At 43.1% G+C, this 72,089-nt stretch overlaps 1 protein-coding gene across 1 annotated transcript; it reads left to right on the plus strand.

Annotated features, from left to right (window-relative positions):
* The first annotated feature begins 17,681 nt into the window (after window positions 1-17,681).
* On the plus strand, window positions 17,682-30,221 carry IDS (iduronate 2-sulfatase). The gene is made up of 9 exons (XM_032779820.2): window positions 17,682-17,891; window positions 19,134-19,270; window positions 20,406-20,583; window positions 21,683-21,771; window positions 23,664-23,864; window positions 25,402-25,572; window positions 26,248-26,374; window positions 28,337-28,510; window positions 29,594-30,221. Exons 1-9 carry the CDS (start codon window positions 17,762-17,764, stop codon window positions 30,097-30,099), a joined length of 1,713 nt encoding a protein of 570 aa, XP_032635711.1. The 5' UTR covers window positions 17,682-17,761; the 3' UTR covers window positions 30,100-30,221.
* The last annotated feature ends 41,868 nt before the right edge of the window (window positions 30,222-72,089 follow it).

The raw sequence follows: 72,089 nt of genomic DNA on the forward strand, positions 1-72,089 counted from the left end.
AATAATACATCAGTCATCATATGGCAACTTTCAGTGACTCCAAGTGTGAGCTAAATTTGAGCAGGTGCATCTAGACTTGGTATGGTCAATGTTTCATTATCAGTTCCTTAGGCCATCTGTCCTTTGCTTTCCTCACCTTTCAGTTTAGAAGATGTGCCTCATCCTTAACTGAGCAAAATAAGAGAAGGCAAAAACTGAAAGTACAAACAGGGTAAGTTGAGGCTGGCTTGTCAAGGTTGCTTTTTCCTGGGACACAATCTGCTTTAATACATTCCTACCACACCCTAAACCTCCATTTGTAAGATGACTGAAATACTATATATTTAAGAGATGATAATGATATGGGTGTATACACAATAATTGGCTTCTGTGGGTGACTACATGTAGAAATGAAACTTCCATTTCCAGGAACATCATTCCCGGTCTATGACAAGACAAAAGGAGAAACACTAAACCACAAAATGAAGTCAAGCTTTTCTTGCTGTTTCATGGTTTGAATGTTCCATGCTGAATTTCCATTGACAAACAATATGGAGGTAGGGCTTAATGTTGTTTTTTAGACATAGATGAATAATTGTTCAAGAGACTGGCCAGTATGGGAGAGAACTTGCATTATTTGACAGATCTCCTGCTAAATTTTCATCCTAGCCTGTAATTTTGCATATCTAAATGAGGTATTTGTGAACCTAATTTCTGAGATAGATGGCATTTGCAGGAGCAGTTTTGGTGGCCAGTTTTGAATTCTGGCCCTTGATTTCAGTGTCCTTTGTCAGAAGCTAATTGATTTTTGTGATGTTGGATGTACTGGGTTTAAATCCCACAATTTGCATTTGTGCTACTGAAAGCTGTGCAGCTAAATAAATGAGCACCAGTTTGAGAATGTTCCCTGTTTATATAGATGTAGCAATCTTGCAAATTCTTGTTTATATTAATCCCAAGTGATGCAAGATTTAAATCTTACTGCACTCGATATATGTTAATGAACAAAATTGGGATGCAGTCTTCATCATTTGTGATATGAATCAAATTATGCAGTGAAAAGAAAGTACCATAAATCGCAGACTGTTCTGCCAGTAGAATGCAAAGGAAATGTGTGACTTATACTTGTCACAGTGGCCAAACAAGATCTGACAAGGTGTCTCTACATTACTTACAAAAGATGTATCTGGTTTGTTAGTGATGTGTCACCACCTTAATTGCATCACTCATTGCACATCAGGAAATTGCTCACTACAGGAAGGGCTTGACTGAAGGTAGCTCTGCTTAAGCAATCTGTTCATTACCCTAAAACACCAAAAAGTAAAAAAAATAATAAAAATCTGCTAATGAAGACTTTGCAGATGATACAGTGGAGGCAAAGAATGTCTTCTTTACTGCATATGCAACCATAGAATAATAGTCATTAAATGATGATGCAGTTGATCGTTTTAAGACCAAGACTTCTCCTACCTGTGCTCTATCCAACTTGCCTCATACCTGATCTATTGCAGGTTGTCTGCAAACCTAGGTAAATTGTGCAAGGCCTGCAAACAGAGGTGCATTGTGGAGGTGAAGCTGGAGAAGTGGATGCTGGGGCCATCCTATCAATTGTTAAAGATAGAAGATCATTGCAACGTTATTGTTAGGGTTGGTCTGTCAGAAAGACATCTCCCCTCAAGGCCTTCTGGAAGCACTCTAGTTCCACTAGCTTTTGGATGGATAATCAGAACAGGCCCCTTCCCCTGACATGATACACACATCATAATCTCAAAGTACAGGTGGTAATATGCAGTCCATAATATTGTCCATATTTCCAATGGTCTAACCTCCACCCCCAGGCCAAACTCTGATCAAGACTTGGACCAGCTATGGGAGCTGAGCCAGTAACCACATTGGGTAGTCCTATAGTTTTCATTGTGGCATGAAATTCCAAGAAGGCTTTTGAAAAAAAGTCACCTTTGGGCAGAGACCAAGTACTGAGAATTTTAGTCCTAAGGAAGTTATGGGTGTTCTATCTAAGGACTGATACTTGATATCACATACGGACCTGATATTGATAGAGTACATAGATAAATAGCCTGTGCCTGCTGCTTTGAAGCCAATAGCAAATCTTCCAGGCCCCTGTTCCTCATGATGACCAGCCATACTCTGGTACTGAACTGGAGGCGCAGGGCAAAGCTGGCTGAATGATAGGTGTTAGTTAGGCCGCTGGCATAAGTTAGAGCAGCTTCATGGGTGCTCTAAATTATGGATGACTGCAATGGCCTTTGAGCTATTGTTGGAACATTTGGGGAATTTGTGGAGTGTAGCACACTCTAGCCATGCCTCCTTCTTTGGCGTGACCTTAAGCACACATCCTGTATTGGAGAGTACATCAGTTCTGTACTGACTGGGGATTCCACTATGCTGCAGGAATCCACACCTGACCAATCTAGCTAACTTTAAGGCTGCTTTATTGGGCCATTGTTTTATTGGGCTGAGCTGGGATTGTTCATTTGGAAGAAGGAGGTCCAGTGCTGCTGGTCCAAAGTCAATGTCAATATCTTCACTGACCTTAATGGGAACAGAGCTGGGTCCATGCTGTGCTTGTCAGAGGTTAGCCTTACTTAACTATAGATTTCATTACTTAGTCAGTTTGTGTTAAAACCTAAAGATGAACATTTTAGGTGGCATGGTTCTAGCTCATTTTTTAAAAAAATAAGCATTAAAAAATTCTGGAACTAACATGAGATTTGACCCAACTCCCATTAATGGCACCTCTGATGCTGTCACTATGTAATTTGTTCATTGATATATTCCCACAGGCTTTCTTGAAGAGGTTTGTTTTTAATCACCATTAAACTCTGGCTGCTAGAGAGATTGCAGGGCTGATTTTCATATTTTTCTTTCAGTTTACACGTTGTGCTTGTTTAATTGTCCAGAGTAATAGTCATCTAAATTCTAAACACAAACTAGCCAAAGGGCAGAATTTTTATCCTAGTTTATTGAATAAATAGAGTTAAAAAGTGGCTTTTAAAATGGCAAAACACCACAAGCTATTTGGTGTTTTATGAAATTATTGATTTTTCTCTTTAGGAGACATTTAATGTGCAATAAAAATGGTGTATTTCTAAATATGAAAAAAAGCTCTTAATTGTAGCCTGTTCTAATGTTAAGCCGTATAAAGTTTGCTAGTGGCAACATAATATAAGCAAAAGAAATAACATTGAATGTTATCTATGTAACTATCCTTGTTTTATTGCTGCATGTTGATACATCACACTTTAGACTGACTGTCCAGGTAGAATATTAAAATGTTTTCCGTGTAAAATTCACTCTGTGGTCTATAATGTGGTCAACTCAACTGCAAAGTGATTTATACTATAGACAAGTAGGGTGAGGTAATATCTTTTATTGGAACAACTTCAGGTTCTCAAGAAGAGCTCTATGCAAGCTTGAAAGCTTGTCTCTTTCACCAACAGAGGCTGGTCTATTAAAAGATATTACTTCACCCATCTTGTTTCATACCTAGAGACCAACATGGATTCAACAACACCGCAAACAACATTATTTGTATGACTTTTTGTGCTCGCCTTGCTAACGGGCATGCAGTGATCTTTAACAGGAGGTCTTCCTAGTCAGTTGACCACCCAGTTCAATTACAGGACCCGTTATGCTGGTATTTCAGTTCAGACTTTGATATGACTGTTGTAAATTTCCACTGACATTTAAATGGCACTGTCATTGCTGTTTAAGTTTAAATAATGCATCAGAAATGTTTGAACATCACTAAGATGGAAGTAAGTATTTCAAACCTTTCCATTCTTTAGACCAGCAACTTTTTTTTCCTCAATGGAGCTTTCAAAATATGACCCTGAGTTTTTAAAATAAGTTACTTACCAATGCATAGTTAACAACCTATTCCTTGAAACACCACCGATGTCTTGTCTCAGGGAAGGGGGAAGGTGTGTTCTTAACTTGAGTTAGCTACCAGGAGATAAAATCCTAATGAAGACAAGGCAGTCTATAATGAGCAGGACAAGTTAAAGACTGACCTGCTAACTTTTGTGAAAACTACCAACTGCTTTGTTCTTACTCGGATTTTATCTCACACTAGCTAACTTGACTTAAGAACACACCTTTCGCCCATAACCCATCCAGTGAGGACAAGACCTGACCAGTGCTTGAATTATGGGGAAAAAGTAGGGGCAGCTCTGGATGTCAGGTGGCTTGCTTTAATTTAACAGGAGTGAGAAGTAAGGGGGAGGGCCATAAACAGACACGAGGTAGCCTCTAAAAGTAGGGGCTGATCCTGCAGACCATTTGCATGTAGAATGTAGATTGATTTCAATGTACATTTTGCATGTGAGGGACTTGTAAAATCAGGCCTCATATTATATGCACTCTTCCTTGATAAAAAGCACTTACTAATTTTATACTAGGTATTTCTATCACTGTATGTATTTTACTAGTACTACCAGTTGGGAGTTCTCAAAGAAACCTATGGGAAGTATATGGCCAAGTCCCATTGACTTTCAACGGGAGATGAGTCCCTACCTCCCTTGAATATCGCAGCAGGACTGGAACATTTAGAGTCACCACACAGAGCTAATGAGTTAACTTAAAGCAGTAGTAGGTTATCATCTTTATGTGGACCAGCAGTAGTGGAGGATAAGATCCTTTGCTAGTGGTGTTCACAGGCATTTGCTGACAGCAGAGGAATGGTAAGTCTCAGGAATCTTGGGTTTAATTCCAGACTCTGCAGCAAAGTGAGTTCCTTTCTCTTTTCCCCAATGAATCCTCCTTTTTCAGGCTTCTCATCCCAGTCTCCTTGCCCAGCCATTCCCAGTTCTCCCTGTAGCTGGCTTCACTTGGGGGCCAGAGGCCATGGCTCAACAGTCCCCCAGAGTCCTGAGATGGCCTTATCTAGAGGCCAAGTTACAGTCCCTCATTCCCCGGTGCCCCCCTGGGTTCTCTCAGCCAGAGGTGGGGGCAGAAAAAGGTAGCGGAACAGTCCTCTCTCTCCACAGGTCCCAACCCAGGGGGAAGGGGCGAGGTGTGTCTCAATCCCCTTTTGATGACACGCCAGACCAGCCTGTCCTGGGCCACTTTCTACCTCCTCACCCTCTCTCTCCCTAAACCCAGCAGAGAGTTCCCAGTCAGGCCCAACAGTTCAGATAGTCAAATAGGTACTTCACTTCTCAGCATCCAGTTATTCTCCCTCGTCAGAGAGCAGAGGAAGGAAAAGGGTCAGGCTCCTGGTCAGGTCCTACCCACTGTCCAGACCCTTCTCCTGTGGCTCTCTCTGTCTCAGAAGCTGTAAACTGGCTTCCTCCCTATGAAGCTCTCCTTCACTGTCCTCTGCCTCTTTCTTTCTTTTCCTGTTTTATGGTGCAGCAGCCTCAGCATGTGAGGCTGCGACTGCCACCTACCGCAGTTTTTGCATAAGCAAAGAGTTATACCTTCTCACCCAGCTCTGTATCCTTAAAAAAGCAAAGTAATGCCTTTTTTAATGCTACCCTGCTTTCCTGGTCCTCTCACCAACCCTTTCAGACTATCTGCTTTCACCTTGAGGCATCTCAGTTCTTCATAAAGAATCTCTCTGTGTAATTCCCCCTTCATTGCCACAGCAGATGCTCAGCTGTTTCTTGGACTTTGAATGTGTTGCACAACCCATCTTTGTGCTTGTTTAGTAAATATAAATTACCATTCAGAGCACAGTGACCTGTTAGTACTCTAAATATAGTTACTTCACTTCTTCTGGCATAGTTAGTAAGTGTCATTAATGTCACATTTCGGACAGATTTCATGGAACCTTTGCCTTTTTTTTTCTCTTTGGTCCATGGTTCTTGCCATTCCTTCTTAAACTGTCTCTTAACCAAACTTTTGAAGTCCTTTTTACTCAGGGGGTTCTTTATATCAACCTCCTCATTTTTTAAGGCATTTTTCACTGCTTTATTTGCCATTTCATTGCCCGGTATCTCAACATGTGCCAGAATCCACATTATTATTATACCTCACGGGTTGGCAACCTCTGGCACGTGGCTCGCCAGGGTAAGCACCTGCTGCAGGTTCGGCCGATCACAGCTCCCACTGGCCATGGTTCACTGCTCCGGGCCAATGGGAGCTGTGGGAAGCGATGCGGGCCAAGGAATATGCTGGCCACGTCTTCTTGCCCAGCCAGGGTGCTTACCCTGGCGAGCTGCGTGCCAGAGCTTGCCAACCCCTGCTATACCTAATTGTACTATTTCCAGAGTTAAGAATAATATTCCATTGATTAAGTCATTCCTGCTTTCTGAGGCTCCCTTTCTAATCACCATTATGCTTAATAAAGACTCAGATAGGATAGCAGTCATAGTTGGGCGTACATCCCTTATCCAGGTCAGCGCCAACAGTATGCCCACCAACTCCACTCTCATAATCGCCACAAAATTGGATAGTTTCAGAGGTCTCTTTATTCCAAATTCAGGGATACAAAAGGCCATTCCCACTCTACTTGTGTTGTCATCTCTAGAGCTGTCAATATAGATTTGGCAATGTTGACCTCATTTATGACGTATAAACTCATACATTTTAGTCGTCATATTTGGCAGTCCTGCTCTTGCCTTTATTTTATCCTACAATTCCAAATCCACAACTGGAGAGACAACCATCCAGCTATAGTTTGATTTCCCATGACTAAAGATTTTTAATTTCTTCCAGTCCTTCTTTTTCACCCAAGTCTCTTTACCTGCTTTTTGACTCTGTAATCTTATGAGAATTTGTGGCATCCAATTAATTCTTGTCTACTTAATTCCTAACAGTCCTTGTCTATTTGTTTAGTACTCCTATCTCCACTGTTTCCATTAAACTTAGCTGAAGAGGTTAATGCTAACAATTTCATCCTTAAATTCATAGGCATTTCTCCAGTTGCTACCTGCAGAGCACACAACAGAGTTCTAGCACTCGCACCACTTGTGATTTGCAGAGCTTGGGTTTGGGCATGGACTAGCTCTAATTATTTAAGTCATGGTTTAGAAGCTGAATTGAGGGCTTGGCTTCCATAATATATTACTGGTCTTATTAGTGCCCTATAGAGCAGCAAGAACTTGTTCTTATCTGCATCCCAATTGTTCCCAACAATGCTGTTACATTTAGTCTTGATATTATCTATATGACCCTTTCAAGTTAGTTTGTTGTTGAAGATAACTCCTAAGCATGTAAAATTTTGAACTAGCTGTATTTTTCTGTATAGAGAGACAGGTTCCATTCTTCCCCTTGCTTGATGGTCAGTCCCCTTTTAAGCAGTTCCTCCATTTGGAGCATGCTCTGCAGTTGCTTGGGGGCAGAGCCCTCTTGCCCCAGAACTGCTCCATCACTCCCTTAGCCTCTGTAAACCTCATCTCTCTCCCTTCCAGCTCCTTGTCCCCAATCTTCTTCCCAGCTAATCCTAGTGCCCCTCGTTGTGACTCCCTTGTCTAATCTGTCTCTCTTTTTGTCCTGTCCCTCTTCTGCCCTTCAGTCACCGCCGGCTCACACCCATATTCCCCATCCCCACTGGCTCCGAGTTTCCCTCTCCTCCTACCCCAGTTTCCTTGTCCCAATCTACTCTCCTCCCCCTCACCTAGGTCTGGCTCTTGTCCCCTCTGCATTCAATTCAGGCAGCTTTTCTCCTCCAAATCCCTGGGCCTCGCAGGGGCTTCATTAAGAACACAGGAGAGGCAGGCTCCCTGCTTTCAGTTCTAGTGCCTGGATCTGGAACTGGCATGACTCATACCCAATCCAGAGCTGGAACTGCAGGAAAGTCATGCTTATTCAGCCCTGGTCTGGAGTGTGCTCATAGAATCTTTGGGGAATTAAGCTCTGGCAAGTCTCTACTGAGCATGTGCACACTATGACTTTTCAAAGGTTTAAAATTTGGCCTAATTTTGGTGGTTTTTCCCCAATGATGGCTAAAGGCACATTATTGACCCAAAGCCACCCTGCTGCTCAATTTCTAGTCCCTGCTCCAAAGCATGGAGTTGTTAAGGCTTTTAAAAATAAATAAATAAAACATTGCAAGAATATTTATACTATATTAATTATATGATTTAAGAATCTTCTCATTTCCTATTGAACATATTTGCACATTTAGTCAAAAGTTCCAAATGATGAATAAACTGAGCAACAGAATAAATTTCATCAATGTGCACAGTTATTTTTGCACAAGTCTATTGGACCATAAAACCCTAGTCCCAAATCCTGGAAGGAGGGTGGCTGAGGGGAAAAATGATCTTCTCACCCAGTCCAAACCTACAAGGTGCTGCCTAGCTTCTTCTGAAATGCTGAGCACAAACTCTCCTGTTGATTTGAGCGGTGATTGATGAGCTCAAGGTCTTTCAGAAAGTGCTTGGTTCCTTACAGGATCAACTCTATGGGAGTTGCATGAGCTCTGCACAAGGCACTGGGCATTTTTAATGGGGCTGATAGTTATTATAGTAAGAAACTGAGAATGAAGATTAGCCAGCAAAGAATTCCTTTGCTGAGTTTTATCTCCATTTATAGTAAGAAGCTAGAACTATATTCTCTCTATCCTACAGTCATAGTAGTGAGATAGTAACTGTATCTGAATGTCTCCTGGATTGTATTGGCTATAGTTCTTGGCTATATTATGAAGTATTTAATTCAGTGAGTCATTTTTGGTTAAAATATTATTGGTGTGTAAGCAATTGCTGATTTCACAATTAATACTCTAAACTGCTACAGCTGTGTAAGGAAATGTCAGACACTCAGAGAATTTCTTATCTGTTCACAGATGTTCCACTTAAGAGGCCCCTTCCCTAAGATGTACCGTGAACAGAAGGAGGCAGCATAAATTCAAAAAACCACAAGGGTTTGACCTGATGGGATAAAAAGACAGTTCACCATTTTCATTCCTGTTACAATATCTTCATGAGACTTATTGCTGCTCCCTCTTATTGGACATGATTAGAAGTTTCATTAAGTAAAAGCATAGCAAAACCATACTAATATGCACTAGGCCTAACCCTGATGTCCTCATTCTATCCCGCTCAGTCAAAACTTGCACCTTCCTATCCTCTCCTAAGCCTGCCACCTAGTAGCAATTATTTTGCATTTCACACTTTACAGTGCCATGGGAGGGACGACTGGATTTTTCCCAGAGGATGGTCTTCTAGTGCGTCCAGTGCACAAAAAAACACCTTAGCCTGAAAAAAAATGAGTCTTGTGTACTTCAGTGCCCTTGTCATAAATTGCTAACTGAGAGGTTTTAATGTTTGAAATGGAGACTTGTTCGACAGAGAAGAAGGTGACCTCTCTATTAGCAGTTCTTGAATGCTAATGAGCTTATTTACTGTTCCTCTGAGGTAGTTTTAATGAGAGTGAAATTGGGGCCGGGTGGATTTCACTACTACCAAAAAATAGAGGTCAGGTTTTTGCAGTGATAGTACTCTGAGCATCCTGTCCAAAACACTCCCTGGAATGGCAGTGGGAGTTAGTGAATGAGTGATTATTAAAGCAGCCCTTACTAGAGACCTGGATTAAAGGGATCAGCAGAACCATGAGACGTCTTGTTTACACAGTGTGTCTATGCTAGGAGTGGATCGGTTTAATGTACCTTAAGGTTTACATTAAATTGACAGTTTCGGTGCTTTGGTTCATAATTTTGTAAAACTGTTTCCTAAGGGCTAGAGTGTGACCTACATCCCCCTGGGAGGCAATGAGAAGTGAGACTTCTGTGTGGGCTCCCCAGACTGAGCACAGGCTTACTCCCACCACTGAACAGGTGCATGGAACTGAAGGACAGGAATAGGAGCAACCTTAGCTCCACAACCCCTCACTCCCTGCCCAGGCAGCACAGCTGAGCTGCTGTAGGAAGTGTCTAGTTTGCCACTGGTACAGGCAAGGAGGAAACAGGCAATTGTGATTGGGGTGTGGCTCTGAGTCATAAACCTTTCTGTGGTGGTGCATCTTACATTCCTGCAGCCCCTTGTTCAAGGTCTGCCTGAAGTCACAATATAGCTCTTAATAATACTTTAAAAACAACCCAGGTAATAAATGTGGTTGGAAAAGATCATTCCACAAGGTAATTTGTGGGAACCTAGAACAATGTGAGGAGGTTTATAAATGAAGAACCTGTATAAAATTAACTTTAGTCATGGAGTAGGGACTATACATGAGATGAAGCCTTATACGTGTCTTTGAATTAATAATATATTATCTACATTTATTTCCTAGTGCTTAGTTTCTGGGGAATTTTTGGCTTATGGAAAAGCAATCGCAGAAGTTTCTTATAATTTAATTATAAAAATGTTAATGACTAGTAGTCAATCTATGCAGATATATCTGATGCAGTGCCTTTGGCTGATCCAGAGTCTGAAGGTTTAGAAAAGTCGCTGCGTTCTTGTTATTCAGATCCAAAAGCAAAGCTCGTGAATCTTTCAAAAATAAAAATCTGATTGAGATGTTTATGTAGTATTACAGATGGAACCTGTCTAGTATGGATGCAGACTTTGAAATAAAGGTAGGGATTGGACAGTAACACCTTTTTACAGCTATTTTTTAAGCTACACTTATAATAATTCTGAGTTCTATGTAACTTAGTTTTGACTGAAAATTTATGTTAACTCATCCCTAAAACTGCTATATATCTATGGTGGATCACACTCCTCATACCTAATGTAAGATATATTAGAAAAGATCACACCATCCATCTCTCAAGTCTGGCATCTGACCTCTGGCATTGATCAATATCTGTATTGCATAAGTGACTCCAGCCCCACCTCCACATGATCAGAGGTTGAAAGTTGTGGCAAAGCTCCTATTGACTTGATGCTATGGATCAGGCCCTAATGTACAGGGCTCTGAGCCAATTATGTAGTGTTGTAGAGACAGGATTCCCTTGACACCAGCAGGTGGATTGGCTTAAGACCTGAACTGAAGTTGATTTCTCATATCATACTTGGCTTGTCTGTCCCCCGCCCCAACCCCCACAGTGTGTTAATGGACACAAAATGATCTAGTGGTACTGGAAATCTTAGTCACAGCAGTGGCTCAGCACTGAATTCCACAGGTTGACAATCTGCTGCACAAGGAAGTCTTCCCTTTTGTTGGCTCCACATTTACTGTCCTTTTTGTTTTGAACAGGCTTTTTGGGGGGGAGGCGCGGGGGGAGGGAGGAAGGGGAGGTCCTGCATTATGTGCAACCCATGTAAATGTGGGTGATATTCGTTTTGAAATAGAGAAACAATGTCAATGTCTTCAATACTTGACCCCAAACTTGCAGAGAAGGATGCATAATTATAAATGCAGAGGTGACTTAGGAGAGGCTCTCACCCATTTATCACACTGCAAGAGTTTTCTTACATGGTGTGTAAATTTTCCTTACATAAATCAAAGGCGAAAAGCCAAGTCATGCTACTCTTCATTTAATCAGCTGAGGGATAAAAGATTTCTACTAATCACCTGCCAACACCTTCTGGTAGCAGAGGTTTAGACAAGTTTTTTTTACTTTGATTCCTCATTTGGTAGGAAATTCGTGATGATCAATACCCTTCAGATATGAAAGCTGTTCCCAGGGGATTGATACGTGCTTCTTTGAGAGCTCCTAAATGAACTGATGCATAGTGCCAACCAATTGCTTGTGCAAACATGCCCTCTTGTGTGTGCTGCAAAAACAAATTCTTTAGACTTGCTAATGTATCTAACGTTGTGTGTGGAATGATTGCTTCCAGCCAAACACAACTTCTATTGGAGTCAACGGAGGCCACATTCAAGGACAAAATATGTACAGACAGAGCCAAATCTTCATTCCAGGGCAGGACTGAGGCATGTTGGCAGAGCATTGGGGGAAGCTTGTACTATCGTTATCCAGGCAGCACCTCGTTATTAGATAGTGGAAACTTCTGATTAAAGGCCTGGTCTACACTGGGGCTGGGGAGGGGTGGCGTGGAATCAGTCTAAGTTATGCAACTTCAGCTATGTGAATAACGTAGCTGAAGTCGACGTACTTAGATCTACTTACCGCAGTGTCTTCACTGCTGTAGGTCGACTGCTGACACTCCCCTGTCGACTCTGTTTGCACCTCTCGCCAAGCTGGAGTACAGGAGTCAAAGGGAGAGCGCTTGAGGGTCGATTTATCGCGTCTAGATGCATACAATTCAATTAAAATGCATTGCCCAGGATGTTTTTTTTTTTCAGAGCTCTATACAGACTTATACATAGAATGAAATGAAAGAGCAATTATGGATGGCATTCTCTCATGTTTTGTTGTCCACTTTTACTATTAAGGAATGGAATGACCTGTGGGTACCTCTCTAACGGCTGATTTCAGTGTCTGCAATCAACAGCCCACCATCATCTCAGCTTTATTCTAGAATCAGAACTTTTGCATGCTGTTGCTGTTAAAAAAAAAAAAATTCAATATCCATATAACTTGTTTTTTCAGTGGATTTAGCTGCAGTTGATTGCTAAATATTTTCGATATAATCATATTAGGCAAACTGGGAAAGCTATATCAAGTACCACTTAACACATTTGCATTTGTAAGAGTCAAGCTTTATCGTAATTAAACATGTGGAATAGCAGAATAATTCTTTTTTCCCAACAGGACTCTCTAGATGAAAATGACAGAAATGTCATCTAAGAATTTACTATTCACGCACATTTTCCATTTCCCTAAAATACTAGAACATAATCTAAACTAGCTCTGTTGTTACCACCTATAGGCTGCACTTGTGTAAAAATATATTGGAACTCATCAAATTATGTCCACAAACTAGTAGTATCTGGGGTACACTGCATAAAACAGTTTTCCCAGAACACCTGATTTTTGAATCAACCAATTCCAAAGTAATCTCACCCCCCCCCAAAAAAAAACACACTAAAAAGGAAGAGTAAGATCACTATAAATGCCAAATTTAGCCACATTTAGTCAACTTAAAAGAAAAAAATATATGTATTGGTACAGATGTTGGATATTTTTTTAAATCACAAATCCTACTGAATGACAGAATAACAGTAGATTCCTTTAGCAAGGGTTTCTAGTAACTGGGAAGGCTTGTTTGAAAATGTGTGCTTTCATGTTGTTCAGTTATGGGATGGTTTCCAGATTTATTAATGTATTTTGCTGCTGCTACACTGGGAAGCTAGTAGACTTGGTTAAGAAATGGCTTCTCATCTTGGCAAAAATATTAGTTTTCATCACAATTTTTCTGACTTTTTTTTAGTTGTCTTCAGCCAAAAAATGAAATATTTCAGTCAGGTGTGAATTGTTTTTCTTCTTAACTGAATGTTTCAGTTTCTGGAACTTGGTTTTGTGTTGACTTTTTTTTTTTTTTTTTTTTTTAAAAGGCCTCCAGATTGTTGAAAACAGACATTTCCCATAGAAATTTTCATTTCAATAAAATTGCCATTTTTCCATCCTAAAACTTTTAGATAGAAAACTTTTGGCAGTTCTAGCAACTTCTTAAGGAACCAGTTACAGTTCAAGAATCGTGAAACAGTGTTCTTCTAGGTTTCAGAGGGGTAGCCTTGTGGCACCTTAGAGGCTAATAAATTTTATGCCCAAATAAATTTGTTACTGTGTCCTTATACTGGCTCTGAAGTTGTCTTACTTTGAGCATAGATATGCATGCACTTCATGAAAGAAACAACTCCCCCCCCACACCCAAGGAATATTGTTATTGATCCCTGAGTGGCTTTGTAGGCTGCTATTCGACATACAGATCTATATTTCCATTAAGTAATGGAAATATTTCATATCACACAATTCCACAAGAGGCAGAGTTGGGATGGTATGCCTGCCTCTTATCAGTCTATAGCTGAAGTCATTGAGTTTTTCACAGCAAGTTATTGATTTTGCTATCCAAATGCCATATGTCCTTAATACAAAAATCCTATGATAAATGCAGGGCTTTTGTGGCTTGGATTGGAGGCTGAATTCAAAATCACAGCATTAACACTTTTGTACTTGTGTCTCATAAAATTAAGGTTATATTTTAATGCTGCCACAATAAAATCATAAAAGTTGGAGATTTTTCACTTGTTATATTATACAGTCCATCCTTCTGCAACAGCTGGATTGTTCAATAGTTTACATTTGTACCGTCTATTTGTAAAGACAATCAAGGCTAGTGATATGAATAATAAATAACATGCTGTGGTATGTTGCTATATATATCCCCTGCACAATTCAAAGTAGACATCAGGCCATATTTCAGTCTCTTATTGGGCTAGTTCTTCCTATAACCTCTAAAATCTCATGTGGCGACTACATGCAGTTTTACTGTTCTAACACAAAAATTTGTACAAACTTTCTGAGACATTCTTAGAAACTGATCAGAATTACCATGACCTTTATTGGCCATTTGCAGCAATCTTCTAGATTTCAGCATGTTTGTATGGTGGTTTTGCTAGACCACAGCTCCAAATATAACCCTATGAGTGAAATAATTATTTAATCTCTATCAACATTTTAAATATTGGGTCTAAATTCTTTGATCAAAATCACAAATTTTATAGCTTGGCTCTGCTACCTTAAAACAGGACAAAAAACTCATGGGGCGGGGGGGAGGGGGGGGGAGTGTAGGTATGGTTAAATGGTTGAGCTAACCCAAACACAGATTAGTCCCTGCATCTAAGAGCAGTCACAGATGGCAATTATGCATTTAAGAGATACTACTGATGACAGAAACTTACATATTGCCTGCTACATATAAACATGAATCCTGGCCAATAACTTCCAGCAAGTGTCAGCTTGATGTATCTCAAAATGACCCAGAAATGTGAATTTCTATTTAAAATATATAATGTAAATGTTAACTGGCTGTAGCACTGTGATTTTTTTTAAAAGCTAGGATTAAAATGAAATATGCCTCCAAGGCAGCTTCTCTAAATATTAATTCTAATGCACTTGATTTCTTCCTTCCCCAAGATTGTCATTTGCACGAGGAGGAAATAATTGTTATAATAACATTAAATATTCCCTCTCCCAGAGTAGTGTTGCTATAAGTCCTCTGAGAATCATGGGTGGATTAAGGATAAATGGGGTCCAGATCTACTAATATACTCACCATTTCCCTGGTCACCCACTGCTGCCGCCTCAGTGATGCTACCTAGACAAACCGTTATTCCTTCTAAACTTCAATCCTCCCAGACTCTTCTTCTCCAGTACTTGACCTAGCCCGTATTTTCACACAGATGCCTCTTTCCGCTGACCCTGCTTCCTCTGGACAGTCTCTTGCTTCCTGAATCTTACTAGCTTTCTGTTAGAGGCCTCAGGATCCCCTGTTTTTGTCTCCTGCTTTACACATTCTATCCTTGAATCCCAGTACTACAGCCCATTATCCTTCCAGCCAAAGAACATTGGACAGAGCCCCCTTTGAGCAGTTAACGCTGTTCCTCGTGTGGCTGGAGGAATAATTGTTGGGGCACATATGCTACATCTCCAACATCCACAACCCAGAAAGCAGGAGATGATGACCAGAAGGTAAAACCAGGTCTCCTTTGGGGTCCTTATGTTTTTAGAATCCCACTATGCATACCTGTGAGCAGCAAGTCATACATTAATATATTGAGTGGAGCCCTTCTTAATGCAAGAGTGCCATCTTGTGATAGCAGCAAAGAATCCTGTGGCACCTTATAGACTAACAGACGTTTTGGAGCATGAGCTTTCGTGGGTGACGAAGTGCATCCGATGAAGTGGGTATTCACCCACAAAAGTTCATGCTCCAAAATGTCTGTTAGTCTATAAGGTGCCACAGGATTCTTTGCTGCTTTTACAGATCCAGACTAACACGGCTACCCCTCTGATACTTGACATCTTGTGATAGGTATAGGAAAGAGAACGCAAAGCAGTGCCTCTGGCACCCTTGCCATTAATAGATTATGCTCCTAGCATAAGAAGTCCCCAATGGCAACACATTGTAGACCTGAGTCACCCTTGGGGCTGAGGAGAAAACCATCCCTAAGGGAGCTGAAGGTAGTAGCGTACCATCACTGTCATCCTCCTCCTCCTCCAGGGAGAGTGATGTTCCGGTTGCAGAACTGCAACCTTTCTTCTGGGCGGACTTCCTACTCTCAGCCTGAAGTCTGGTGGTAGAGATGAAGCCCTTCTGTTTCTCTGTCAAAAGATTGGCCGGAGCCAGAACCACTCATTCAAATATCACTGAAGCTTTGAGTGTTCAGATAAAATGAGACCTAGCTGCAAACCCACCTTTGGTTTGTAAAACATAATGTAACCCACACACTTCCTGGGTGTGGTGCTCTGTCCCATGTAGTGGCATTGAGACCACTTAGAGAGAGATTAATGAGCTAAGGCTGTAGAGCAGACTAACAGCCATACGGCTTTTAGCTCAGGCAGTAGAAGCTCATGCATTTAGCTCAGGTTTGACCCCGATGACCAGGGTCTGTTGGTGTCACAATAACTCCTGGCAAGGAGGTTTTACTAAACTGAACAATCCCCTGGCTGGTCTTGGCTGTGTCTATTTGAGAGACAGAGAGAGACCTGAACTGAAAATTTTATCCAAGTCTCTCAAAGATAAACTAGCACCCAGCTCCAAACTATCCCAGGCTTTGCTGCTGCTTTACCAAAGGCATAATTCTATTTAAGCTGAGTTGTTAGAAATTATTTGTATTTATTGGTGATGGGTTGTATTCTGAGTACCTCATACTATTTTATTGTGTGTGGTATTCTAAGCTGATAACCCCCCAGTAAAATATTTCAGCCAGGATTGTAAAGCAAAAGTAAGTACTAAGTGCATGTGATCGTCTCTCTCCTTATGACTCACTGTTAGTGACTACAGCAAACTGCTGCTCCTTTACTTCAGGTGGTAAAGGGCTCTATTGGTGGAGCTGCAGGTCCCAGTTTCAGACTCTAGTGATGGACCATGGTGGTATCTGTATATGCCTGGCTGCGGACAGTTTTACACAGGAACACACTATCAATCAGGCCAGTGGAGATAAGAATACAAGGCGAAGCTGTAACTCAGGGTCACTTTGGTCCCAGTGCAGGAGGATATGGAAACATGGTCTTGAGTGCCTGTCATGGGGAGAGAGGGTGAGATAATAGGGTCTTGTCAGGGCTGGATTTACACCTTACCCACCCCTAGGCACAGCATTGTCAGTGCCCCCCACCCCACTTTTAGGCACCCCTAGAATGCCACTCACCCCTAGGCACATGCCTACTCTGCCTAATTAGAAATGCGGCCCTGGGCCTTGTATACGTCCCTCTCCTGTTCCAGTGCCAGAGGGTCGGGAAAGGCATTGTCAAGGCTAGTCCAGGGCCCCCAACTGCCTGCAATTCCAACTGGCAGCTGCTGTCCAAGGCCAGCCTGAAGACAAGGATCCAAGATCAAGGGCAGCAGCAGACTGGCCAGAGCTGTGCCCTTAGCCCTTTGCAGACATGGCGAAAGCAAGGTCCCTGCCCTCTCCAGAAAGGCTCATAAGGGCCTCAATCCTGAGTGGTACTGAGCCACGGGGGCCAGCCGCAGGCCTAACCCAGAACCCTAACTTCCCCAGCGCTGCAGGGGGTTGGATCTAGCCCATCTCCAGTGACAAGTGCTGGGGTTGGGGCTTTTCCCCATCAGAAGAAGGGGACCGATCTCTGACCTCCACCGACCTGCCCAGGCCCTGCTCTCCCTCCTCAGCGGGGGAGGGCGGACGGCGGCTCCGCCCCGCGGCTCTCCCCGCCCCGAGGAAGGGCAGAGGGGAGCCCCCCGCGCCTCTCTCCCGGCGGAGCGCAGGCCGCACACAGCAGGGTTCAGCTGCGGAGCCGTCTGCGCGGCGCGGCCTTTCGCTGCTGCTGCGTGGCTGGGCGGACCGGGAAATGCGGGCGGCTCCCCCCTGCCGCTGCCCGGCCTCTTGGCCCTGGCTGCTCGGGGTTTGCTGTGCCGAGATCCTGCTGGCTTCGGGGACCGCTGGAGCCGGGCCGAGAGGGCCGGTCCCTCCGCCCAGAGGTGCCGCTGGGACCCGGGGGAGGCGGCCTGGGAGCTGCGGTGGGGTGGGGGCTCTGCGCTGGGACCGTGCTGTGGGATCCCTGGGGGACGCCCCGGGCATGAGTGGGGCCCCGCCCCGTGCATCTGGGCCCCATGCCCGGTGTTTATTTAGCCCGCAGCAGGTGGACACTGAGGCCGGCGGGAACTGGCCTTGGCTGCGGGAGGGGTGACCGGGGGCTGTAACCCGCCCTCCCCTGGACCCTCCTGCCCAGCCCGTGTTAATCCCAGAGTGGACAAGGCAGCTGCGGTGTTAACCCTCGCTGGCGGGTCAAGGAAAACACCGGACTCCCCGCAGGGTTTATTTTGCCCACTGTGCAGGTTAGAACTGCTCCGTCTTCACTGGGGGCTAACATAGCAGAGTTCAATACACCCGCTTCCTGGGCGGGTGCGGCCTCGGTGACTTGCTGGGGAGTCTGGCAGTGAGTCCCAGGCTGGTGCCCTAACCACTGGACCAGGCGACTACTTGCCTGAGAAGGTCTGTCTGCGCTGAGCTTCCCAGCTGGGGTGGGCAGAGCACCTTAAGAGTAGCTTCCTGGATATTGTACCACAGGTGGAGGCTCAGGCTAACCCCCTGAGCTCGGACCTGGGGGTAGGCTGGGTCCAAGCTCGGGGGGCTATCCCACACCACTAGCATCAACCTCATTAGCAGAAATCCAGGCTGGGAGGCTGACTCCCAGCTGCAGTGTAGACTTACCAGTCAGGCTTGACACTGTCATCATTGGCTCATCTTTCTTTCTTTAAGCAGCAGTATTACTCTGATCAGGGTTGGATAACATGGTGACATCTTAATTTAGCTTGTGTAAAAGCGACTATAGTTTGTGAAACCTAGAAGCAGGCAAAATGTCTACTGGAAAATCTTTGCACTTGCTTAAATTGTAATCGTTCCACTTTTATTTTGTAGGTTGTTTCAATAAGTCTTTTATAAAGGTGCCCTCGGTTGCCTTAAATATTATTAATTATATTTATTGTGGTAGTTCCTTGGGGCCAGTTGAGAATGGGATCTTTGGATTATTAAACAAGTTTTTGATGATAATCCTTTTAAATGTTGTTATCTTATAAGGATGTCAGAGGCTCCGCTTGATGTTTTTAATTGGGTTAAGGAGTTAAAGTGAGGTATATGGACGTTCCAATAAGTATGCAGTTCTCAGATTAGCTTGTACTCATTGGTGCCAAAGTTAAGGTCTTGTAACTCTCTCTTTGTAGATGGCATGAATGTTCTCTTCATAGTAGCGGATGATCTGCGTCCCACTTTGGGCTGTTACGGAGACAGCCTTGTAAAATCTCCAAACATTGACCAGCTTGCATCTCGAAGCATTGTGTTCCAGAATGCCTATGCTCAAGTACGTAACACAACTTAATTTAAACATAGCATTTGTATTTCTGTAAAATACTTAATGGTTTGGGCACAGAAAGTGCTAGTGAGACCATTGAAATAGCCAGTTGCTGTATTTTAAAATATTTCAGATATAAGCTGGGCTAAACTGTATTGTGTGTTTACCTTTCCTGGAATGAGGAAAGGAACGTAATGAAGATAGTTCTCCCTGCTATTATCAGTAATGTTGTGGTACTCTAAATATCATTTAACATCAGCTCCTGGGTTTCACTAATAACAATGAGACACTATTTAAAAAAAAACAAAGCCATTTGGCACCATTGTGCACAATACCAATTCTGTGCTTTCCACCCCAAATGTAGTCTTGTAAAAGCTTATTCTATATTTACCCTCTCCCCCTTTTATGAGCATATGTTTATTCCAAATCCCTCATATTGTCGAGATCATTCGTTTTAGGGGCAACTTCTAATCATCATTCTTAAGCTCAGGACTCCAAATCTTTCTCCTTCCATTTTGCTGGGTTGGCTGGCTAGCACAACGTCTGCATTCTCAGCCCTGCCTTCACCAGGAAGCCAGAAACCAAGGCTCTGAATCTGACTAGGGAGTTTGGGATCTCAGTGGAGTTATTCTTGCCAGTATGAAACAGACATTCAGGCCTTTGGACTCTAACCTGGATCTCCCACTTGTATGTTCTTTGCATTATTGCTAAGACTACCCAGATCGCCTGTGCTCGTAACTTAATGTCAGCACAGTCCATCTGCCGTTTCCATTCCAACTCTGTTACCAGTTTTCAAAAGCATGGTCTTTGTTTGATATCACACAGTTTGTGATACTAGCTGCATAATCAAAACTCTAGCCTCTTCTCAGGAGTCTGTTAGATTGAGATCCCAAGTGCAAGAAAATACGCATGTAGCTGGACATCAGTTGGTGATGTGGGCGGTGGGCAAGAAGTGTCTAACTGATACCCAAAGTAATGATCCCAGACATCTCAGCTGGGAGCTATGTTAAACATTGCTAGTTGGATTCCACCAGCCCCTAAACATTTTGCATAATGACACCAAAATCACTTGATTGCACTTCAGATATAAACTGAATATACTCGACTTTCCGTTAGGCGTTAATTCTCCTGTCTTTTGCTTTAGCAAGCTGTGTGTGCTCCAAGCAGAGTGTCATTTCTAACTGGACGCAGGCCCGACACCACACGGCTTTATGATTTCCACTCCTACTGGAGAGTGCATGCAGGAAACTATTCCACAATACCCCAGTACTTCAAGGAGAATGGCTACACGACCATGTCTGTAGGAAAAGTGTTTCACCCTGGTATGGCTTGTAACAAAACTTAGAATCTTCATTTAACATGTTACCACCAATGAATTGTGTAATTAGGGACAGGGTTTTTTTGTTTTCTATTAAATGACCTAAAATCATTGTCATATGTCTGATGCAGAATAAAGTCCTTCTAGGTTGTCCTTGCTTTTGTAACTCTTTAAAATTTAATGGCTGATACATTTAAAAGTGGGGTGCTAACTGCACAGCGTCTTTGAACTGTGGGAATTGAGCTGTTATAACTTTTCACATACTACTTAATGTCTTGTATTCTCTAACTTGTCTAGAATTTAGACACTGCTAAAGATGCACCGAGATATAACAAAATGCATGGCCATTCTCTCAGTCTTTGGACTTAGATTTCCACATGCTTCACATTACACAGTACACTGCTTAACCACACTTCAGTCTGATGTCACCTTATTGGATGAAGAAGCATTGTATGCATGAATCATACCCCCAGTTAAGCTGCATAGAAAATGAGTTCACTATCTGAACAACACTAAAGAGTTGAAAATACTATGTACAAATAACGGCCATACTGGGTCAGACCAAAGGTCCATCTAGCCCAGTATCCTGTCTGCTGACAGCAACTGATGCCATCTGCTCCAGAAGGAGTGAACAGAACAAGTGATCCATTTCCTGTCACCCATTCCCAGCTTCTGGCAAACAGGATTTTTACAAGGTTTTTCTGTGATATTCCTCTGTTGAAACTTATTACCACTAAACTGTTTGTTGGATGTGTAGAATTTTAATGATTCTTTGTTTTACTAACAATTTGTATACACACATAAATGCTGTCATTAGTCCTGATTATTTTGTACCCAGAGCTAAACTTGCTCAAGATGCTTGAGGTTTCCCTTTCCTCATAGCCAGCTGTGTTTTAGGGACTGGTAGCTGGAGCAAATGTTTCGTCCTTTATTGCTTAAATGCTTCCTTAGTCCCTGAATTAGCTCATAAAATTAGTGGGCCTACTGGAACAGTGTCTACGTTAACGAAACAAATGAACCATGTGTATCTTGTAGCTGAACTCTTCCTAGTTGAGTGAGCTATAAGACCATTTCTAATATTTGCTTTGCTTACTACTTTCCAGGGATTTCATCCAATCATAGTGATGACTATCCGTACAGTTGGTCCATGCCACCTTTTCATCCCTCTGCTGAAAAATATGAAAACAGTAAGGTAAGCAGAAAGTTTGATTGCTTGTGGACCCAAATAAAGATGGGTGGAGGATGTTTCAGGATATAAATATATTATTACTGTCAGGTACAAGCTCTTGCTAATCTGAGTCAAATGTGTTAATTGGAAAGCTACATTTCTATGAATCTGTGATCTAGTGGGTTAGAACTGTGGAGGAAAGTCACTAGTCAAATACACTTCTGTTCATCTCCCTGACAAAAGGACATGTCTCTTTGTACGAAGTATGGTTATGCTCATTAACAGCCCGATCCTGCAAGTGCTTATGCTTGTGAGTAGTTCCCTTGAACTTGGTGGGATTACTGACACGTGTAAGTGCTTGCGAGACTGGGGGCCTTAATTTGTATTGAGAGCATTAAATCCTTTATCTCAAAACTATAGCTGTCATCTCTTGCAAATTACCTCAGTCTCTTCTCTAGGTGGTAAATTGATGTCAGCTGGCTTGGCTGAATTTGAACCAACTCTGCACAATAAGAATCCCAAAATCACTTGAGTGTAGAACTGATTAATGCATCTTTTAGTTTAGTAGATAGACACCATTTAAAACCCGCTCAAGAAGCCAGCAAGCCACCAGTTGCACAACAATGTGGGTTCTGTTTACACTCTCAGTGGGTTTCAGATGGCGTTTGTTAACTTAGGCATAAACTATGGCCTGTGGTGTAAGGATAACCTCTGTGCATGATCCTGGACCTTTGCGCATCCCAAATTAATTTGTGCTAAATTACAATACTTGATCCTGCAAAGAGGGGATTAAGACAGCCATGTTTCGACAAGCCATGTAAAACCAGAGTTTCCTGTCTTATTCAGCTTTCCAGAATGTTAGTTACAATAAGTGTCCAAAGGAATCAATGTAACATTTTTGTAAGTACTGCGCTATATGTACACTATGGTACACTATGCTGTAGCATTGTAGTGTAGATGCTTTCTGTGTCAGTGCTTCCTTTGACGTAGTTAATCCACCTCTCTGAGAGGCATGGCTGGAATTGTTCCATTGACCTAGCTACGTCTCCACTGGGGGTTAGACAGAGTAATCTGCGGTGCTCAGGACATGACATTTTTCACATTAATGTAGGTCAGTTAGTTTTTAAGACCACGATTTAGTCAAGCACTGAGTCAACAGTTACCATGCAATCATGGTATTTGATAAACTGCAATACTAGGAAGTCCCTACGTGAGACAAAATTCAGCCTTGGTATAACTGGGTTGTGAGGTTAACTGTTGAAAAGTACTGACTTCAGTGGCAACTAGTGTTTGCATCAGCCACTCGCGTCTCTCAGTGTACAGCGTACATTTAGCATATGCTCCAAAGGCCAGCTTCTCTTCTCAACCCCTTACAACAGTCAGTCTTTCTCTAGTGACTAAATATCAGCCACTGTTGGCACATACCAAGAAACTAGTGGGTCAGATAATTGCTCCCAAGATAGCATTCCATGAGTCCTCAGAGTCAGAGGGAGCAAAAGGGAAGATTGGTCACGTAACCAATTTCTAACCACTCACCAATGAGCCACAGAGCCTTGGTTTCCTGGATTCTAGAACTTTGGTATCACAGCCTCAAGCCAACTGTAGAGCTAGGATTCTGCTTCTTATTGGATGCAGATAAAAGCTGCCTGTTTGTCTGGTGTATATCTGAGCTCAGGAAAATGCTGCTGTTTTTTCCTCTCTGGTTTTGATCAGCTTACCTAGAACATGGCAACCCTTCTTTAGCACTAACACTAGCCACTAATTTCCCGATCAGACTTTAATGCACACCTCTTGTGTGGTGGCAGAGTGATCCTTCTGAGTAGAGTCAGACATGAATTGCTCTTGAAGCCTATGGGATGTGTGTATTCTTAGTTTAATAGAATTAAAGTCGATATTTCATCTTTGTTTTCCTGAAGACTTGTAAAGGAAAAGATGGAGAGCTTCATGCCAACTTGGTTTGCCCAGTTGATGTGGCAGAAGTGCCCTTGGGTACCTTGCCAGATATGCAGAGCACCAAAGAGGCCAGACGCTTATTGAACATCATGAAAACAAAGAACCGTAAATTCTTCCTGGCTGTCGGTTATCACAAACCACACATTCCCCTGAGGTATCCTAAGGTAAGGAAGGCTGGAATAAAACCATCTCACTGGGTTTTATGGTGAATGAAACCTCATCCAAAGTTATTCAATGAGCAGCATTAACCTTTTAAAAATTATTTTCACAAGTATCTTACACTGTTACTCTAAAGCAAGATGAAAAATATTCTTGCACTGAAAAGCTGAGACACACTCGTAGCAGCCGTCATAGAAAAGTAACTCAGAGTTGAAGTCCATATTCTTTTTAAATGTTTTAATCTGAGCAGTGTGTTCACAGAGCATTAAGTGCCAGACTAAAATCCCACCCTTTCTCAGTGAGTTAGTACCTGCTGAACATTATTGTAACTCTTGTGCAGTGAGGTATACTCTGTCTGAGGGTGGCAGAATGAGGCCCTAAATGATTTCCATCCTGATCTTCCCCATTTATGTTAATGACAAAAGTTCCACTGAGTTCTGAGGGAGCAGGATTGGGCCCTGTGTTTTTGAGAAGACTTCACTTGGTGACAAATGCTGTAGGTCTCTCCCATGTCTGAGGTGAGTAGTCTGTGCCGTGAGCCAGTTAGGTGCCATGCACAACAGCTTGGTACAATGTTATCTTCTGCAAGTCTCCTGAATAGATGCTCTGTGCTAAAAGCACAGATTAGGTTGGTGCTTGCCAACATACCTTAACCAGCTACCTCTGAGTACCCTTTACATTGAGAAACTTATTTTCTTAAAGGTGAAGTGAAGGTGGTGGTGGTGGTGGGGACACCGAAGGGGAAGTGGTTACTGCTTTATGATGTATAAAGAAGGCTTTGGAGGGGATCTTTTTGCCCTTTTTTTTTTTTTTTTTAAGCCTTTGAAATATCAGCTCTTGTTTGCTGGAGGTCTCATAGATTCTGAGCTTCCTCCACCCTTAATTGATAGGCAAAGGGTTGAATCTTTAATGAGGGTGTTCCTTTTTACTAACTTTTCCTCGGGCATTGTGAGATAGGGAGTATTAGCAAAGCCAGTGTTTTAAACAGTGAGAGTAAAAATCACTGCTTCCCCCTTTAGCTAATTGAGTTTCATGTGTGTGGTCAGTCTGCCATAATCCAACTAGTTCTATGGGCATCTGTAGCCTTCCAAGAAAAGCAGGAGAGACAAGACCTGAATGTCTAAAGTAAGCAAGTTAAGCCAACAAACAACCACTTCTTGGAAGAATAAACCTTTCAGGCTTTTAAAAATAAACCCCAAAGAAGCTAGAAGAGGTACAAATCCTTGGTTTTTCTTTGCTCTGTGTTTCAGTTGATTCTCAGTGCTCTAAATGAGTGCTATGCTGCTGGGATGCCATATAGCAAAATAAAAGTGGATGCTTGGCTATGGAAATCATAGGAGAAGTAGGATTGACATATAACATTGCAGTAATCCTGAGAACATTACACGACAGCAGTACAATCTGTACCATCAACACCTGAGTTCCTGTTTGAAGTTTCAAGGTGCCCTTCACAAAAAATGGAGAAGGAATCCAACTTTATAACTGCAAACCTTAGTCTTGCTGTACCGAAATCTTAATACCTGTTTGCATTGTATTGTGAAGGAATTTCTCAAGCTGTACCCACTGGAAAACATCACACTAGCCCCAGACCCTCGGGTACCTGAAGAACTGCCTGCTGTCGCATACAACCCCTGGACGGATATTCGACAAAGGGAGGACGTCCAGGCGTTAAACGTCAGCTTCCCTTATGGACCAATTCCAGAAGAATTCCAGGTAAGCAGCCCAAGTGTTGCTTTGAAATCAGAATTCCCTAGATCACAGTTCAGTGCAAGGTAGCACAGGCTGCTGTTATTAACAGTGAAATGTTTCAAGGTGCATCCAGCTTTTGACACTCTGGAGAGCTCGCATACCCTGCCTCACAGCTGTCAGACCAGCCTTTGTTGTAACTGAGTTGTGAGGTGTCAGACTAGCAGAGAGTAGGCTGAGGGTGAGTCTGCGTGGTAGCGTGTAATACTCCTGCTCCCACTCTTGTTTCTGGGCTGCGAGTGCTGCAGGGGAGGTGTGTTCAGAACCTAACAGGAATGTTATCACTACCCTGGAGCAATCCATCTGCCTTTACTAGCCCTTCCTTTTTAAGGACCTCCAGTAGCCTTCCTTCTGGGAAGACACTGACTCCTGTGGGGCATTGCTGGAGCAACAGAGTGCTGGCTGGGACTCCTAAGGAACAGCATTGATTAGCTCAGAGCTTCTTGCTTTAAAGAACATGTAGGAAATATTTGGAATTTCTTAGTTGGTCCCTCTGTTAAATTTAACTCGGGGCATGAATTATTTGCAGACAGTTGAAAATAAAACTTTACAGTGAAAATGCTGCAAGACCTTTTATTAGAGCAGAGCTAGCAAGTGTATGTACAATTGAAGCAACTCTCCTTTTTTCGGAATAACTTGCAGCGGCAGATTCGTCAGAGCTATTTTGCAGCAGTTTCTTACCTGGATACGCAGGTTGGCCTGCTACTGAATGCCTTGGATGATGTTGGGCTCTCGAATAACACAATTGTGATGTTTACTGCTGACCATGGTAAGCATTCAAATACTTCCATGGCTATATGCAAACAACTCTCTTCTGAACTGTGAAAGTTAATCCTGCCATATCAATCACTTTCATGTTTGCCCTATGTACCTTACTTGGTGGCCTCTAGTTAATACACTTCTAAGGCCTGGTCTACACTGGGGTGGGGGAATCGATCTAAGATACACAACCTCAGCTACGAGAATAGTGTAGCTGAAGTCAACGTATCTTAGATCGACTTAGAATCACTTACTTTGCGTCCTTGCGGGGCGGGATCGATGGCCGCCGCTCCCCCATCGACTCCACTTCCGCCTCTCGCCGAGCTGGAGTTCAGCAGTCAACGGGAGAGTGATCGGGGATCGATTTATTGCGTCTACACTACATGTGATAAATCAATCCCTGATAGATCGATCGCTATCCGTCGATCCGGCAGGTAGTGTAGACATACCCTAACACATGCTTCCATGGTTGCAGAACTTCTTTGTCCCTGCAGGTAGTTCTCTCCCTACTCATGTAGAGGGTTTGCTGTTGAGAGGTGAGCCCTCTCATAGTTCAGTAGCCTAAACCTGCAGCATTTTCAGCTCTTTCTGCCCCAGGGAGTGACTCCTGCTGGAAGAGCACTGCCCTGGGGTAGCTCCCCCATCACCATTTGTAGAAGCCCCATCTGCTGAAGTGGGTAGCAAACTTTCTCATTAACTGATCAACTGCAATTTCTTTCACTTGTGCTTGCAGTTGCAAAATGTCTAAACCAACAACTCAGCAATACAGCTACAGTCCATGTTGCAGGGATCGGGCACTCTGTAGCGAATAGCGCTATGAATGCCATTTTAATTGAGGATGGGCGGGGAATGCCTCAAATATCTAGGGAGATTGAGAACTACTTAACTGTTTGTTTGAGACTTGCCACTACACCGCTCTAGGCTAGATGGCCTATTCTAAGATCCTTCCTTAGGAATACTTTAGCTGGCTTAACTAGTTAGTGAGTTAGAGAATAGAAGCATTAATAGTGTTTTGTATTAAAATCACTGGATTAGATATGCTTCCTTATATGCAGGTGTGACCTGGGGTCATTCTTGTGTAGACTCAGTTCTTCTTTCTCCCTTGCCCTGTCTCACTAAACTGAGCTATAGTTCCAGGACCTCAGTTTGCTGAGCAATCACAAAATAATATTCTCAAAACATTGAACATTGATGATGGTTCTTTTTTAGAGCGTGCTTCCTTTAGGGTGACCAGATGTCCTGATTTTATAGGGACAGTCCCGATTTTTGTGTTTTTTTTTCCTTCTAAAGGCTCCTATTACCCCCCACCCCATCCTGATTTTTCACATTTGCTCTTTGGTTACCCTCCCCTCCCCACCCATTCCTCCCCACCCTCTGGTGAGGCTGGTGGGTGAATATACCAGAAAAGAGTGGCACATGAGCCATCCGCTCCCTCTTAAAGGATTGGGGCATTGTTGGGCAAGATTCCAAAGAGTTTTGATCTCACCTTGGTTCTTTAGGGATGATTTGACAACCTGGCTCCAAGGGCTGCTCAGTGACAGAGTAACATAGAGCTGGCAGCTATGTAAATGTTACGTGAATGCTTCAAGGAACTGATCTGGAGATGCATATGTGCAAAATAACAAGCCCCAATTCCTCCTTCATGCTGCATTTTTAAGACTTGAATGCTTGCTCTAATTGGGGAACAGGGGGGCCGGGGCAGGAGTAGCTGCTTAATTGGTGAAAGAGCATCATGGTGCAAGATTTTGTTGATTCTTTAAACAGTTTCCGTTTTGGAGAAAACTCTCAGTACGGTTAAACGCAGATTGATATTTACAAGCTAAAATAAACTTAATAACTGAATAGTGCCTCAAGGACCACAGGTCACTGCTGTTGGGAGCAGGCGAATCTGTCTGCTTGGCGGTTCATAACGGAAATGATCACTAAGCTAGCAATCTAGTATTTTCTGTAAATGATGTTTTGTATCCTCTAGGATGGTCTCTGGGTGAACACGGAGAATGGGCGAAATACAGCAATTTTGATGTCGCTACCCGAGTGCCACTGACGTTCTATGTACCAGGGAAGACGTCTTCCTTTGCTCGTCCAGGAGAAAGAGTCTTCCCCTACCTTGACCCCTTCACGCATGTATCAGACTCTGTAGCTGCAGGTACGTTTTCAGCAATTGCATAAGCACGTGCAATTGCAGTCCCGTATCTTAACCGAACGATTGTGCTTGCCATCGGCAGACAGGTCAGTGGGATTGAAGCTTCTTAGGAGCTGCTTCCTGTTGCTGCCAGGGGGCTAAGCCTGAGTGCTGATGCCCTGGGGTTAAAAGGTTTGCCCAGGTTTCCAGTCTGCACTACTGTACGATATTGAACACACAAAGATTGACGTCTAGTCTCTCAGCTCAGTGACTAGGAAAGTCTGTGCAATCGTCAGTCCTCAGTGTGCCCTAAGTTCAGCATGATCATGCTTTGTCGCCTACATAAAGGAGGCAAGATGCGTCTACAGCAGAAACCAATTTGGCACTTCTGTTCCAAGTGCAGAACTGAGAGAGCAGTGGGAGTTGCTGGTCAAAATGTGTTTGCCCTGCAGATTTAAATAAAGCTTGCACAAGGCTCTTCCATCTAGTGTTTGGTTCTGGCTAATGCCATCAGTCTTGGTCTTTGTGGCCATGGTGCTCATGCAGAGCAAGACTTAAAATCATCTGTGAATATAAGTGTTTGCTTCAGCTAGATCTTCATTAGTGGAAACAGCTACAGGGCTGCATTAATGAAAAGGAAGCCCTATTTTTATGTTGGTTAGGCCTAAAGGATACCTTTGATAGTGGCTTCAGCTGTCACTGCAGCAGCAGTTGGTTTGCAGTTGTGCTGATGTATGCAGTGAGGGCACCAGAAAGCAATGTTTTGGTAGAACTTGCCACCATCAAGCAATTAACATGGTAATTTATCTTTTTTGAAAAGCCTCTCCTCAAAGGAGGAGACAGTACTTCCCAAGGCACTGGTTAGAACATTTGAGGAATAGAAGAGGGAAAAACTAGTATTCTCCTCTTGGTGTTAAGTTTGGTATAAATACCTCCATGGATAGGTATCCTCTGAACTACAAGACACGCTTACCCAGTGGTGTTGCCCTATGAACTAAATGCAAAATGCACCTGATAAAGAGCTCCTCTGGTAAAGCATCTAAAAAGATGAGATACAGGCTGATGAGCCATGCTATTCTCTAACTTGTATTTTGATGCTTTTTCTAGGAAAAACCAAAAAAATGGTTGAGCTTATATCTCTCTTCTCAACGCTCGCTGAACTTGCAGGCCTGTGGGTTCCTCCGGTGTGCCCTGAGCCTTCATTTCATGTTGCGCTCTGCACCCAGGGGCCTAGTATTGTTCAGCATTTTAACTCCAATGAAGAGGAGGATGATTATGACACTGACTATGACCATGACTATGACATTGAAGCTGACCATGAGGAGCCTATAGCTTTCAGCCAGTATCCACGACCTGCAGACACTCCTCAGTGGGACTCTGATAAACCAGAGCTGAAAGACATAAAAATAATGGGGTATTCCATGCGTACCGTTGACTATCGTTATACTGTGTGGGTTGGGTTTAATCCCAGTAACTTTAGTGCTGATTTGCAGGATGTCCATGCAGGAGAGCTGTACATGGTAGGAAGTGATCCCAATGAGGATCATAACATATATAATAGTAGTCTGCATGGGAACCTTGTCAAAAAGTTTCTTAGGTTCTTGAGGCATTAGGTCTGGGGATCTCCCTGTGGGTGCACTCTTGCTGCTGAAGTAATATGACACTTTCCTTTTTGTATAAACTTTGTGTTGTGCACAAAGCAACTGGCTGAATTAAACTCCTGTTCGTACAAAAACAGTAGCTGTTGGTTTCGTCTTGTTACAGTGCACTGGGGGCTTTAGCTTGACAGATTTCAGATTAGTTAGAGCAATAAATAGCTTCCATGTGCGTGCTTCTTAAAGGGCTGTGCAAAGGTGGACAATTATATACTCAGGTAAGTACTTGCACGGTCCCCAACACTGCAGTATCTGATAGCTTCCCCAATGAAAAGGAAAAGTATACTCCCTCTGCCAGATGGGGTAGCTTGAAAGGTAGCAGAGTGTGTAACTTGCTTGTGTATGTGCAAGTCTGTGCAGAGCGTATCATGTAAAACCTAAGTCAAAAATGGGTTTTGTAAGCAGTGTCCTCGTAAGTAAAATGGGGAGACTAAAGTGTAGATGTGACGGGGTGTGCCAGGCCCTTGGAGACACCCTGCTGGAAGCCTTGTGGTCCTACCACACCCCACCCCAGAAAAGGTGCAGTGAAGGTGGGTCCTCCAGGCCTGCCTAGAAAGGCTGCACGGAAGTGGCCAATCAGTGCAGCAGGCCCAATTAAAAGGAGCTGCAGGGCAGTTGCTGGCTAGGACCAGAAGGGGTAGGGCACTGGTACTCCCAAGGCAAGGAGGCCCGTTAGAGACCCTATGCAAACAGGGAACCTGTCAACTGTAACCATAAGGTAACAGGTGAAGAGGATGGGACTGAATGGGAAGCTGCCCAGGGAATGTAGCAGCAGTAGATATTAAAGAAAGCAGCAGGTGGCTGCTACTTGTAGGGGGTCCCTGGGTTGGATCCCAGAGTAGTGGTCAGGCCTGGGCTCCCCCACCGGCCGCTTGTGAAGCCAAGAAAGGGACAAGTTTTGTTTTGGAGCCCAGAAAAGGGGCTAGAGTTTAAACAAGCCCGGAGACTGGGTGGAAGACCGCAGAGAAGACCAACATTTGTTGGACTGTGTTATCCTGGCAGGAGTTCCTTCAAATGTTTACACTGTGCATGGCTTAGCTGGAGGGCTGAGCCACTGAAGACCCACTTGATGAGGACAACTGCCTATGGGGGGCACCAGGAGCAGAGAAAGTGAGAGGGCAGGTTTGCGCAACACCCCCGACGGGGTGCTCATGGGAAGTGAGTGTGCAGCATCATAACAGAGGTTAAGTGACTTACCCAAGGACATAGTGGCAGTTGGGAGTTATGGGGTCTGACCTCATCAACCTTAGTGCGAACCTTTGACATGGTAATTCCCTAGAGAACTAAAAGGGGCAGTCAAGCGTATTTCACTCCAATTTAGCTTTTTTTTAAAAAATAAACCTTTAATTTGCCTCTGTTAGCTATTTGAATTTCAAAATGTCTCCTTTTGAAAAAAGTTCATGACACGTTTTAATATAATCTGACTTATTCCTTTTGTACCATTGTATAATTTTGTTTCTTGCAATATGAGTGTTTGTACACCGCTTTATATGAAGAGCTGAATGGCTTTTTCTCCCCCCTCTCTGCATTCTTTAATGACCCCAGTAACTCCTTGGTTAAAGTTTTCAAAAGCTCTCCAGTCCAATTTTCAAAAGTGATGTAAGTGCCAAATCCCATTGACTTTCTTTTCAACCTAGGCTCCTAAGATATTTAGGTGCTTATGAAAATGTTATCCCTCAACGAGTTCATTTTACCCTCTGTGCATGTGTCTGGGTAAAAATGTTTCAGCATGACTTGTCTATTTTGGACACTGTATTTCGTCCTGCTGGTCGAGGGTCATTTGTGGCAACTGAAGCTTCCTAGCACTGACCTGGCTTTATTGTGCTTCTTAGGGCAGGCTGAACCTGTAGCAGTGCCAGCATAACTGGTGAGGCTTTGATTTGGGGATGTTGCCCTAGAATCATCCCATTGGGCAGAAGTAGGGCCATGACCTGGATACTGGTGGATACTCTTTCAAAGGGCAACAGTGAGATCTCAGAACATCCCTAGAGGGATGGGGGCATTGGTTTGGAGACTCAGTATCTCTGCAGTGTTTGCTCTTTCTCTGTGCCAGTACATCTCCCATAGGCACTCTTTTCTGGCAGCTGTTCCAAGATCTCCATAGGGAGTAGAATTAGACAAGTGCACCCATGTGCTAATTGCGTTATTATCTTCCACAAGGAAGTCCTCGCAGAGGGGGATATGGCAGAGCGCAGCCCAACCTCTTTCCCTCAGCTCTGTCTTCCCACGCCCCCTCATCTGTAAAGCCTAAAATCAGGCAGGGGGGTTGCACACAATGAGGGACGGGAGATAATGTCACACAAGCTCAACCACACTCCTCTTCATAGAAACTTCACTGTTTTCCCACCCCAGGGGATTTCCAAGAGCTTATGAGCTGGTCTTGCTGTCTCTTTTGCTCTCTATTTATTTATTTCTCTGTTCTTATTTATTTGTATTGCGGTAGCACCTGGGAAGCCAAGTCATGGACGAGGAGACCGTTGTGATAGATGCTGTACGAACAGAACAGCCTCTTGGGCAGATAAAGGCAATGATGTTGTCTTGAGAGCACCAATTGCATTGAGCCCCAGGGTTAGAAGGGACTGCAAGGGTTATCTAGTCTAACTCCCTGCCAAGATGCTGGGTTTGTTGTGTCTAAACCATCCAAGACAGATGGATTCAGCCTCCTTTTGAAAACCTCCTGTGAAGGTGCTTCACAGCCTCCCTAGGCATCTGTTCTATTGTCCTGCTCTTACAGTGAGGGAGTTTTTCCTGAAATCGAGGCATTGCTGCCTTGTTCAAAAATCTTTCGACAAAGGCCTCAAGAAGCATTAACCCAATGACTAAGTAACCATTTTTTGTTCTGAACAGAGTCTCCTTCCCATTCTGTACACTCACACACACTGCAAACTGCCTAAGGTGGCAGTATTGTCAAGGTGTCAACAGTCTCTCAGGAAGTTCCCAGATCTCTGTCGCAGCCCCCTCAAAAACAAACCGCTCCCAGGTTTAAAATGGACAACGGCTTACACAATCACGGCTGGACCTTTGCAGCTTTCTTCAAAGGAATTTTTTGTGTTGTGCAGAACAACACAAAGGGCCTTGAGCAGCAGCTGCCCTAGGTCAGACTGATCGGTATGTTCTCCGACTGGCAGATGGAATGAGGTCTGTGGTATTGGAAACTCCTGTGTTTATCCCTCTGAGAGACGCTACTCCACTGCGAGTTGTGGCTAAATCTGTCTGTAACAGCCAAACGATGCATTTCAGTCAGATTGTTAATGTGATGGCAGTAATTTGAATGATGTACTTCCGACAGGCAGCTCCAAAGCAGAGTCTGAACTTGTAAGATCCAGTTTAAATGTCCTAGGGTATTCGTTTTTATGCAGCTGCTCCCCAGTGAGTGAAGGACCGTTATCAAAAGATTGTGTAGTGCTAGATCCTACCACCCTGACTCTGTGAGTTATCTTGTTTGACAGCTACCGGCAGAAAAGTACCAGTCAACATGAATAAGGCTGGCTCATGCTGTGCTGAAGTGGTGTGCTTCGTAGATTGATTGATTGAAGTTTGGGGGAGAACGCACAGCTATAACTTTTATTTCACTGAAACTCTGTAGTGTGCTCACTCCTAATTTTGTAGAAATACCATGAATGACAGCCATTCTTTAATGACTCAACAAAACACAATTTGAAGAATAGTGTTATTTTATCAAACACTTAGCAGCAGTAGTAATTTGCTCCATACTCTGTACAGCCTCTTCATAGCTGCTGTAGCTTCAGTCTCCTGTTCCTGAGGTAAAAATGTATTCTTTTCACGTATGCATGTGGGCCTAGATTCTGTGCCGGTGTGAACTGAGGTGGCTACACTGATTTCAGCAGAACTTGGCCAGTTTCCACTAGCCAAGGATCTGGGCTCCACAGAGAAACAGTTTAGTGCAGAATGGTACCACCTTTGAGTTGTCTGCCTGAGCTGTGGGTTCTGTTCTTCTGCAAGCCCACCTCACTGAAGCATTTTCCTGGAGTGCTTTAGAGGCAGTCAGCTCTTAGAGCTCAGGCAGATAACTGAGGAGCAAGCTTCCAACTATGCCTTGAAAATGCAGTGTAGGCATTTTAACTGAGTGACCTCACCTGCTGCTCCTAATGGCCTAGCTTGCAAAACTTTTTCAATTCTCTTTAAAACTCCTCCTCCACAGCATCAAACCAATAGCAGCTGTTAATCAGTTTCACAAATGTGACCTCATAATCGATAGGAAACCTAGTTTAGGGAAAATTGCCATCTGATTGTCATTGCCCAAGGTGTTCGTCTAAAGCTTCTGTTACTGAGGAAGGTTGGGAGAGGTCTGTTGGATGAATCCTGGCAGACCTTGAAAGAAATTTACATTGCTGCTTAAAAATCCCACCCAAGTAGCATCTTCCATTAGCTGCCTCTTTCCTTTATCCTGCAGGCAGCTCTTCTGGCTAGAGGGAAGGAAGACCTTTGGGGAAAGAGCAACTGCACAGGTTCAGCCAATTTTAGTGCTGACTGGGCAGAGTCTGTATGACACCTCCCTGCTCCACACACAAGCTGTCTTCCTCCAGCCCCCCCGCCCATGAAATGTAGACTGAAAGTGACTGTGGTAGTTTGGGCTGTTGCATCCCCTTCTCATTAAGGTGCACAGTCCCTATGCCTGGCATCTCAATGTACTGCCTCCATCCTACAGGCTTCCTCTTTCTCCCCCCGAGGAGGAGTCGGGAAGAGACTGCGGTCTGAAGTAGCTAACTTTGCTGAGGGGTATGAAGTGAGGAGTGACTCCTATTCTGGAGCCTAGCAGGGCAAATCAGCTGCTCTGGCATTCCCCAGAGTAGCCACCATACCTGACAACTACTCTTCCCGTCCCCATCTGCCCCTAGAAAGCAGAACTGTTCCTTAGCTAGGCTTCCACGCTGGAGAGTGAGTCACACACTGGCTCCTCCTAAGGCTGATATGGGGCAAGGTTGGTGGCTGGCAGATGAGGCAGCTCTTCTGAGCTATAGGACGACAGCTGCTTCCCTCCATCCTTGTGTGTCACAAAGGAAGCTACTGGCCCAAGTTGTCTTCTGCAGCTCCTCAGCCTAAAGGGATCTGCAATGGTAGTAGCTGAGAAAGGAAGGGAGCGGCACAGTCAGCTCATGGTGGGTGTGTATAGACCTAATCCTTACACAGCCCCTCAGTCCCTCCAGCCTGGATCTCCTGTACCTTGAGAAGAGGAGGGGAGTGGTCCTAGGAGGAATGGAGAGATGGGAGATTCTTCCTGCCCTTTGGCCCCTCTAGTTCAACAGCAGCAGGCCCCAGACTGTGCCGTTGTGTTTCCATCCCAGCAGTGGATAGAAATATTTAACTCCAAGCAGGACACAAGCAGGCGGTTTGATTCTTTCAGGAGCTGATAATTCTGTGAGATGCTGTGTTTCGTGAACGCCAACGGCAGTGGATAGAGATTGAGGGCTCTCAGCCCTTGCCTGCTTAAGCACTAGTGCCTTCCCAATGCTAGAGACCTGAGCTGTTTGTAATCGAACTGGCTGCACTGAATCTGTTTAAACACTGCAATAGCCGTACTGGGTTGCTTTGCTTTGCCCTTCGTCGCTGTTAAACGGTTGACGTCCCAGTGCCTTCTAGGTACCCATCTCACAATTCCCACCTTGTGTCCCAGAATCAGTGCATCCTGGGAGATTTTGCAATGCTAGTAATACAATATGTAGCAAAATAATAGTGGGTGAGGTAGCTGGACTAGTTCAGTTGGTCACCATGCTGCCTCTAAAACAAATAATATGTCTGCCATCTTGATTGATACACTGAGGTTTGAACTGGGGAGCTCTACTGTTAAACCCATGAGCTCCCACAACTAAAGAGCCAGAGCCCATTGGCGGGGACTGTAACAGGCTCATATCCCCTGTGGACTGTGCACAGCATGACACTGGTAGCACACACTGACCAGTGCAGGCTGTAGTTACACCAGTTGTCAACTGCTTGGGGTCATATCTGTGTGAAGAGATAGTGATCCACAAACCTTCTAGAGTCTTCAGGCAGTTCACTTTCTGAAGTATCGAGAAGTCCTAATTGCAATGGTAATAATGGACAGTGGGGTGCTTTTAAGAAGTCACCATCTTTGCATTAAAAAGAGAAAGATTAGCCATTTCCTACCCTGCACTTTGCCTCATCAATGTCTAGAAATGCTCTCAGGGAGACAAAACAGAGGTGCCCTTGATGGCCTTTCAATCAAGGCTAGCAACAGCATGTTCTATGCTGAGATATCCAGAAGCTATGGCGCCATGCTGTAATCTAAACACTGCTTCCCTCTCTGTGCAGAGCAGCGGTGGTACAGCATTTCTCCACCATCATTGCTAAAAAAGAGTGAGCTAGGGGCTGGTCTAGTTGAACAGGTAATGCATGGCGTGCTGTGGCATCAAGCTACAGTGCACTAGCCTGCTATGCACTAACGGTCCACGTGGACGCTGTTACTGGGTGCAAACACTTCCCCAGTGAGCTTTGATATACTCTGCTGCAAAATGGGAGTAGATCAAAGTGCACTGGGGATAACATCCATCTGGCCAGTTAGTGTGTGGCAGGCTAGTGCACCCCAGCTTGCTGTTGCTGTCAAGCCCCTAGACTAGTGACTGGTCTCTGCTGCTGGAGAGGGTCTTGTTAAACTCAATGTGTTAAGAAATTTGCAGAGAACAAGGATAAGCCCAATGGAGGAAATGGGAGCTGTCGAGTGGCAGGTTTCCTCCAACAGGCAGAAACGCTGCTGCTCTACCAGTGCAGTCTGCCTCCAGTGAAGAACAAAAGAGCTTAACAAGAGCAATACAAATGAAGTCCTGCTGCAAACAACTCCAATCTCTAGAGAGAGAAGGAGGATGCAAGCCAAGCATCGCAAAATAAATGAGACACTGATGCTGACCCTGTTTCTTACAATGGGACCAGAGCAGCTGGAAGAACAGTGCACTGCTGCATCAGCAGGAACTGTTACCTGTAGTAGATGTATGGAAAGGCTACACTGGAGACCCTGGCATAGCTGCTGTAAGCACTTGGCACGAAGCAGTCAATAAACGGGCCTCAGTTAATAAATGAATGTAAAGGAGCAATTAGACAATGGGATTAAAACCTGGGGACGTGATGCTGTTTTCGGTGTGGTGCCGTACGGTATCCAAAAGCAAAGTCTCCTTTTGAACAAAAGTGAAAAAATGCAGTGTCTAGACGTGCGCTTATGAGACTCCAGGGAGAGGAGGTGGACTTAGGTGTGTGAAATGTACAACTTGGATGTTTATGGTATGCAAGGGAAAGCCTGAGGCCTGACTTCTGACGGGCTACGCGCTTTGGAACATATTTAAATGCTGCTGCCACACTTAGAAATCCTGCCCCCCCCAACCCCGGCCTTATGCTGTGCACTTGTCAAGTGAATGGGGTTGATTTGGAATTAATACTTCGTTATGGGAATTGCCGACTTTTTGACATTGAGAAACTAGACTGACAGAAGCAGCTCCAGTCCCAAATTTCAGTCAGATGCTACCTTGTTGGAATGCGCTTCTCTGCACTCTGTGAAACTTGTATCAGTGAAGTCCTGAGACCTTGGAGCCCTCTCCTGGAATGTGCCTGCTGTAGCATGAGCCACTCTCTTGGTATGGAACTATCAGTGGTGCAACAGGGATTGCTTTTACTCAGATTTTCACTTCTCATCTTTCTGGTTAGGGGAGGGTCCTATATAGAGAACTCCCCCTAAGTAACAGCGGAAGTCAAAATTTTGATAGGGAGCCATACCCTGCTTCTTAGTTCAGTTCATGCCCCCAGCTTTTTGGGCCAGGGCTGCAGTCTTCTAATATGTTTGGAAAATGCCTAGCACATTGTGGTAGGCAGCGTTGTTGTAGCCCTGGTGGTCCCAGGATATTAGCGAGACAAGGTGCGTGAGGTCAGATCTTTTATTGGGTGACAGAGACAAACTTTCAAGTGTACACAGAGGTCTCCTTCAGGCCTGAAGTTGGTCCAATCAAAGGTATTTCCTCACTAGGGTGACCAGATGTCCCAATTTTATAGGGACAGTCCTGATATTTGAGGCTTTTTCTTATATCGAAGCCTATTACCCTCCACCCTCTGTCCTGATTTTTCACACTTGCTGTCTGGTCACCCTATTCCTCACCCACCTTGTTTTTCTAGTTTACTGTGGGCATTGCGGTAAGCCATAGAATAGTCCTCTATGAAATTCTGTCCTTCGGGGTGATTTATTGTAGTGCTCCAATATGAAAAGCTACAGAAAGAATAAAATTGCCTTCTTAATAGTTGGATTTCCTGATGCTCAAAGTTTTCCAAGGTGTTAGTATAGTTCTCCTTACACCTCACATCAGAAACATACAGTCAAATCAGTCACCGGAGTGAAGATTCAGAACTGTGTGTGTGAGTTACTTCCCAGCTGATGGAAATTCTTTTCTCGGATCTGCTTGGAGGATCTTTACTCCAACATTCTGCTTTGCCTACATGTGCAGATCTCTCTTTGAAGCCAATGGGAGTTCTGTGTATGAAAAGAGAGAGAATACTGGTGTTAACATCCACTGTAAGAAGCAGAGAAAAGGCTTTTGCCCTGAATTATTAGCACCTGGTTCAATGCCTAGAAGCAGAGGAGCATTTTTATCCAACTGTTTATGATGGTCCCAGGATGAGCTGTAATGGAGCTGTGACTAGGCAAGGAGAAATCAGAAAATTCATGATACTTTTGTACATGCTGTAGTGAAGAGATAGGGGATAATAGAACCAAGCAGCAGAGAGAAAAGGAACAGCAAGATGCAATGAACAAAGAATTTAGATCTTAAGTCATGATCTAAACAGGAAGAAAAGGTTAGGATCCAGCAAGAAAGTAAAGAGAAGAGAAATCTAATAAGCGCAAGACTGGAAGGGGACGTACTCAGTATAGCCACCTGCAGACCAGACACAGAGCAATAAGGAATCAGCCTATACTTGCTCTAATTTATTACTATGCTTTAAATCTTATAGTTTCTAAAAGTTGTTCAGAAAGTTTTTATGTACATCTTATTATTGACTGCACAAGTTTTCTGAATTCCTCGCTGGTGCACAGTTGAAGATATACCTGTGGGTTATTTGTATTAAACACACCGGATTTATTCTAGCATGTTAAAAACGTACCATTATTGCTGCATGTGAAATCTTTGCTCTTCTTGCTCCTGCCTGATGCTGTGGTGTTCAGTTATCACCCTGGGCCCAAGGTGCTCAAAAGAGATCCTCTTGATTCAGTCATGCAGGTCCCCAACTGCCTCTGCATGACAGAACATAGCGTTCTGCAGTGTCCCTCTTCTAGATTTCTTGTCTTGCTTCAGCTAAACAATTTAAGGGTACAGTTCCCAGTGTCACAGACGCCATTAACTACTAGCCATGTTGTTGAAAGTGTCCAATTTACTCTTTATTGTGAAAGCACTGAGCAATTAGCCATGCACTAAATACAATGGTGAGAATTAATACTAGATTATTCCTTGAGTATGTTCAAACAGCAACGTGCAGCTGGCCACTGTCACTTCCTGAGGGTCGCCGGGATCATGAGGCACCTTGCTGCCATCTGCCCTTAGCATGAGGAAACCTCACCTTTGCTGGGGGGTGGCATTGGCAATGGGCAACACAAGCACTCTCCTTTAGGCCTCACAGGCTGTGCTGTCACTCTACTGGTTAGTGATTGGCACCCCAACTCTCAAGCCCTCCAACTGTCTCACTGGAGTGTTCAGCGCTGGGTTCACAGGACACTTGCAATAGATTCACTGTTTCCAAAGGAACAGTACAGCCCAGCTTATCAGTTCCACCTCAGATCACTGGTCCTCCTAACACATAGCACTTAGATACATTTATAGTGAGAGTCCTACCAAATTCATGGTCCATTTTGGTCAATTTCAAAGTCATAGATTAAAAAAAGTGTAAATGTCTCATTTCAGCTATTTAAACCTAAGTTTCACAGTGTTGTAATTGCAGGGGTCCTGACCCAAAAAGGAGTTGTGGTGGGGGGGTCACAAGGTTATTTTAGCGAGTGTTGAAGTACTGCTACCCTTACTTCTGCAGGGCTGCTGATGCTGCTTGCGGCAGCGCTGGGCAGCTGGAGAATGGTGGCTGCTGGCCAGGAGCCCAGTTCTGAAGGCAGAGCCACCGCCAGCAGCAGCACAGAAGTAAGGATGGCATGGGATGGTATTGCCACCCTTACTTCTGCACTGCTGCTGCTGGCGGGGCACTGACTTCAGAGCTGGGTGCCTGGCCAACAGCCACTGCTCTCCAGCCACCCAGCTGTGAAGGCAGTGCAGAAGTAAGGGTGCCAATGCTGCAACCCCCCCTTCAATAATCTTTTGAGCCCCCTGCAGCTCCCTTTTGGGTCAGGACCCCCAGTTTGAGAAATGCTGGTCTCCCCAGCGAAATCGGTATAGTATGGAGTAAAAGCACACAAAAGACCAGATTTCATCGTTTGTGACGTGTTTTTAATGACTGTGAATTTGGTAGGGCCCTATTTATAGTGAAATCCTGTGTAAATGTATTTAACAAGCACAGAGGTTCAAGTAGAAATATTGGAAACAAATGGTTACATATAAAACAAAAGCATAACATGCATTCTAGAGCCTAGACTTCATTAACAAGATACTCTCAGGTCTTGTAGAGTATTCACTCCAAATCCTTGCAGCACTTTACAGCCAGGCTGGCTGTGACCTCCTTTCATGAGACAAGCATGCTGTCAGTTTGCTTCCCAGGTGAAGGAATCCATGTGTGTTTTTGCACTCCAAGAACAATCCTTTGTCTTTATTCATAAACAAGACATTCTCCCAGCTGTTTGTTCCTTCCTGTAGATTTCCTCTGTTGTGATTTTGTAATCTCTAAATTTGCAACTGGTTCAGTATGCCAATAGGCCTACAGTGAGAGGCACAGAGGTCCAGACAAGGACATAGGTGTCTGTTATCTCCTGCTTGAGAGGAACATTTCAGAAGTATGTTGCCTCCTGGTAACCTGCCTTAATTCCATGACCTTATGAACATAATTTTCAGTATAGATACATAACTCCTTAAGTATTATCCATATGTACGTCTCACAAGTAGTGTGACTACCAGTGGGCTGTTGACTCTCAGTAGAGACTCCATATGCCACCCTTTGGTGAACTGATATGCAGATACCCAACCCAAGGGATCCCTATAAATCTCTAGGCACCTCCTGTGCCTTCTGCCAGTTGGTACCAAGAGATCCCTGGATCACAGACATGAAATACATTTGTACATAGCTCAGAAATCTTCTGGCCCAGAGTCCTCTCTCAAAACCAGTGGGGTAGCCTGGGGTGTAACTGAAGGCAGAATTTGGTCCAAATTGTCACACTTCATCTTTGATGTTAGTGGATTCCACTGGGGTGTGAGTGGAGGCAGAACGTGGCTATAAATGTAAAGAATGAGGCTTGTCCATATATCTCTGGATATTTTCTGATGGAAAAGTTTTCCGTTGGAAAATGCTGATAAAATGAAATCAAAACAGTTTCTTGGGAATGTATCAATGTTGTTGAAATTTTTGATCAAGAATTATCCAAATCCTTGATTCTGACAAGGTCAAAGCCCTTCATTTCACCGTTCTCATTTGGATGATATGTTATAAGTGATAATGTCTAAATGAAGACCTTTGACCTTATCAAAAGGAAGTGCTTTGACTTTAACAGAATGAAACTTTTCGAGAAGAGCGTTTGGATTGTTTCCTAAACAAAATTTTTCTGAATGTTTATTTTGTGGGAAATTTCAACTTTTCATTCCAATTTGAGATGAAAGGCAATTTTGAAATGTTGGAATTTCCCTCGGAACAGAAGTTCCACGTTTTGACCAGGTCTATCAATTATTATTTGGATTATAGTAGTGGCTAGCGACCCTGACTGAGTTCAGGGCCCAGTTGTGCTAGGTGTACAGGAAGAGACAGTAAAAGACAGCTCCTGCCCCAAAGAACTCACAGACTTTATAGACAAAAGGCAGGAGGCAGGGATTATTGTTATCCTCATTTTACAGATAGGGAACTGAGGTCTAGAGACATTAAGTGACTTGTCCAAGGTCATATTGGAATTCTGTGGCAGGGCTGGGAACTTAAAAAAAACCCAGCCTCCTGAGTTCCAGCACAATGCCTTAACCGCAAGGCCATCTTTCCTCTTCCGAAGCTTTGAGGTGGTCCTCTACAGATATGAAGAGGTATCAGCCTGAGCAGAGGAGATGCAGCACCACAAGGAACCAATGCCCAGCTGAAAAAGAGAGGCAGACTATGATTCTTCTCTGAAAACAGAATAGTAAGACTGTCTTCACCCCCTGTTATGCCTTGTTGCTCTGCCCTGGAGGCTCACACCTGATGCCGCTATTCTAATGATGCTTTCTTTCCTCATCCTTGAAAAGCAGGTTATGCAACCCTGGCGGAGTTGAATAAATGTTCTCCCTGACTGCAAGAGCCTGGAGTGAATTCTGAGCAGTGCTTATTCTCCCAACAAATTATATCTGATAAAAAGGAAAGTATTAATCACATGCCTTTAAAAAAGTTTGTTTTGATCTCTCCTTCTGCTGCTCCTGCTTTAAAAAGCACAGATATTTCTCTGACAATAGAGCTAGGATATATCACTCCTGAAGGACAGTATTTGGCAGGTATACAGGGTAATATCTATCTGTGATTCTGCCAACATCCTATCCTAATACTTCCCACATATTTACTTTTTTTAAAGTTAGTTTGATCTTCTGCTGAAGGAAATGATTCCCTTTACTCAGCCCTCTCTCAAATATTTTACAGCAAGACGAATGTGATCCATTATTTCGGGCGCCCTCATAACTCACAGCTGTGGGACACTCATTCTTTCTCTTTATCTGCTCTGCTGGAGGATTCAGATACCTTGTTCTGCTAAAGAAAATCAAGGTCATGGGATGTTAAAAACAAATAGATTGGCCTATTGAACTTGATAGCATAATCATTTTCTTGTCACTGGCTTTAGTTTCTCTTTGCTGAAATAAGATTAGCACAGATCAAACTTCCACATCTCCAAAATAAATAGCTTTAGACTAGGGAGCTGTTATGCATTTGTGTAAATGTTCTAATAATTTGCTAACCTTCTTCTATTTCAAAGATGATTTGTACCTAAAAATGTTATACCCCTCCGTAGATCCACCGATGAAAAGCTCTGTATAAGAGCTAGATATTTTTTATCAAGTATCAGAGGGGTAGCCGTGTTAGTCTGAATCTGTAAAAGCAGCAGAGAATCCTGCGGCACCTTATAGACTAACAGACGTTTTGGATCATGAGCTTTCGTGGGTGAATACCCACTTCGTCATTCATCTGACGAAGTGGGTATTCACCCACGAAAGCTCATGATCCAAAACGTCTGTTAGTCTATAAGGTGCCGCAGGATTCTCTGCTGCTTGTATTTTTTTATCATTATTTATTTATAGGAACATAGAACAGCCGTACTGGGTCAGACCAAAGGTCCATCTAGCCCAGTATCCTGTTCTACTGACAGTGACCAATGCCAGGTGCCCCAGAGGGAGTGATCCTAACAGGTAATGATCAAGTGATCTCTCTCCTGCCATCCATTCTCCACGCTCTGACAAACAGAGGTTAGAGACACCATTCCTTACCCATCCCTGGCTAATAGCCATTAATGACTATACCTCCATGAATTTTATCCAGTTCCTTTTAACCCTGTTATAGTCCTAGTCTTCACAATCTCCTCATGCAAGGAGTTCCACAGGTGTGATGTGCTGCTGTGTGAAGAAGAACTTCCTTTTATTCTTGTTTTAACTTGCTGCCCAATTAATTTTCATTTGGTGACCCCTAGTTCTTGTATATGGGAATAAGTAAATACTTTTCCTTGTTACTTTCTCCACATCATTCATGATTTTTACTAAACCTCTATCATATACCCTCTCTTAGTCTCCTCTTTTCCAAGCTGAAAAGTCCTAGCCTCTTTATCTCTTTAAATCTACATATGAGACTAGTTCCAAACCCTAGTCATTTTAGTTACCCTTCTCTAACCTTTTCTTTTTTGAGATGGAGACACATCTGAACGCAGTAATTCAAGATGTGGGTGTACCATGGATTTATATAAGGGCATAAGAACTCTTTGTCTTATTTTCTCTTATCCCTTTTTTAATGATCTCAACATCCTGTTTGTTTTTTGACCACTACCTCACACTGCATGGAGTCTTCAGAGAACTATCCACGATGACTTCCAAGTATTCTTTTTCTGATTCGTTGTAGCTAAATTAGGCCCCATTCATATTGTATGTGTAGTTGGGGTTATTTTTTCCAGTGTGCTTACTTTACATTTATACTCCACATTAAATTTCATTTGCCATTTTGTTGCCCATCACTTAGTTTTGTGAGATCTTTTGAAGTTCTTCATAGTCTGCTTTGGTCTTAACTATCTTGAGCAGTTTAGTATCATCTGCAAACTTTGCGACCTCACTTTTTACCCCTTTCTCCAGATCATTTATGAATAAGTTGAATAGGATTGGTCCTAGGACTGACCCATGGGGAAAACCACTAGTTACCCCTCTCCTTTCTGAGAATTTACCATTTATTCCTACCCTGTGTTCCCTGTCTTTTAACCAGTTCTCAGTCCATAAAAGGACCTTCCCTTTTATCCCATGACAACTTAATTTACATAAGAGCCTTTGGTGAGGGACCTTGTCAAAGGCTTTCTGGAAATTTAAGTACACTATGTCCACTGGATATATTATTATAGTTATTCTCTAACAAGACATTTAGCGATACTCTACAAAAGCACAACAGAGTCTATTACATTCTCATTAGTAATATTGAGTTTGATCCTGATCTCAGGTGGAAATCAGGAGAAGGTCCATTTAAGTCAAATGGAGATACACTGCCACAAAATTGGGGAAAGATAGGAAATTGGGGAAAGATAGGAATTAGGCCTGTTGTTTCAAATGCTGCTCTCAGTTGCACTGGTGTGCCTCAAGTGAGACTGATGGCATTGTTCCTGATTTACACTGATGTAACTGGAGCAGAATTTGGCTCATTGTATTGATAAGTAATGGCTCATACAAAGATTCTTTGGGTGTTCACTCTCAGAAAAAAAGTGTGTATATGTTAGCACACGTTAACTGTATTTATTACAGCTAGGCCCTGGCCCAGCAAAGCACTCAACCATGTACTTCAGTCCATCTCTGTTCAGTAGAGTCCCTAAGCACACACCTAAATCTCAGTGTGGGGTTAAGTGCTGAGCAGGGGTGGTCGGCTGAATCAGGGCCAGAAGGTTGCTACCAAGGGATGCCATAGAGCCCATGCAGGTACAGCCAAAGGATGGACTGCAGGATACTGGAGGTCCATGTAATCCTGATGTAACAGGCCTGAGTAGCATAAGCTGCCTGATGTTTAGATGGTCGATCACTGTTACTTATGGGTGACTCCTGGCCAGTTTTTAACCTGCCTGGCTGGTTTTTCTACTGCCTGGCTGGTGGCCGGTCAGGTCACGTGCTGCTTTTTCTGCTACCTCCATATAGAGTGATCCTGTAAAATGGCAACAGATGTGGGAGCGCGCTGCAGCCTTCAACCGGGTCCCGCTCCATGTTCCAGACCTTCACTTGACAGCTCCCAAAACAGCATCGGCTCCTCTCGGTGGTGGGGCCCGGGAAGTGGGATGGACCTGTCACTTTAGACTAGGGATGGGCAAACTTTTTTGGCCTGAGGGCCACATCGGGGTTGCAAAACTGGATGGAGGGCACAGTAGGGAAGGCTGTGCCTCCCCAAACAGCCTGGCCCCCACCCCCTGTCCAACTGCTCTCACTTCCGCCTCCTGAGTGCCTCCCTCAGCACCCCCGACCCATCCAACCCCCCCTGCTCCTTGTTCCCTAACCGCCCCCTCCCAGGACTCCACCCCCTATCCAACACCCCCTGCTCCCAGTCCCCTGACTGCCGCAGCCCCTATCCACACCCCCGCCCCCAGCCAGGCCCCCCGGGACTCCCACGCTTATCCAACCTCCCCCCTTTCCCCCATCTCACAGCCCCCCAGAATCTCCACCCCATCCAACAACCCCCTGCTCACTGCCCCCTGGGATCCCCTGCCCCTTATCCAACCCCCTGGCCCTGGCCCCCTTAACATACCGCTCAGAGCAGCTTGTCTGGCAGCCGCACTGCCCGGCCAGAGCCAGACATGCTGCCGCACTGCTTGGCAGGAGCACACAACCCCACCGCCCAGAGCGCTGCCTGTGCAGCAGCGTGGCTACGGGGGAGGAGCCGGGGGCTAGTCTCCTCGACTGAGAGCTCAAGGGCCAGGCAGGATGGTCCCATGGGCCGGATGTGGGCCATGGGCTGTAGTTTGCCCACCTCTGCTTTAGACTCACCAGCAGGCAGGGGTAAGGTGGGGAGCAGAGTGGTGGAGGCAAGTACTCTTGGGAGGTGACGGTACGGGGGTTCCCTCATGGGCTCCAGATAGCGGGATGGTGGAGGCTCGCCACAGGCCCGTGGAGAGAGATTTGGGGCCCTGGTACATCATGGTCACTGGGGCCCAGCCCCTCCCATTTCACTTTATTTACACAGATGTTACAGATGTTTTGGGGGCCCTCTTGAGCTAGGGGGTCTCAGTACAATTGTCTCCCTTTCCCTGAAGGGAGAGGTAAGGAGGGGAGTGGGGGAGATAGGACTCTTGGGAGAGGACAGTAGGGGGTCCCCCAAAGTTTTGTGGTGCGGTTGGCCAGGTTTGTTTGTATTCCAGAGGAGGCAACCCTACTGTTATCCAGCATATCCATAAGTGTCTCTGTTCCACATTTCATTCCAGAGATAAGTGAATTAGTCTACTGCCCCCTCTCCATCAGTCTGACAGGTTGGGTTTATGTTGCAGGTTGTAATTGGTTTGTGTTAACAGTTTCCCCCTTAAACGTGGACGAACGGAAATAAAAATAGTGTCTTTATAATAGAAAAATTGCTAAACTAAGTGCCATTTCACCTATCAAGGCACCAGTTCAGAAAAGCATGTGATTAGCTTTGCACACATGCTTAAATGCTTTCTTGGCTGAAAAAGCAGCTGAATAGAATATTTTGCATCTAATTTACTGTATTACCAGGTCAGTTATGAGTGCACCTAACTCACAACCATACTGTGTATGCCACAAGTATTCTTTATTGGAACTGCAACATCCTGTTTGAGGTGTTGCATGATGTGATCATTTGAACTGCAGCTGCCATTGGAATGTCAGCTTGTCAAGCCAGTCTGAAAAGCTATCTTCTAACTTTGAGCGAAATTCTGACCCCGCTGAAGTCAAAGATGAAACTCCTATTGACTTACGGTGGGGTCAGGATTTGACAACTCAAGAGTGAGTGTTCCCAGGAGCCTGTAATGAAAATTCTAAATGGCAAGAAGATAGAGAAGGCTGCGTGCATATAGCAGAGTGCAGCCCCAGGAAATGCACCTGGTAGAAAACTGTTTTCCATATGTACAGACTATGAACTGCGCCTGAATGTGAAGAATGAAATAAATTCCAGATGAAAACATTCAGCTGCTTCCTGTTGATTTCGGTTCATAGATTCATAGATTCCAAGACCAGAAGGGACCACTGTAGTCATCTAGTCTGGCCTTCTGTATAACACAGGCTGTAGAACTTCCTCGGAATAATTCCTAGAGTATGTCTTTTAGCAACACGTCCAGTCGTCAATGCTCCCTGGAGCTTCAGTAAAGTCAATAGGGTTCTATGAAGGTGCAGTCCATACAGATTAATTTTCAGTGATGAGGACAATGGTTTACGGCAGTGGAACAGATTTGTTGGTTTACTTGTGCCTATAGTGCCATTAGAATCAAATTAGGGATACAGGGGCAAGTAGCAGCCTCTGGGCACAAACATCTTTGGGGAAAAATTATGTATAGACATTTGGTTGGGGTATGAGACCCATTAATTTTCTACCATGGTGTTTTTTGTTTTTTTGTTTTTTGCAGAGGGGGTAAAACACAATCCAAGCCTAAAACATTTAGGAGACACATTTTCTTCTTTTTACTCCAATGGTTTTGCCTATATTCAGTCTCTCTACGCCCTGAAAGTCTATATATTTGAAAGGCTTACAGTAGAAACACCTCTAAGAATAATATGCTGTGATTTTATTTGCAAACCTTTGTTATATTTCTAAGACCTTTCAATGAAGGTATTCAAAGAGACTGACTTGTTTGCAATAAAATATATGTAAACTCAAGTCACTGGACATTATTTATGTTAGTTGTTTAGTAAAAACCAGCTCTGTGCATTTTGGTTTTGCAGGAATGTAAAGACACTTGAAAATCTCTGCATTTGCATTTCTATGTTCCTAGGTTTCCTTAGTTTTTGTTTTTCCTGGGAACAATGTACAGGTCTTAACTAGAGCCAGATATGGTCTTCTTGTAATATTTCTCCCATCCTGGAGTGTGAGCCCACCAAATCTCATTTCAGTTCTGCCACATAAATGACTCCCCGCAACATCAATCTAACAAACAATGACACACAAATACAGTACCTGTAATTCCAGTACTAGGTCTTGCACACACCCCTGGTATATACCTTCTATCTTCTCTATGCCTTACAGCAACAGAGCAGTGCTTTGTTTAAATAGCTCTGTCTTGAAATTGCATCTCTGGGCTTTAGTCTGTGACCACAGCAGAAAGCAGACGAAAGTCACTGAGCCTTTCACCTCTCTGTAGGAAACTTTCTGTGACAGCTCTTGCAAAGCCCTTTGAATATGTGGTAGAAATGATAAAACATGCAGTTCCTGAGCTCGTCAACTAGAGGTCACTAGGACATCAAAGAACATCTCAGAGAGAAAAACAATAAACTAAGGAATCCTATTTGCAATTAGGCATCATGGTTTAATTCTGGTTTTGTTATGAAGATTTTTAATATGGATGATTATCACTACATGATATCACTCATTGAGTAGAGATTCTCCCGGAGTTGTTTGCAACGTGACCAAGGGAAGTCAAGAATTTATATTGCCTAGTTTTTATTACATGGCTGTGATAAGTGAAAATACTGTATGCAAATTTTGAAGAAGAAAAATCTTGTTACTTTTTAAATTTCATTTTTTAAAATAACTCAAAGCGATGCATTTCCATATGATACCTAGTTTTAAAAATTATTTTTTTAAATTTTTTTTATTGCTAAATCGATTAAGATATTTTCTTTTCAGTCATATGAACACTTTCTGTCTTTACGAGGTGGTAGATAAGGTACTTCTTGGAAGAAAAGATCTGTGTATTAAACAAAAGGTGGTAAAAAACAGACTACTTTACTTTATAAATTGGCTCAGAGTGGTATTTCCCATGTTCTTACGACTTCACAGGGCCTGTAATAGATGGTCCGTTTACCAATAAAATACAACTTTTAGGAATTTTATGGAGTATAATGGAGTTGTTTTCCCCAAAATTTTTAATAGAACCCTTATTGTTTCTTTAATAGTACATTAGAGTTTCTTTTATTTCTGTTGCACTGAATTATTCTGTGTTAAATGATAGGGGAAAGGATCTTCTTGACAATTAGGAAATAATCCAGAGTGGCTCTTTTTGTTCTCAGACGCATGGAAATGCTGTCTTGTGTCATACTGTTATTTTAGAAATAAATTGTTCTGACCTGTGCTCTGAATCATCCTTCCATAGAAGCACGTCACAAAAGATTCTGTTTATATTCTTTTCAGTGTGTTCTAGCCCCAGAATAGTCCTCATTTCCTTTATCATGACTAATGCCGTTGCTGTGCGGTTTTGCTGAGATGCTTAGTTCAGCTGCATTTGTGACCATGATTAGTGCATTTGTCTCCAGCTAAAATGCTGATTCTGATTTAAATGCTGCACATTTTAAAGCTGTGCTCTCATTCTTTATGAAGGGGAAATTGCAGAGTTCCCAGAAGCCTCTTGCCTTGATTTAAATTCATGTTTGCTCCATGAAGAAACCCAGGCACACACTTCTGCACACTCAACTGATGTGAGTCCTAAATATTGGGTCTGTTTCCCTCCACAGACACCGGTTTTACACTGGTGGAATTTCTCCTGATTTATACCAGTGTAAACAGGAGGGGAATCAGGGCTGTTATTTCTAAACTGTAAAGTATTTTGGACAACTGAAAGAATTGATTCCCCATCAGTAGTGCCTGAGTAGTGCAAACCTTTCGTAACAAAACATCAATCTAGATAAACAGGCCTGCTGTCAGCTATAGTAAAAATGCCCAAACCTGGGCTAGGTTGAGTGAGATCTGAACATTTTTTGGCCTACAATGGAGCAAAGGTTAGTGTGATGTATAAGCTACAGGAAACTCAGATTTTACATGAGTTTGATTCAAAACCAAGCAGAAGAGGGTGATTTCAGCTGAGTTTCAATTTGGGCTTTTGGATCTGGATGACCATTATTTTAAAACAAGGAAAACAATAAGAAAGTCGAAAGTAAAGTCTCCAGGAAAGAAGAGAGAGAGTGTGTGTGTGTGTGTATGTGTGTGTTTTTTCTCTCAGGCCAAAATGGCTTCTCTGTCTACAGACAAGAAGAGTTCTTAAAAATTTAAAAGTGCAGCATAACAAAGTGATTGTTGTTTTAAGCTATATCCACTGCAATTTGAACCTAAAATTCAGAGGTATAAACCCCCCTTAAATGGAAATAAGGCTTAAGTTGTGAACTAAACAGTGCAGTCTCACACAGCCTTATCTGTGTCATAGTAACAAAAATAGATCAGGCTAAAAAATTGACTATAGAAATATGAGTAAGATGCCTATGAAATGACACAAGTTGGCTAATGGAGGTGGGGTTGAGGATTGTCATTATGCAGTTGAGGGAGGGGGGAAAATTAGCTTTAATTTATTCCCAGAATTGCCATCGGGCTTTAGAGATGATGAATATAAAGTGGCCATCTCCTCCCTTAGTTCTGTTCCCTGGCCTAGCTCCTCTGTCAGAGTATCTGTATAGCAGCGTCTGTCAGGTCAGGAGAGAAGAGTGAAGTGTGCCACAGAGCGGATACACTCTTCTTCTGTATCCAGCCCAAACTCATTCCCTTGATGATAATTAACTCTACACAACGGATCTATTTGGTGCAGTATCAGCATATGCCCATCTCCCCACTCTGTAGAGGGGTTACCCCCAAATGGCTAGTATAACGCATTGCCAGCAAAAAGGAGTTATTAGCAGAGGGCAGTAACTGGCTGATGCAGAAGAGAACAGCTGCTTCTATCCAGCCCCAATGCAATATTGTTTTATGAACTGGCAGCTCTTTTTCTGTGCAACTCTGTTGGTTAAATGTTCAACTGAAGCCTGCCAGTTCCAGAGCAGAATGATGACAGGCCATTACTTTTATCCTCAGTTACCTGATCAGCTTTGAAAATGGGAAATGTGAGCTTCTTCTGAGATAAAAAAGGATGTTCATGTATTCGTACATTGAAGGAAATGCAACATGTAGTTTTTCTACTGCCCCTTTCACAAGATAGTAACATAATATACAGTATAAGCAGACACCTGATACCATCATTTTCACGATTAAACTGTTGCAGGTGAATTTGGACAGGACACATTCTCTGCTGTTGTAACTACAATGAAGCCCTTGGATTGTGACAACAGACAATTTGCCTCAAGTTGTTTTACCAAGACTGAGAAGGTGAGAAACTTAGTTTAAGACCTGTTGTTCGATGCAGGTGTTACTGTACTAGAAAACTCCTCTCCCTGTTTTAGTATGTTCTTATCATTTGTTTTTCTGAAGCTTCTGGAGACCCCAGCTGAGATCAGGGCCACATCATGCTAGGCCCTGTAGAAACGCATAACACAAGACGGCCCCTACCCTGAAGAGCTTAGGATCTAAATAAACAAGACAGACAAAGGTAGTATTAATATCTGCACTTTACAGAAGGGGAATGAGGCACAAAGAGATTAGGTGATTTGCCCAAGGCTATCCCAGGAATCTGTGGCTGAGCATGGAATTGAATTCACTTCTCCTGGGTCCCTGTCCAGTTCCTTATCCATAAAATCATCCTTCCTCTTGAATTGGCACTGCTAGTTTGATTTTGTAAATGTGAAGTTTTAAATAGTAGTAGCTAGCTCTTTTCCTGCGGTGAGACTAGAATGGGCTGTCAGCTGTTCAGTGACATCAGTCTCCTTTCTGACAGTCTGAGTGGCTGAGCTTTCCCAGCTGCTTTACAAGTAGAATAATAAATAGGTGGAGGCAATGACATGGCTGTGGGATGAGTGTTACCTTTAGAACGTGGTTGAATAGGAAGAGGGGGGTAATTTAGCTGTAGTGAGTGCATACCAGGAGTTGCAAGAGGCCAACACATGTCAAGATCAGGCACTTAAGGAGTAATAAAATAGATGAACATTGTCACAGTTCAGGGCAACTGCATCTGTATTCACCTTCCGTGTCCATGAGGTGCATCCACTTCTAGGCTTCTGGCGCTTCAGCCATTCACCACTCTTGGGCAGTGTGTGCATCTCCCTCGCTACTGACTGAGGTGCTTCCAGGCTGCACTTTTCCCTGTCTACACTGTGAATTCCCCAGCAAGTCAGACTGCTTTGCCTTCTCCTCAGAGACTATAAACAGCATAACTCCCCACAGTTCAGTTACCACACAGCCTGTTTTAAGTCAGCACATTTATTCTTAAGGTGAAACCACTATAGAGAAAACCTATTAAAATAATAAGTACACATGCTAATAAGCTTACCAGAGATCACCCAAACTCCAGTGAGGACTCTGGCAGATGAATGTCCTTCAAACTCCAACAAGCATTTTTCTGTGGTCACAAATTCATAACAGCTGTTAGCTCAGAACAAGAACACCTAGGAATCTGAGTCTAGCCTGGGTCTTTGATCTGGGAATAGGTAATTCATAAACAGTGGATTTCTCCTCAGGGCATAGATTGAAAAGGTGGGGTCCGGAGGTGGAAATTTGCATTACCACCTCCCAAGTATTTCTTAGGAAAACCACTCAACTTATTTTTTTATCTCAGACATTCCTTCTTGTCTGGCCCATTGTTTAAAAGACTGCTTTGAAGCTCATAACTCTTCCCAGGTTTACATTAGTCATGTCTTTCCCCAGAGATATTATGTACAGTCCCACATTTGCCTTACTAACACAATGAACTTCTGTGGTTCTTAAACTTAATTCAATGAGGTTTAACTTAATTCAGTAAAGTTTGTCCAGGATATGGCAGGAAATTTCCATGTGTCACAAGTACGAAATCCTCAATATCCAAGTAGAGGAAATGTAGTACTTAAGACACTGCATTACTTGCCATATACAAAAGGCCATCTTAAACATTCCTAATTAGACACCATATTGTAGCCGTACATCTGAATACTTAACATTTTAAAAGTATATTCAATCTGAACATTTAACAATGGTTAACACTTAGATAAACACAGTTTGTTGGGGAAGAGTCAACACCGCTTTTGTATGGTGCCTCATCAATCTATTAGAATTCTCTGAGGAAGTCAACAAGCATGTGGATAAGGGTGATCCAGCTGAGAATATATTTGGATTTTCAGAAGGCTTTTGACAAGGTCTCTCACCAAAGGAAACCAAGTAGCCATGGAATAAGAGGGAAGGTGCTCTCATGGATCAGTAACTGGTTGAAAGATAGGAAACAAAGGATAGCAATAGTCAGTTTTCACAATGGAAAGAGGTGAACAGCGGGGTCACCCAAGGATCTGTACTGAGCTCTGTGCTGTTTAACATGTTCGTTAATGATCTGGAAAAGTGGATGAACAGTGAAATGGTAAAGTTTGCAGACAATACAAAATTATTCAAGATAGTTAAGTCTAGTGCAAACGGTGAGGCAGTAGAGAAGAATCTCACAATACTGGGTGACAAGGCAACAAAATGGCAGATGAAATTCAGTGTTCATAAGTGCAAAGTAATGCACATTGAAAAAAATAATCCCAGCTATATATATACAACGAGGGGTTCTAAATTAGTTGTTATCATCTAAGAAAGACATCTTGGTGTCACCGTGGATAGTTCTCTGAAAACTTCTGCTCAGTGTACAATAGTGGTCAAAATGACTAATGGTATATTGGGAACTATTAGGAAAGGGATATAAAATAACACAGAAAATATAATGCCACTATATAAATCCACGGTGTGCCCACACATTGAATTCTGTGTCCAATTCTGGTCACCTCATCTCAGAAAAGATATAGTGCAACTGGAAAATGTTTGGAGAAGAGCAACAAAGATGAACAAGATATGGGATGGCGTCTGTACACGGAGAGACGAAAAAGATTAGGGTTGTTCAGTCTAGAAAAGAGATGACTAAGATAGGATATGATAGAGGCCTATAAAATCATGAATTTGTGGGAAAAGTGAACAGGAAAGTGTTATTTACCCTTTCACACAATACAAAACCCAGGGGTTACCCAATGAAATTAATAGGCGGCAGGTTTAACACAAACAAGGGGAAGTACTTTTTCACACAATGCAAAGCTAACATGGAATTCCTTCCCATGAGATGTTGTGATGGCTAAAAGTATAACTGTGTTAAAAAAAAACCTGGATAAGTTCATAGAGGATAGGTCCATCAATGGCTGTTAATCAAGATAGTCAGGGACTCAACCCCATGCTTAGGGTAACCCTAAACCTCTTACTACCAGAAGCCAAGTAGGTCACTCCATAATGCCTCCTAAAGCTCTGCTACGGGCCACTGTCAGAGATAGGATGCTGGGCAAGATGAACCATGGTCTGACCCACTATTGCAGCTCTTATGTTCTTATGGCATTGCTTTCTCAAATATTCTCCTATGGTTAATACTTAACATTCTTGAATAATGCAGGTCCATCACCTGACTGGCCAAAAGGTGTTAAGTTGCATGGTATCAATGTTATGGCACTTATTTTAGGGCAAATGTGGCTTGCTCCAACTCCCGATGGAATCAGTGGGAATCTTTCCATTGACTTTAAATGGAGCTGGATTATGTCCATAACTCACACTTCTCTGCAACTCTCCAGGTGACTTCTGTAGTCTGTCTCAGGCTAATGGCTACATGATAGAACACTTGCCCAGAAAGCTTGAGACTCATCACTAGTCCCATTTGTGTCTTCTCTGGAGTTATTTTATTATTGTTTATAACCTATGAAATCTAGGTCCCCCCCAATAAGGAGGTAAAGAGGAAAATTCTCTCTGTGACAATTTTCATGTGCCTGGTATCATTATAAATATTTGATGCTATTAATGATAAATAGGATTTTGTAGAAATGGCTATTTTCTTTGTATGTCAAAGGACAACCGTAGAGTTTGTAATTTGATAATTTAGTCCATGTGCCATATTGTCCCTCTGGCATATTGTCTTCAATAGGGAATTCCACTTAAAAGCTGATGGCACAATATAGGCTGTGTTTTTAACTAGAGATCCATGTAGGTAATTAAATACAGTACAGATAAAGAGAAGTTTTAGGATGAAGATGTTTGTGGAGCCCTCCAGGTATCTCCTGCTCTTGAAAGGTGAACTTGCTTGGAACAATTATGCTGGGTTATATTATGGGATACCAGGAAAAATATGCATCCTTAAACATCTATTTTTTTCTTCATCAGATACAACACACACATCCTCTGGGCTTGATTCTGCTCCTATCGGCATCAATAGGAGTTGTGCCATTGGGAACAGGACCAGGCCATAAATGTATATAGCATGATATATATCATATATAGCATAACACCTATAATCCTCAGCCTGATCAGGGACACACCATGATAATCACTGTACAAATGCTGAGGTCCAGTTTCTGATCCCTTTACTCATGCCGGGGAGGCACACTTACGCCACAAATAGTCTTGTTACTGCGATGGGACATTTTGTGGAATAAGTCTTATTGTCTTTAAAGAAAGGCATCAGAATCTGGCTCTTTGTAAATGACAGTCCCTGCCCCAAAAAGATTTCAGTCAAAGAGACAAGCTGTGGGAGCTGGGGATGGGAGAGACAGAATGAGGTAACAAGAATACATAGTTGTTTTGTCGTAGAATAGACGTGTACAATTTTCGTCGCCAGACGGTAGCAGTAATATCACAGTTTGCCGGTGCCCAGCCGTTATATGCCAGCAATGCCCCTCTGCTATGTACATCGGCCAAACTGGACAGTCTCTACGGAAAAGGATAAATGGACACAAAATCAGGTATTAGGAATGGCAATATACAAAAACCTGTAGGAGAACACTTCAACCTCCCTGGCCACACTATAGCAGACCTTAAGGTGGCCATCCTGCAGCAAAAAAAACTTCAGGACCAGACTTTAAAGAGAAATTGCTGAGCTTCAGTTCATCTGCAAATTTGACACCATCAGCTCAGGATTAAACAAAAAATGTGAATGGCTTGCCAACTACAAAACCAGTTTCTCCTCCCTTGGTTTTCACACCTCAACTGCTAGAACAGGGCCTCATCCTCCCTGACTGAACTACCTCGTTATCTCTAGCTTGATTGAACTACCTCGTTATCTCTAGCTTGCTTGCATATATATATGCAATATATATATATGTATATATATACACCTGCCCCTGGAAATTTCCACTACATGCATCTGATGAAGTGGGTATTCACCCACGAAAGCTCATGCTCCAAAATTCTATAAGGTGCCACAGGATTCTTTGCTGCTTTTACAGATCCAGACTAACACGGCTACCCCTCTGATACTTCTGTTGTAAAGATGTATCAATGAGTTCTTTTTTGCTTCTGTGTAGGCAAGATGAATGTCCTTCCCATTGGAGTCCAGGTTCCTGAGAACCTGTAGCCTTTTCTGCATTCTGATGGAGGTTTCTGTGTGTCCACAATGTAGAGATACTGCCCTACTTTTGTTTAGCAGAGATATACAGCAGTGGGTCCACATGACCTATGCTTTTATCTGGCAGGTGAATCACAAAGCTAGAAAATGATAAGTATCTTAGTGGGAAAAGTTATTACCTTTCCATCACAAAAGCTTGACAGATGAGCTGAGGTCTACTCTTTCTAGCATTAAAAGCAAAATGTTGCAACCTACTGATTAGTCTTTAGATGCACACCAGATATCTGGCTCCACTGTGCAAAACATTAGTCCCCTGGGCCACTGTCCCATAGTTTCACTCTTTAGAAGAGCCTTGCATCTCATAAATCTGCCACTCATTTCAAACAAACATTCTGCTTGCCTCAGAAATTACTTCCCGCACTTGATATGAAATATTCTGCAATATGTTGTAAAACGAATGCTGAATTCACTGTTTAAATCAGAAAGTCAGTTTTATTTAAACGGATCATTTATTGCTACCTTCATGCTGTGTATTTATTGCAAGGATATTGTTACAGTTCTTTCAGTTTTGAAAATGTAAGTTGGATTTTCTCTTTCAGGTTGCCATCTGGTGTGCTGCTAACAGTCTCAGAGAGTAAGAGGCCATCTGTTAATACTTTTCCAGGAAGCTTTTTATAGAGCAGTGAAGTGGCAAATCTCAAAAACACATTGTAATGACTTACAAGATCTTGAGTATGTGTACAAGTATAGGTTGATATTTTATTTCTATCAGCAATATTAGCTGATCAGGGTGGGGAGGAAAGGAAGAAATGAAAGAAAACTCATACCCAAATGCACATGCATCTACATCTTACTGGATCTGAGGCATATATGAAGTTTTTCTGTTTTAACATAAAATGATAATGCGCCTAACTCTGAAGTCCTCATTCAGTTTATACTTAGTCTATGCTCAGACAGGACTGTCATTGACTTCAGTGGGAATCTTGCCTTAATAAGGACTCAGTAAAAATAATAATAAAAACTCAGTAAGTGTTTCAGAATTTGGCCCAATAATATTCAAAAGGTATGTAGCTCACATACCACATGTAGGTATTTGTTTCCCTCCAGTGGCTGGCCTCCATAAGAAGGTGATGAGTCTGACATGGTGGCTCAATAGCGGAGTAAATCCTTTAGCACAGTGGTTCTCATCCAGAGGTACACATACCCCTGGGGTACACAGAGGTCTTCCAGAGGGTACATCAACACCTGTATGTATTTGTCTAGTTTTACAGCAAGCTGCTAAAAAACACTAGCAAAGTCAGTACAAACTAAAATTTCATACAGACGATGACTTGTTTATACTGCTTTGTATACTATACACTGATGTAAGTATAATGTTTACATTTCAATTGATTTATTTTATAATTACATGGTAAAAATGAGAAAGTGAGCAAATTTTCAGTACTTGTGGTCTGTGACACTTCTGTATTTTATGTCTGATTTTGTAAGCAAGTAGTTTTTAAGTGGGGTGAAAGTTGGGGTACACAAGACAAATTAGACACCTGAAAGGGGTACAGTGGTCTGGAAAGGTTGAGAGCCACTGCTTTAGCACAAACCGTACAATCTCTGTTTTTAGTGCACAATGTTCTGGGGTCATTCTCTGCTGATATCCCATGGCTGACAGTTGTCATAGGTGCCTCTCCACATGCAGAGAGAGAAGGTTTTAATGTACCCCTTGGCCAGAGGAGCCAAATCGAAAGTGCTCTCCAGCTAATGGTGTCAGGGTTGGTGCAGAAGAGTGAGTTCTGGCAATTGGGGTCTTATATCCTGCCAGTCACCATATCAACAAGGTGTTTTCCCACAGGGGATATAGGTTGGGATTATATTATATTTCCATTACAGCATGAGAAGGATGGTGCCCTGGAAACAGTTTGAGCTTTTCCTCAATATCCATGATAAAAGTTGTGACTTATTGCTTAAACTATCAGACCTGCATAAAGTGTACATTTGTCCATCACAAGGACTCACAAATCCCTCTTTCCTCTGGAGAAGGAGTGAATTACTTTGTCCCTATTCATGGGGCAGTTAACAGGTTACCAACTCCTGTGATTTTTATTATGAGTCTTGCAATGTTCGTTATTTTTCTTAAAGTCCAAGATGCTGGAATCATGAGAATCTCACCTTTAATTTCTTTTAAAAGTAAGTTTCTTGAGCTCATGGTTGCAGAGAAAAGCTTTAAAATATTAAGTGAGGGCAATCTAAAGGCTCAGGAACTGGAAGGCGAATAAAAGAACCCAACATTATTGATTTAATGATTTAATGCCAATCTCATGGTTTAGGGGATTGACTCATGATTTTTGAATGCTTGATGTTGGCATTAATTCCCCTCCATGTGCCCAATGCCCTACTTTGACGAGGGGAGTGGATCCAGGGCCAGCCCTGGAGAGCTGGGAGATACAGGTTGCCAGATTTGGAAACAGGTGGCAGAGAGGCAAAAAAAAGTGAGATCCAGGTCCCGTTGCCCACATCACAGCTTGTGTGGATGACACAACTTCAGCCAGCCTAAGTGCTAGTTTCTCTGGCTTAGGGGTACTCAGTGGGATTGGAAGTTAGTTAATTATTTGTGGTTAATGTGTTTGGGAAATGGGAACAATGTGTTCAGATGAGTGGAACTGGAAAGATAGGATGAAGTTGCAGGAGGGGCCTAGATTGGGAAGGGACCAGAGGGTCAGGACTTAAAGCCTGGTGCTGGCAGTTGACAGACAAACAGCAGAGCCTCAGCATTCAAGGCTCGCTTCTCTGTGTGATTGACAAGGCCCAGCTTATTACTGCTCTGCCTGCTGGCTGCATCGCTGTTTGTGGCTGGAACAGGTAAGTCTCAGGGAGCTGATAATAATGCTGTAAAAGGTGATCTCAGTGTTCCTGGAGAAGCGAAGGAGGTAAGTGTCAGTGTTCTCATTGTACAGAGTGGGAAACTGAATCACAGAGAGGGGAAGTGAATTGTCACACAGCAAGGTTAGTGGCAGAGTGATGGAAAGAACTCAGGTTTCTTGAGTACCAGTCCAACTGGCAAGATGGTATCAAACCACCCCCCAATTCTTTTTGGTGATGCAGCATCGGTACAGATAGCATCTGCTTGTACTATGTATGCATTCTGGGCGTGATCCTGAGAAGTGCTGAGCTTCACCTTCAGTGGCTGAGAACCTTAACTCCCACAGCAACCAGTGGGAGCAGAGAGCAGTGAGCGGGAACTTAGCCTCTTTCAGGAAAGGGCCCTCTATGATCACTCAGTAGCATGAGAGTGCTTGAGAGCTTTGGGGGAATGGAAAATCCTGATTGCCTGGGCAGGTGGTAATGGTTTATTATATAGCAGGGATTCTCAGACTTTTGTACTGGTGACCGCTTTCACACAGCAAGCTTCTGAGTGAGACTCCCCCTTATACATTAAACATATTTTTAAAATATATTTAACACCATTATAAATGCTGGAGGTTTGGGGTGGAGGCTGACAGCTTACGACCCCCCGTGTAATAACCTCGTGACCCCCTGAGGGGTCCTGACCCCCCAGTTTGAGAACCCCTGTTATATAGAGACATGATGCAGCATGGCTTGCTAGGACATTAATACATTTCTCAGGTGGCTGAAAGCACTCTACTTTTGGCCTTGTGGCTCACAAAGCACAAGCACCATCTATTAATGGCCCAGTAAAACACACCTTGTCGTATTTTAATGTTGTAATAATTCACTCCTTGGCTTTGTCTTCCTCTACAGCAATAAACAGGATTTCACACTGACGTTCAATGTTTCTACCTCATTCTCTGTGGGTCCAGTCCGGCTCCCATTTAGAATAATGACAAAACTCCCATTGTCTTCAGTGATGTAGAATCAGAAAGCTGTGTCTACACTATGAACGAGGGGTGTGTTTCCCCTGCTTGTGTACACACAGTCACCCTGGCTCTCATTGAGATGGAGTTGCTGGTGATGGGAAGAAGCAAACACCTCAAAGAACTAGCTAACATCTGCTCAACATTCTCTATTGGGGATATTTGCTAGCCAGTAGTCGAACCTTGAACTCTTTCTAGATTCCTCACTGATGCTAGAGAGGCAAATAACAATGGCGGCTAGAAATGCCTTCTTCTACCTATGGCCGATGACTACAGCTTGGCCATGATGATCCATGCATTTGTATATTGTAATGAAAACACAGGTCATGAAAAATCTTCAGCTTGTCCAGGATGCAGCTGCCTGTGCTGGTTCCCCATTGAAGACCAGATCAAATCAATGGTCTTGGTACTGATTTTCTGGACCCTCACTAGTTGGGCCCAAGCTACCTGTGGGTCAACCTCTCCCCAATGACAGAGAGAATGCAGTGACTTGGGTGAAGTGACACTGGTGTAAACTGAGAAAAAAATCCAGCCTGAAGTGTCAAAAATCTGACTTTCCATAAGTGTGATTTGTTTTATTTTACTATCTCACTAATTTGACTTTGAGGGTCTTAGCCAGCATGACTGATTTATTAGTGTAACAAAACATCAGCTGTGAGTCTGGTTTAGGGTTAAGAGTTTGTTAATCGAATGCTCATGGAGAGCCTAAGAATCATTGAAACACCATTCACATTTTAGCCTCCACTGTAAGGATGGGTATTTTGTTTTGAGGATTTTTTTTTCCCCTTAGCCAACTGGTACAGCAGTTGAGATAGCTGAAGCTTTCGCATGCCTCACAAACACCATCTGTTATAACCCAAGACACAAATACTGCAAGTGATTAGTAATATAAGCCAATGTTGCAGATGTATATGGTGTGGAAAACTGATAGAACCACAACTTCCTTTGTAAGCCCGACATGCTGAATAGTGCACTTGTGGTTTGTCTAAGCTTTTGCATTCATCAATTAAAGATTAACCTTCGGCTGCTATGGAGACACGTACATGTTAGATTACAGAAAAAAAAAATTGCTGTGAAGAAAGCAAGTGGCTTTCTCACAGGAAGCACTATTAAAGCCATGTATAGCATTTAGGGGTCCACAGAATGAAATATTTTCAGGGACCACATCCCCAGTGCTTTGTTAGAGGAGTCCTTGTTGGATTCTTATTCTGGAATCCACTGTATATTCTCTTCAGTCCCATTCTTAAAGTCATGAAACATTAAAAATATACATATACCGGGGACTATTCAGCTGTTTTAAACACCGATAGATTACAATAAATACTGGTATATTGCTACTGCGTGCTCACAGCAACATCTTCAAGTTCTGGTGCTGGTTTTCCTTCTTTATTTGTCACCTAAAGGTATCTGCATTGACTGCAGTAACTGGCTTGTGCTGGATACCCAATAACCCAGAAACCCCATGTGTGCACATGTGTGTGTGTGTGAGAGAGCCTGACTTTTGAATACAGGCAGGATCGTTGTACCAGTGGATCATGACCAGTGATTTTCATCTTTGGAATTAAGCGTATTTAGGACATGGTTCCAGCTAGGTACTGGAGTGTTTCAGTGTCATGGTGGGACACTTCTGAAAGGAAAAGGAACAAATAAAAATCAAGTACTATAGAAGTATTGACAATGATTTAAACAAACAGCTAGGGCAAAGCCCCAGAGAGAGTTTGATCTTTTGGATTTGCTTTGTTTCCAGGCAATACATGCCCCTTTGCCATTATCCTGTACCTGGGCTTCTTCAGCTCAATTTGTCAGGATGAATAGTGATAGGTAGCCGCACATAACTGGTATGAAGTTATCTGTGGACTTCCCCTGCAGATGAAAATTTGCCCACAGGTATCACTGTCTGTCTGACACATGACAAACCTAATGTTGTGAGAACTTGGGCAGATCCTAATTCTAACAACTTCCACTTCTCCCCATATATATTATAGGTTAAGGGGCCACATTTTCAAAGAACCAGAGAAAACGTGTACAATGTTTGCTGGTGCAAATTATTATTGCTGTTTATTTCCACACTGTGATATACGTGCATGGCGTTTTCCAGAAATGTAAGAAGACTAAGGTCCCGACTAAAGGATCTTAGGTTCCAAGTAGTCCATATTCATGATAATATGGGCAATTATTAAGATACACCTTCATTTAGACATGACAGTGTGCAATAGTCAATGCCACATAAGATAATGCTGCAAACCAATCTGGACTCAACACTTAAAATAGCTGTAGAATGGACTAATTAAGGACCAGCCTGTGGCCTGTCTCTCTGCCTTGTACCAGGGAGTACAAGGTGCTATCTCATTCCCTTATCCACACCACCTCTTCCTGTGTGTGTGGGGAAGGCTCTGCAGAACCACTAAGCTCCCACTCACGCATGTAGAAAAGTGGGAGGCGGTCATGCCTCTGCTCATCCAGTGCACTGGGGTCATAGCTGTGCAACATGTCAGGGATAATATACTGCAGAGACAGCGACAGAGAGTGAGAGAGCTTATGACTCCTGAGTTGCTCCAGGGCCAGCATAACATTGGGCTGCCTCTAGATTGCAAAAGAGCTTTCTAGCCCTAAGTATAAAGTCCTTCTAGAGATTCCTTCTGTTCTTTCAATGACTCTTGTTTAAATAAAGGTGAAGTATTTCAGAGCATTTCAGAGCCAGCACATTTTAATGTCCCAGTAGTTGGCCTTTGCTGTGTATTATGCAGCGTAAGTCAGCAGCATTGTGAGTGGTCATGATTTAAATGACTAAATTTACTGTAGATTAAATATTTGCCTTTCATGTTTGATTTCTCATTAACTGAGAATTACAAAGTCAAGTATACAGGCCTTTTCTTATTTGTAGACTTGCAGCTTTCTGTTTTAATGGCTAATAATAAACTCTCCCCTTCTGGCTGTTTTAATATATTGCATCTGATCCTGTTTCGACAAATCTCTCAGCAGTTTAGAAGACTTTGTTTCAAGGAAATAAATAACATCCTGTTGACCCCATAGAAAGGGAGGGATTTTTTTTTTCTCCCTTGAAAAATGTTGTAACCCTTCAGATTGGCCAATGTCACTTGTAAGCGTCTGATAGTGCTATTTTAGAGGGGGGGAAAGGGGCACTTTATTGAACCAAAGAGAGTATATAATGGTTATTGAGGTACCTAGGGGAAGGTTATCAAGGCTTTACTTACTACATGAATGTCTGTTCTTGCTTTGAAAAATCATCTCGCATGTGAGATTTGTCTCTGCTAAATGCATTGTCTTTACAATTGCAATAGCTTTTCTTTTTTAATTACAAAATGCTGACAAGATGTTTTGCAATGACATATTATAACTACATTAACCAGGTACATTAGTATCCATGTATGATGGTAATTGATGCTTTCTTTTTGTCACTTACATAATGAACCTTCTGCCACTACAGAATAAAATATTTATCTGGAATGTAAGCTTATGCAAAGGCCAAGGATTGGAGGGAGAAAAGACTGCCTGCACTGAATAATTGTTATCATCTCATTGTCCTTTGTAAAATTGTCAATTAAGGCCCTTACTAAGCAGTCTGTGCTCACATTAGTCCCACTGAAGTCAAGTTGCTATACTATGTGCATCCATTTGCATACATGTAGTGTTAACAGACGACAGTTAATACATCACACTCATTACAGAGGAATCCAAATTCCATCTTGATAATAAACATACATTTTGCTGGGCTTCTTATAATTCGTGCCTTTCCACTCCCATTTTTGATGATACAGAAAACGTAATAGGATTCTTAAGGAGCTTAAACAATGTCCACCACAGCTATTAGAGAGACCAGGTGGGTGAGGTAATATCTTTTATTGGACCAGTTTCTTGGTGGTGAAAGAGACAAGCTTCTGATCTGAAGAAGAGCTTTCTGTAGTTCAAAAGCTTCTCTCTTTCCCCAACAGAAGTTGGTGCAATAAGTGATATTACCTCACCCACCTTGTCTCTCTAATAGCCAGGGACCAACACAGCTACAACAACACTGCAAACACCGCAGCTACTGTCACTTAACCCTGTCGGGGGCTGGGAAGTGCCATTTGTTTTTCGGGTGCTCGGTAGAATTTCCTCTGCTGAGCAGGGGCGTTTTAAGTGACAAGGGGTTTGCATATTTCCCTTGCTCTGGTTACAAGCCATTTTTTGCTTGTATATCGATGGGATATGATTGCAGCTCATGTGTATACAGCGAGCTTACTTTAATCAAGCTAGTTGTGATACCAGAGCAGTGAAGTTGCGGCAGCATGGGCTTCTGGCCCACTCAGATCCCTGGCTAATTACCCAGGCAGCTAGTGCTGAAACCCACGGTTGTGGCGTCACTGCTAGTTAGATTAAAGCGAGCCTGAGTACATCCAGCTGCTTACCCAGGACTCTGTGCGCTCTGTAAGCATGGCATTCTGTGTAAAAATCAGTGAATGTGGTGTGATCAGAGATATCCATTTAACTCATAACTGTAAGGAAGTTAGTCCTGTTATACTTGGCAATTGCACCAATGTACACCAGGACTAACTCCACCAAAGTCAATGCAGGTATATGTAGAGCTGTGGAGAGAGCTCTGTCCCTACCAGAAGCACCCAGCCCTGGTCCTGGCCCCAAGGCGGGGAAGAGCAGGGTGTAGAGGCTGGGGCATCCAGGGAGGAGACATCTGAGACTGGCCTTGAGATAGGAGGAGAACAGAGCAGGGAAGAGGCACCCGAACCTGAACCTGGGGCAGAGGGGAGAACAGAGCAATGAAGCAGGAGCACCCCGATGTTCCCGAAGGCCAAATAGGAGGGCCTGCTACTTGGCCGATCTGGCAATACTGAGGGTAGGCAAGCCATGGGGTGTGTCTGCTACCTGGGGACAGGCATGCTTATATGGTGGTGAGTGTGTGGATCTGGCAAGAGAACTTCTTTCCTTTCTCTGTCCTCCACTACTCTGCGCTAACCTAACTGGCTGGGGCAGGGGAGTGCCAGGCAAACACCAGAATTAACTCAGTCTCCTGGGACTGGATAGACTTGGGGAATCCCTCACCTGACAGATCTACCAGTGGGAGAGGAGAATCCTGTCCATTAAACCTAAAATCTGTCTTTCTTTTGTTGTAAAATGACTGATTGTGTTGGGAGGCAGCGCTTTTACCAGCAGAGGTTGCTGCTGTTCTCTACACCTCGTCTTCTTTTTCAAGTGATCTAACCTGTCACGTCAAGCGTTTCTCTGAAAGAGTGAGAATTGTGAAGCTTTAATGTTTCCCTGACGGTAGTCTGCCACCTTAACAAATCTCTCACTTTTCAGAAGATGATACTACCAATCATCATGCCAGGCTGAAAGACACCGTTCATTGTTAATTAATTATTAGCTGTCAACTCAAAGACTTTGTTGAACTAAGAAAATTCTTGCAGATTATAGATTTCCTCCTGTTTAAACTTTATGTTTAAAGGACACTAAATACCTTAAATATCAAAGTAAGTTGAAATTCTTTCATGCCTCTCTTTTCCACAGGTGACCTGCTTGAAGTACAATATTAATTGTAAACAGAATGAAGATGCTGTAGCTTCTTCTTGTGGATTTATGTTTGCATAATGAAAGAGCTAAAACGGGGGAAGTTTCCTTTCTTTGCTTCAGTGAGAACTACTGATCCCTAGACTGCCTGTGTGTCTGTACTATCTGTAGGCAAGAACCAAACCTGGAAATTGGACTTTCTAGGGGCATATTTGGGGAAGAAGTATTGTCTAAGGGACGGAATTGGGGAATGATATCCATGCCTGGCCCTGCCGTGTAAGCCTTTGGGCTTAAAAACACAAACATTTTAATTTCACTCCCAGTCGCTCTCTGTAAGAATTTGGCCAAGTAATTGTGGAGGTAACTTTTTAACTCACAAGCACCAAAATCCACATTTAGTCTCTTAAAGAATGAGGATGATTTTCAGAGGTGCTGTGCACCAACAGTTCCTGTTTCAGTCCATTCGTGTAGGTGTCTAACCATAGGCTCCCAAGGCTTGGTCCTGCAGATGTTTACTTGCATGACTAGCCAATGGGACTACTCAGATCAGTTAAGCTCCACATGTATGTAAGTGTTTTTGCAGAATGGAAACGCAAGTTTAAAAACGTTTGCCTCAGCTTAGCCATATAAAAGGGGGCATTCTGAGGCTTAATTAACTTACTCTGTAAAAAAGCGCTTTGAGATCCTTGGGTAATAATGATACTCAACACTTGTACAGCACTTGAAATCTTCAAAGCACCATACCCAACGGTAACCAACTAATTCCAAACAAATTAGCTAAAAGGCACTATAAAAGTGCCAAGTGTTACTATTTGTCTTAGTATTATTTAATCATAAATTGCCTCAAAGTGAAGTGCGACTGTATGAGATGAGAGACACAGTAATTAAGGCCTTGATTTAATATTTTAAAATTATTCATTGCACTTCAACGGGGCTCTTGGAAAAATTTCATTCCTCCCAAAATACATAGTGCACATTTTAATTTTTGTAAACACTGCTACGTCCTCATTTAAGAGCCTTTCCCCTTCCTATCAGCCGTGTGCCCTTTGAATGCCGTGATGCCAAAAGGAGACAGAGTTTGGTGGCTAAGGATTTGGCCAAGTTTCAACATAGCCAATTGGGGTGTGTGTGTGTGTGTAAACGAAGTCTTTCTTGACTACGTGTGTGGTATGTGCTGCATGACAATGCAGTTATGAAAGCCAATGTAGCAGTATATTACTTATGCTGCCTCTGAGAGATAAGCTCCAGCAGACCTTAAAGAGGACACTTCTCAACATGCCAGGGAGTGGCTATATTCTCTACATTAGTTTTAGGAAGCTATGAGCTGGGGTAAATAGACACAGCAAAATTCAAGACCCAAGCACCATTTATTCGGAGGGCTGAAGTGGAACTTGCATGGTGTGTCTGCCTGTGCTGGCTGGGTGCACAGGGATGGATGTCACCAAGAGAATTGCAATGAGCTTTAGGACAATTTTGTGCTTAAGGGTAGAGTGAGGAACAGTTTTATTTGCTCATTTTTCTAAGACACTGAGGCTACGTCTTCACTACCCACTGTATCGGCAGGTAGCAATCAATTTCTTGGGGATGGATATATCGCGTCTCATCTAGACGCGATATATCGATCCCCGAATGAGCTCCTATCGATCCCGGAACTCCACCAACCCGAACAGCAGTAGCTGAGTCGACATGGAGAGCCGCAGACATCGATCCCGCGCCATGAGGATGGTAGGTAATTCGATCTAAGATACTTCGACTTCAGCTACGTTATTCACATAGCTAAAGTTGAGTATCTTAGATCGATTTCCCCCTGTAGTATAGACCAGCCCTGAGCCACATTTCTCTCCTGTGCAACTCTATTGAACTGCATGGAGTTGCACCAGGGATGAATGTGGCCCGATGAGCCAGTGTGTCCTCTTGTTTAAACCCATTTTCTGTTGGTATAGCTCCATTGACTGGTGGAGATGTGTTACAACTGTGTGAGAGGAAAATTGGGCCCCATATGCTTAACCATGAGGTAGAGTGAGCAACTTAAGAGATATAAGGAGGAACCTGCTGTGGCAGGGAAGCTACATGAAATTTTGTTGCTGTGCTGAGAGAATATGGCAAAAATGGTGACCTAATAAAACTCTTTTAAGATTTTATAACATTCCAGGTCTTTATCCTAGATTTGCTCTTTCAGAGGCAAAAACCGGAGTGTTTTCCTAGTAATCTGTTTAATTTAACACTTCACGCTTGCCTAAATTTTACCCAGTACAGCTTGGTACACATCCCTATAAATCGTCAGAGTTCTCATTTGCAGATGAAGTGCAGCCCATAACTTGTCTGCAGAAGGGCGAAGACAAGAGAAAAGAGTTTTGTGGTTTGTTTTGGATTATTGGTTTGAGGTTTTGTGAGAAGATGGAAATTCTGAGCCAGATTCTGCTGTAATGGCACTGGGATAAATCTTGAGTGATCCCAGTGGCTTTGAGGGCATCTGCGTGTACATTCAGCATATCCCTGCTGAAGGATTTGGGCCTGTGCCTGAGTCTGTAGGACCTTTCCTTTACAAAAAAATCCACCATTTTTTGTCAACAATAGACTGGAACATTTATTAAAAGATTTACATCAGTTATAAAGAGTGTAAAATGGAGTTTTGGAACCTTACAGACACACAGGTATAAAATATATAGAATTTGTCAGGAAAAATTATTTTTCTGATGCTTACACTTATATCACTATATTACTGAGTAGATCTCAGTTAAAATATAGCAGGAGTTTTATAAAATTTTATAAACTTAACGGGTCGGCTCCTCAGCTGGTGTAAATTGGCTTAGCTCCTTTGACTTCAAATCAAAACATGTAATTGTTCTTGAATCTAAAGAGAAAACAAAAAAGAACACAAGAAAATTCATTGTTTTGTGTCTGTCACTTTGGCATGTCTGTTGGATCGCCTGGAATAGCATAGATCTTATCTGGATACCAAAACTTTGTTAAATGAGTCAGAGTTATAACACAGATGTCTTGGAGGGCTTTGGAGGAAATTCAGAGAAGCCACACAGGCTGAGATGTGAAGTATGTACAGTGTTGAGCCACTTAGATTGTACTTCTACTGAGTCACTGTGCTATCTTGAGATGACTTTTCTGTGAGGCTAAAGAAGGAAAAGGGGGGAGGCAAGATTCTGCTGCTCTTAATCATGTTCAGCTGTACCTTATTCTTCAGGGAGTCCTGCTGATCTGAATGGAAAGACTTGAACAGAATAAGGCACTGCTCAGTCTGAGCAAGGATGGCAGAATATTGCCCTTGTTACCGGGTATATCTGCACTACACTTTATCAGAAGGGTTATTTAACCCCCAACCTCTCCCCACCTCCTCCACCCTGTAAATTATAATTATTCAAAAAAGCACATTAGGCAACTCAGTAAGTGAAGGTAAATGTCAGGGATGATCTTTTATGTAGCAATAATCCATTGTAAAGCAGCGCACTGGGCCATAGCCCAACCTCACTTACGCAAGACACGCAACTGTGTTGATTTCAATCGGTGAGAATTTAGCTCACAATCCAGGGCAGCGGGGTGCGGGGAATCTGTAGCTCTGCAGGGCTGTGCAAGGCTTGGAAGGTGGTGGATCCAGGCTCCATGGAAGTCTGTCCTGCTCCTCGCTGGCCTTTGGGCTGAGCGTTGCTGACAGGGCTGTACAGAGATCAGCTGGGGAGAACTGCTAACGCAGTATCAGGGGAGATAGAGGGACATAGTTGACAATAAAGGTCTCTTTACGTTTCATGTAGGGGCAGATTCTGCTCTCAGTTACAGGAATGGGATTCTGAACTACGCTCATGTCTCATGCGACGGGCGAGAAAGCCTCTTCACCCACTGCTAATGTTGCTGCTCACCCAAAGGTTTTCAATAGTGCTGGCGCCCTTTGATGAACTGGGTAGATATTCGTCTTTCAAGATAGTTGATCTGAGCCCTTCATTGCCATGCAAAGCATTAAACGCTGTGATTACATTTTGAATCAAGCATCAAGTGGGTTCATGATGTGTTCAAGTGCACTCATCGTCGCTTAAGCCTGTGGGGTTTTTTTATTCCATTTATTTTCTTTCTATCCTGCACTGTACTGACAAGGAAATTCAGCTTTTTTTTTTTTTTTTTTTTAACATGAAGCCTGTGCATACAGGAGTAGATTCTCAGCTAGTGTAAGTGGGTATAGTTCCACTGACTTAGCACCAGCTGAAAATTCATTGATTTATAGGAACTGAGGACCTGGGCATAATGTCCAATATCTCTGCGCTTGGATCACCTTTGTGTTTGTACCTCTGCTCTTGTGTCTGTCTTCATTGCCTCTAGGTCTCTCACTCTTTCTTCCAGGCCCCTTTGTGCTTTCTTTTCCCAGACCTCCTCCCTTGCTGTGCATTTTGAACCTACTTGCTTGTGTCTATGCATTCTCTTAATACTAATGTTTGGCCATTCTAGTGCATTTTACATCACTGCTTCCACTCACTGTTTTTTAATGCTTCCTGGGGAAGATATTTCCTGGGTTTTGTTCCATCATGCTGCTTTGATAGTTTGGGAATCTGCTGCAACAAATGCACACGAACCCTAACAAACACTTTGAATAAACTGTTTTCACAGACCATGGCCTATTTTGGCCTCTTCAGTTCTGCACGTAAAGTTTTGAACTCAAACCCACAAAGCATAAGTCTCAGATTCAGTCATTTTTAGCAAATGCTCTATATTTTACTATTTATACCTCTCATTTCCTTCTATCTGTCGTTCGATGTAGTGACAAGAGATTACGCGCAATTCTAAATGTTTTGTCCAAGTGTTTTTGTGATGACTTAGGATCTCTTAAAGGAAAACCAGCCAGGTAAGATTTAAACTCTAGAAAAACTAGACTCACCCATTCTGAAGGCGGAGCATTCTCACCTGAGATTTATCCTGAGAAGTGTGGGTGTGGAACCTGGCACATAGAAGTGCAAGACAAAAGGTGCTGAGCAGAACAGGGTGTACAAGTGAAGCTGATTCTGTCGGAAGTGCCTCTACATGGCCATCAAGGTGCTGCTGTCAAATAAGAGTGGTAAGGTCACAGAGGGGGAATGCATAGCTAAACAACTCATTTACACACTGAGGGTCACACTCAAGGCAATGACTCCTTAGCCCCCAATCTATCCCTTTTGTATTCTGAACTTTTGGGAGACCAAGTGCACAAATACTTGGGGCAGTCAGCTGTTCTGTGTGGGGAATGACACCTTAACGTACTTGTGCCTCTGCGTAACCTAATTTCACATTTGCACTGGGATACAACATCCTTTTGAACCCCCCTGTTGTCCCTTACACAAGCATTTCTCTTCCTGGAATGAAGGGTAAAGAAAGAACAGGCAGTATTCTTAAACCAAGCATTTAATGTGAATAATTGAACCAGGAGTTCCTGTTTAAATGCACAGCTGTGGGTTAGCAATTGTCCCATTGTCTGAAAGTATTTGCATAGAGAGTTGTTCTGAGGAACAGAGAACATTTATTCGAAAGCGGTGCAGATAACTGAATGCTCCAGGCAAGTTGATTCACTTGGGAGAATTCTGACCTCGCTCAAAGCTCAAGAGGAACTTTTTTAGATTATTCTCACTATTTAGGGAGAAAAGGGTAAGGAGAGAGAATGTAGAGGGCTGCCATACTTGGGATCACTGTTGGGTAGACTTCAAAGTCCCTTTTGTGATGTTAAAATCTCTCTATAAGATGGAGTTGACCAAATGAAATGGTAACAGAGACAATGGAGGCTAGATCTCAGCTGGTGGAAATCAGCGTAGCTCTACTGAAGCTGTACCAATACGCTAGCTGTGGAGCTGGTCCATAGTGTCATGGGACAAGTGTTTGATGATTAAGCCACCTGATAAGTCAAAACTGTGGTCTCACCACCTGATGGGAACATACGACAG

The sequence above is a fragment of the Chelonoidis abingdonii genome, chromosome 8 (assembly GCF_003597395.2).
Source record: "Chelonoidis abingdonii isolate Lonesome George chromosome 8, CheloAbing_2.0, whole genome shotgun sequence".
Lineage (NCBI taxonomy): Eukaryota > Metazoa > Chordata > Testudines > Testudinidae > Chelonoidis > Chelonoidis abingdonii.

Coding starts and splice junctions, on each gene's coding strand:
- IDS (XM_032779820.2), top strand. CDS start 17,762: ATGCGGGCGGCTCCCCCCTGCCGCTGCCCGGCCTCTTGGCCCTGGCTG. Junction 17,892..19,133: donor GCCGGTCCCTCCGCCCAGAG/GTGCCGCTGGGA, acceptor CTCTCTTTGTAG/ATGGCATGAATGTTCTCTTC. Junction 26,375..28,336: donor GATGTTTACTGCTGACCATG/GTAAGCATTCAA, acceptor TGTATCCTCTAG/GATGGTCTCTGGGTGAACAC.